Here is a 57520-nt window from a genome sequence, read left to right on the forward strand (position 1 = left end):
TTGATGGATTTACAATGGCTTTTTCTTAACAACCTACACCTAGCAGGATTTTGGCAAAAAAAGGAATTTTGGGGGGGGGGGGGGGGGGGGGGTTAATGTTTCATTTTGTTTTTTGGCGGGGGAAATCTGGAAGAAAAAAAATATTTTAAATAACCAAAAATAATCACTGTGTTTCTACACAAAGCTAAATACATGTACCTTATGGATGGTATGTACATTTGTGTTCTATATTTCCCTTTAATAAAGGGAAAATGGTGAAAACAACCAATTTTTCCTTTTTTCCACACGTTTTTGTGAATGAGACATAGGCCAAAAGAAGTGGGGAAATAGAGACAAAATGCCTAATGAGACTCGAAATATACTTTAGTATATCTCAAAAAATGGAACAAAACAAAGCCCCCTTAAGAATCAAAGATTTGAATTATTAAAAAAGAATTTTTTATTTAACCAAAACAGTTTTAGTTTAACATGTATTTTTTTTTTGAATTGTGAATTGAGTCCAATATTTGTGATATGGGTAAAATTATATGGACTGTGAATGAGGCTGAATTTTGGCCCCATTTTTGGTCGACAACAACAACTAGAAATATGCCCTTATTGAAATCATAGCATTCTACAATTTTTCAATGTAAGTTTATTTTCCATATTTTCCATATTTTACACCATGATGAGTCATTTACGATGCTCTCGATCCCTTTCATAGCTGAAATCTTGAACATATTAATGCTTTCCTGATATCGTTTCTTTTAGATAAGATATTCCTGGCAGAGTATTTAAACTCATCAGGTTCCCATTTGGATTAAGTTCATAGATATGATAGGATCATTATTGCCATCTAATGATATAGGTAAAGTGGGTTTGAGGTTTTCAATATCGGATACCAGTTTTTTTCCTTAATACAAATATAAAAAAATATGTTTCCTATAGTGAAGATTACAAAGACATTCCTCACGATCACCTCCTTTTTTGTGAATATTTCCAATCATAAAATTTTCAAAGACTTTTTTTTATATTTTTGGAATAATTTTACTAGGAAACTTGAGTACTGTTTAAAGTGATGAATTCAATTGTAATGATTGGAACCATGTTAGCATATTTATTTTTGTTGAGTTATTTATATATGCAAGGTTGTGAAGAAAACAGGCTGAAACTTCACTTTTGCGAGGTGGTAGAAATTAAGGCTCATGTCCGCAAGCTTGGTTCTGGTAAAATGGCTTCCTCACTTTTGCATTGTGAGGTGGTAGAAATTGAGGCTCATGCAACAAAACTTGGCACTGGTAAAATGACTTCCTCACTTTTGAATTGTGAGGTGGTAGAAATTAAACCTCATGTCTGCAAGCTTGGTTCTGGTAAAATGGCTTCCTCACTTTTGTGTTGTGAGGTGGTAGAAATTGAGGCACACAAAGCCAGCAAGCCCATTTCTGCTAAAATATTTGGATTACATTTAGATTACTTTTTCACTTTTGCATTTCTATAGTTTATTGAAAACAGCAAATATTACAATTTCTAAAGTACCTATTAAAACAATCAACTAATGTTTTATTTGTGAAAGCTATATGGTTTCTTTCTGAAGTAATCATAAGCTGAAATGCATTTTCCTGTATTTCAGCAATGATAGAGAAAACAAGGGTGTGTACCTGCTGACTACCTGGGCATGTGACTGCTGACTACCTGGGCATGTACCTGCTGACTACCTGGGCATGTACCTGCTGACTACCTGGGCATGTACCTGCTGACTACCTGGGCATGTACCTGCTGACTACCTGGGCATGTACCTGCTGACTACCTGGGCATGTACCTGCTGACTACCTGGGCATGTACCTGCTGACTACCTGGGCATGTACCTGTTGACTACCCGAGCATGTGCCTGCTGACTACCTGGGTATGTGCCTGCTGACTACCTGGGCATGTGACTGCTGACTACCTGGGCATGTGACTGCTGACTACCTGGGCATGTACCTGCTGACTACCTGGGCATGTAACTGCTGACTACCTGGGCATGTGACTGCTGACTACCTGGGCATGTACCTGCTGACTACCTGGGCATGTACCTGCTGACTACCTGGGCATGTGACTGCTGACTACCTGGGCATGTACCTGCTGACTACCTGGGCATGTAACTGCTGACTACCTGGGCATGTACCTGTTGACTACCTGGGCATGTGACTGCTGACTACCTGGGCATGTATCTGCTGGCTACCCGGGCATGTACCTGTTGACTACCTGGGCATGTACCTGCTGACTACTTGGTCATTCCGTTCCATATTTTCGTCACAAAGACCACAGTCGCAGAGTTTCCAGAGGTAGGGGAAGAGGGCATAGCTTTCTACTTTTTTTTGGAGAAAATTCATTTCGAATCTTAACAGGGGAGTAAAACTTCAAGTGGAAACTAAAATCAAAATTTGGGGAAAATGACTTTTTAAGGAGCGGGAATAATTAAAATCGGTGAGGCCCCTGATATATAGTCATGCAGAAATAATGTTTATGCTATGTTGCATAAAAGAATTCCTGAAATTTGTGTCATAATTCTTTAATCTCGGCATGGATTATGCGAACAATTTGAATGTATTTCTTATTGTTATTATACATAAAAATTGTATGAGATTTTTGTGAAAGATTGTTCAAAATATTGTTGATTTTAACTTGAAAGAGAATTATTATATGAAAACATTTTAAAATATCCTTTTGGCTTTCAATGAAAGATTGACAGGTTTAGCAATTTGTTGGGAAACTAAATAAATTACATTTACTGATAATTATGTTTTAAACATTTAGAGCCTAATTTTGTGATCACTTAAATGATAAGATTGATTATATTCAAACCATTTTCGCTTGAAAAAATACAATTATTTTTAAATTACTCTCTTTTGATATGAGTGTTTAAATTATATTCTAATCAACATATAAAAGCCTTGAGCATAATTTTACATGGATAATTACATCCAGGTGATTTTGATTTTCATTTCAAACCAACAATTATGGAAGTTAAAAATACATCTGTTGACACAGAGACAGAATAAAAGTGCCTTCAAGTTATTATGTCGATCATTTTCGCTTCATTGGTGCTGACAACGTGATAACTTTAAGTGATTAATTGAACTCAATACACTTTCGACAAATTTGCCCTGCAAGTATTCAGTATGTAACTGTTAAACTGCGTCACATTATTAGTGGTGTTTCGATTGTTGTTGTACGAATGTTTTGATTCAAATATTTGTTACTGTACAACGTTTTATTAGTCAGTAAGATGTGGGTTGATTGAAAAGTAGGTTGTATTTTTGGGATGATTTTGAGTAGTGTCATTTACCTTACAGTTCGGATAACAACGATTCTGGTTTAGAAATTACGAGTCCAGAACTGGCACATCAAATTGCTATTGAAGTACATGTAAGTACAAATTGTACTGTGATGTAATTATTTGCTTATTTCTCAGACACTCACTTTTTCATTGTTTTATAGGATCAGATTATTTTTGTATGAAATTTATGTAAACAAATTGCTTGTTACAAGAATAAAAAAAAAACATGAAAGTTTAAATAAGAGCTGTATTAATAACAATTAGACCTAAAAATATATCTGAGTTTAAGGCAATGGTCTCACAAATGCTAGAGAGGGTAGCGACAATTTAAAAAAAAACCAAGCCAAAACTGCAAAGCTCTAGACACGAATGCTAACCATGACATTTCAGTACCGGTATATTGGGTCTCAAATGATAATTAATTATAATGGGTTTCAAGTTCAATAACAAATTAAAATTGGAAAATAAAATTTAGATTTTTTTATCAAGGGTTAAAAAAGACCTCTAGGGCAGAAGGGCTTTGCCAATTTGCCCTTAAACACAGGTAATTTTTATACCACTGCTTTACAAACAGAAGTGGGGGCTATAGAGGAATCAAGCGCAACTTCACATCCATCCATCTCATTTTTTTCCAGTCCATATCTTTCTCATTCATGGTTGGATTTTTAAATTAATTGGCAGAAGTGAACACCATAGCATGAGCATGTGTCACGCACACGACCCACACCCCTACATTCAAGGTCAAGGTCACAGCAACCTTTTGATCGTTTTAATGTTTTGCAAAATAAGCCTTATATACTTATAATAGTTTGTGTCCGGACCATGTCTTTCTCATTTAAGGTAGGATTGTAAAATTATTTAGCACATGTGACCACCACAGCATGAGGATGTGTCACACACAAGACCCATGTCCCTTTTATTAAAGTCAAGGTTACAACGACCTTCTGAACTTAAAGTATGTTTTTAAAAATAAGCCTTATGTTTGTCATGGAAGATTGGATTTTAAAATTATTTGGCTGAAGTGACAAGCATAGTATGAGTATGTGACAAACACAAAACCTGTGTCTCGACCTTCAAGGTCAAGGTCACAGAAACCCTCTTAACTTATACACAGTTTAATTTTAAAATAAATTGCCAGAAGTTATAACCATAGGATCAGGATGGGTCGCGCACAATACCTTTGTCGCTACCTTAAAGGTCAAGGTCACAACAACCACCTGAACTAAGTCAGTTTTGCTGCGTATAAGCCATACTGATGATTGTTTGTGACTGGTCCACATCTTTTTCATTCATGGTTAGAATTCAAAATGATATGGCTGAAATTCACATTTGATATCATTTTAGATCACTGGCATTTTATTCTATAAATTATCTGCTATATAATAGTAATACATTACAAAACCAGTATTTTCTAATCTTCTTGAACACGTTAGATTTAGTAAAAATTTTGAAATTTGAATGACGTTAAGCTGAGAAATTTATACAAAATTCTGCTTAATTGAGTACCTATCAGCTGCTGTTATGTGTTTGTTTCATAAAAGTAACTAATTTAAAGATCTAAAGTATTGCATTAGATGAACTGAACAATAGGTGAGGCGATTAGGGTGGCGGGGGAGGGGGGGGGTACTGGTACTTCAATTTGATAGAACTCGTACCAAAGTCCCCACACTTCATAGAGGCCCGTTATCATTGTAAGTAAGCTTTCAACAAAACAACAATTACCCCCCCCCCCATTCCCCCCCCACACACACACCTACCAATAGACAAACCTGCATATCTATTCTGAAGTCCAATTTATTAGCCCTGAAAAAAGGATGGTTGTCAATTAAGTACTTTTCTATATGATAGAGTGTGATTATAAATATGATGCACTCTTGACAAATTATTCACTCCTTTGATAGACATTCCAGCTAATTTCCTGTTGTTGTTTTTATGTACTTCTATGACATCATCTATGAGCCAGTTTAGTATTTTATATTTGCGTGCGGATATATCTCCCAGAGATCTTTTTTTTTTCAATACCTTATGAAAAACCGTTTGTTCAATATAGTTTTCACTGTTCGATTCACAAAAACCATGTTTATAATTGAGGCATACTAAATATGTCCCCCATGAAATTTATTAGCTGATAAATTTATATTAAAATCAAACTAATGGTTATTTTTGTCCATTGACTTTCAAATTCAAGAAATCTCAACAAAACAAATTAATTTAGGCCGCAAATATAAATCACAGTTTCCCTTTATCACGGTAACAAATAAAATGAATATGTTCTATTTCATGTGTGTGCAGGTGTGGTATATGAATTATTAATGGTGTGATGTTGTTTTTCAGCGTATTTTACAATTAATTAAACAACCTCGATTTTTAAATTGTACTTTTATCGGTTTAATTAATATATCAAACTTGTGATTGCTTAAATTTGAAAAATAAAAACATGCTGGGACAATTAACACTTAACATAAGCTTTTCAGAAGTTATTTTTATTTATTGCTGCCAAAAATTGAGGAAAAGATTGTTGCAGGTATAAAGCCAGATTTGTCCTACAGATTTTTTTCCAGTTATATTATGCACCATGGCCAGTCAATTGTTACAGTTATAGTAAGTGGGTGGATTTTTTTAATGGAATAATGTTTAAATTAAGGTACATTTTTACAGATTTTTTACCATTTTATTGCATAAGGCTGAATATTTGTGAAATATAAAATGCTGACGCGGAGTGTCTTGGACATGGACTGCACTGGATGAGAATCAAAATATTTGTTTCGCTCGCATATTCGCACGATTTATTTTGCTTATGAAATTAGCTTTTGAAGCCTTTAAGATTATGCAGCCTTGTCAGTTTTGACAAAATAATCACAGTGTTAAATTGAAATGATAACAGGACTAAATTACTTTAATGTTAAAATTAGGATTATGGGTAATTATTGTCATAAAAGAAATTCAGTTTGAAGTGGTTGAATGTTTTTATTACGTACTTTCGTATGTTTCGTTTAAGCTTCCTCTTCTGCGGTTAAAAATCCACTCAATAAACTTCTTATCGAAACCATTAATCTTTTGCATTGTCTGTGTTAGTTTTGGAAGTTTTTTATCTGAATAGAACAATTGTGATAACGTTTGTTGTCCGAAGCTTTGCAAGTGCAAACAATATTGGCGCTACATGTGTTCCAAATAAGCAAAAGCCCACGCAAGCCCTGCAATGGAAAAATGTTTGTCAGGCTTGCTCAAAATCTCAACTTTGCATTATGAGCAGGACTATCAATTTCTGAGTAAGATTTTATGCTTGTTCGTCTTAAAGGGACTAGACACCAGATGATACAATTGCAAGAAAAAAAGAAAACTTACATAAAATTGATATCATTGTGTATGTACGCATTGAATCTTACTTGCTGATGACTATCACAATGCTTTCGACCCATGCATCTTCCAATTTTTCCAATTTGATTTTTTTTGGGGGGGGTTGTCTTACACGTAAATTCCAGTAAGTTTAAAAATAGGGATGATAAATTTATCTGTGATCACCATATGATTTTCACATGCTAAATATACACACTGAAAGTCTTCCCGGAAGAACACTTATGGCAATTTTTTAAACTGGAAAACCATTATGTGCTATTTTTTACTGGGGGAACACAGCTGAGACGGTGACATGATTGTTGCATTTATTCTTTTAATCATGTGAAATTATGTATTATCAGCCTCATCATGTAACTAGCTTTTGACAATTCTAGGCTTGTTTTGAGGAAATACTATGTTAACCAATTTTTGCACATCATGTTAAAAATTATACTGACAAAATGCACTATGCACAAGTAAGTGTGAATATAGCCAGCTTCCTGTCCCTTGTGTACCGAATGCTATTTCATTATCATAATCTTAAATCCTGCATGTCAAAAAATATTAAACTATTTTTAGAATCTCTGTTTCTGAATAATGCCTTTTTTTATGTACCGTGTACCACCCCCTTGACTCCCTAGTACTCAGCGAAAAGCCCGTGAATGCCATATACAAAACGGGAGGGGTGTGGTCAGCACATGACTGGTAGTATTAGTTCCATTATGTAGCTTTACTGGCTTAAACGTTTATTTTACATTTATGCCCTGTGGTAAAAATGCCCCAAATATTAAAAGTATAAAATGGAGTCTTCTTGCAATTTCTCAGTGTTTTTATATATGTCTTAATTTTAAAGTAAAATTTACAAGCCCATGAATAATTCAGAGTGGAAGAGTCTTGTGCCTGGGGCAACAATTACTTAACTAGCAAGGTTTGTTTTAATCAAACATCTCCAGTTTGATTGATGAGTTGCATTGGTTTTGTGGACTTTTGGTTTTTACTTCAATTTGATGGATTTTCAAAACTTAAATAAATGCCATGCAATTAATTTTTAATCGAGAATGCATTGTCGGTAGCTCTATTGTTTTAGGATAATAAATGCTTTTGAATCCATTTTCTGGTTGTTCTTTTACTTAAAGCTCTTAATTATCGAAAAAGTAATGATATTGTTCAACGGAAGTTTTCTTAGAAATATGCATGTTTCCGGCCAAATTGCTGTAATTATTGTTTTCAAATGATGTTCAGAAGAAATTGCTTGCCAAATCTTTGCAATTTCCTGTCATAGCTTAAGTGTCTATTAAGCCTTTTTAGATCATTTTCACTATTTAGAGAGAGAGGCTGAGGGAGAGAGGAGAGAAGAGGGGGGGGGGATATTCTAAGAGAGCTTTCTGGTCAGGATCATTTGAAAGTCTTAATTCAAGACTTCAAACAAGCCAATAGCATCCAAGCATTTGATGCACTGCATGTATTTCTTTAATAAGGGTTTGTGGCTGAATTGACTTTTTTTTTGTCTGTGACCTCAGTCTTAATTGTCTACTTAATTATATGAGTTTGAACATAAACTATAACCAACACCAATCCATTATCACTTGTTGAGGTGGTGTAAATTACAAAAAAACAAAACAACATAAGATGCTTTAAGTGGAGTTTTCATTACTGTGAGTAATTAGTGTTGTAATCAAAACTGCTTCTCTTGAAGTAGTGGTTGATCACATTTTGCATTTAATATTAGCTGAGCAATGTGCATTCAGGAAAAAATTATCTTTTGAACCCGCACATAATTAATCTTTCATTTTGAAAACAGCTTACCCGCAACATTTTATTTCGATTGTTCATTCACCAATCAGGTAAGAGCAGAATTATCAATATTAACAAAACTGCCCCCACCCCCACACTTTGTTACGCAGAACCCGGTCAGGGGTTTTGTTAGATGATTGTACATGGTACTCAGAAATTCATTTTTTTTTGCATTAAATGCTACCCTTAATGGCATACTTTCAAAGTAGAAATTTTGAGATAATTGTAATGCATGATTGGGAGCATTTAATATGTACACAGGGTTGAGGGAGGGGGAGGGGGTGAGAATACACACTCATCAACATCATAACAAACTAAATTCAGTATGTCAAAAGGTCTTCAGAAACTCTTCCATACCCTGGGTGGTGGAGATGGGGGTTACGCCCTTAAACTCAGACTGAAAAATATCCTATAAAAGTTGACCACAATCATTACCGAGTTCAAATTCCATTAAAATTTTCCATGCACTGAAAGTCTCATAAAACCGCAATATCTCGATGGCTCTCATTACCATGTCTGACTGAATGTGACATTCACAACATTTAAATGCCCGCACAGTATGCAGTTTTCCTACTCTGTAATTGTACACAATAAAGTGCATATCACCAATCTGTTATTATTGCAGCAAATGGGAAATTTTTACCAGTTTAATGATATTTTAGATGTCTTTAAATGTCATTTTGCAGTTTTTACTGTGATTATGTGATTGTGAGAGAGATGGCCTTTATGGTGTTCAGGAGAGAACCTATTGCGCAGTAGAAAATGAAAATTGATCCTCGGGAAGACTGGTGCTGTGACCTTGTGTTTGTGTAGGAAGGCAAACAGTAACTGTTTTAATGGATTAATGTTATTTTAATATGCAAAATTCTGATTGAAAAGTGCTGAACGAGATTCAAAAAAAGTGGGTAAGTTTTTGGTAATGTTATTCATTGAAGTGTAGTCCATTGAAAGGTATCATTAGTTTTAACGAATGAATGATCACAATATAAAATTGAAACATTTTCATTTATATTTCGGTAGAGATATTGTAAGATATATCATGCTTTTAGTTCAAGAAAGGCACTATAATGATACAGTGTTTTATATTTCCTTTTGTTTCCAGAAATGATTGAGATTTATTTTCCAGTATAGTAACTTGTTTTTATTGTATATTTATGTCCCTGAAGAACTTCAGCTGATATGTACTTCCACTTGACAAGAAATTGAGGTGTCATTACAATTACTGTGAACAAATACGATACATCATATTAGCATTATATATAAGATACAGTCTTACAAGTATGCGACTAAAATATTATATTTACAACACCACAAAAACTAAAGGGAATATATTAGCCCTGTGTAGTTAGAAACTCGAAAATAAACCCTGTTTATGGGCACATTAATAGGCAAAGGCCCAAACGACACTGAACTTAAGATACACAAGCGTACAAACACCATATACACAGATACAAACACCACTAACAGACCTAAAGTAAATCCAAATAGCCTAACTGATTGTGAAAACAGTACAATAGTCATTCAAAGGGCCTGGAGCCCTGAGCATTGCTTAAATTGTCTAGTGAAACTTCGTTGCCTTTAAAATTGTAATAATTTTGTGCATACAAACTGTAAATACCTGGATTTCAGAAAGATATTGGAGAGAAAATGTTGTTTTTTTTGTATACGTAATTATATAAATAATAATAAATATTATATCCATACATATTATTTTAACATCTCTTACTAATACTGCAAGCTATGGTGAATACACCAAGTACCACAGTTAAGTGGGTTTGGAATGTGCAGACACCATAAAACAAGTTTGCAGTTCTAGACAGTCTCGCCTAAATGTTTGAAATACTGGGCCACACAGTACTTACAGAAAAGAATTCTGGCAGAATTTGCAAATACCAGTCTTCAGCTAAAGTTCTTCAATATATGTACATTATGCTCGACTTGCATGATACTACCAGGGGCGATTGGGGAATTTGTAGACTGCTGCTAGAAAAATACAAATGAAACTCTATACGTGAAAAGGATATATCTATTTTTGAAGGTTTATATATTTTGCCCATGATGTGTAAATATAAGGTTAATACATTCAACAATAAAAAAGTAACAGCAAAATATTAACAACACAGTAAGACATACTCAGAGCACAGTAGGGTACAAGTAATATTATGAGATTCAGTCATACTATTTCAATGTAATCAGCCTGGATTTGAATGCATCTTCTAAGTCTGAGATCTATAACCATTTAGCATAGGTATCGCTCAACCAGTCACTGTTGTTTGACCAAACAAATTTAGCGTATACATCTGAAGCTAACTGGCATCCTCAAAAGGCAAGCCACATATTATAAGCGTTGCCTTGATCTCCAGAAATACTCTCAAATCCATTGGGGCAAGATATGGATGGTAGGACGGATTGATGAAGAATTTCAACACCAAGCAAATTGCGACTTCAAGGAGGGTTAATTGTGTTAGCCCTGTGTCCTGCAGCATAATCTTGGTGGAATATTATATGCTCGGGGTCGAGATTGGGGCGTTTCTTCAACATTGAACAATGCCTACATCAAGTCAATGCTGAGAACCTGAAGTGATAAACTGGAGCTGAACTAGTAATCTAACAATGACCTTGGATGCTTTGAAGGTCACATTCAGTTTCCACTGAATGGAGCATGTCCAGTGATCTTCCTTTTTCGTTTCACACTCATGGTTTCAGATCAAAAGCATGTCAAATGATCAACCTTGAAATCATTCATAGTCACAATCATTTACAGATCAGAAGTAGCTCCTGATGAATGATCAGCTACAAATTGAAAGCATGTCCAATGTCATTCAACCTTGAAATCTTTGAAGGTCACAATCAGATACAGATCAAGAGCATGTCCAATGATGATTGACCTTGAAATCTTTGAAGGTCATAATCGGCTACGATCAAGAGCATCTCCAATGGTGATCGCCCTTGAAATCTTTGAAGGTCACAACCTGCTACAGATCAGGAGCATGTTCAATGGCGATGAAAAACCTTTAAATCTTTGAAGGTCACAATCACCTACAGATCAAGAGCATGTCCAATGGTGATTGACCTTAAAATCTTTGAAGGTCACAACTGGTTACAGGGGCAAGATTGTATTACCTTGAAACTGAATGTGTAAACAATGCTTGAACATTTGTTTGATGTCAGTGCAGCTCATATCTGATAAGCCAAGCTTAAAGATATGTTAAGTCTGCATGACCCTGGCACAGGATATAATAAACAATCCATCTTAATTGGCCTCCTGCACATGTAAATACCTCTGTTCTAAGGCTGATGTAGTGCATGTGGTGGTTATGGATGCCAACTTGGGAAACTCCTGTGAAATGAAGTAAATGCATGAACAATATAGGTAATGATTAAATTATAGAGCTTCTCCTTAAGATAATTACTGGTTATTGCTTTATTATGTAATGTCAATTTGCAAGACAATGATTATGATTGTTTAATGAATTACAATGTGAGGTTACAATGATTAGGGCACTCAAGTGACCCTTGCTTTTGTTTCATACTCACAGTCTAAGATGTTGCATGATTTAAGCATAAAATAGGGAAATCTGGACAGAATTTCCATATTATGTACCAGTCAATTGTAGCCACGCCCCCCACCCCCCTTCCTCCATATCCGAGGGTATACTGGGGATAGCGGGGGAAATGGGCCGTGTTTTTACCTTCCAGGTGGCATGGCAGAGAAGGGTGAATGCGGTGTTTTTGTTCTCACGCAGAAACTAGCGGTGAATGGGCCTTACCTAGAATGTCCCCGCGGGATGTGGGGGTATTTGGCAGGGATTTTAATTACCTGCGGTTTGTCCCCATAGGACGGGGATTTCACCCGGGATTGGCTGGATGGAAAGTCAAAGTCCCCGCTATTCCCTGAACCGGGGGGGGGGGGGGGGGGGGGGGGCATGGTTACATTTGACTGGTGCTTTACACACAGTGTTTTCTGATACTGTATTACAGTCAATAGCCTAGTGCACAAGGGTATGTCTACATCTGCAATATTGCGCAAATTAAATATGTTACCTTTTGGTTAAATTTAATGCTTAAAGAAATCTATTGATATTTATTAAAAACCAAAAAAAAATATTACTACGCTATTTGGTTAATCTGTTCGATGGTATAACTTTTGGTTGCTTGTTTACGCATTGCACTCGACCTGCACTCTCAATAAGTGATATGGACTTTATGCCAGCAACTCGAATTGGTACATTCCAACACATCAACAAACTAACATAATATTCCCCAACGTATTCAATAAACATAGACATTGTATCAATAGTATACAACCATTTCTTGAATTGCTAAATTTATATTGGCTGTGATGCATATGATGCCGAATTACCCTGATGTATATATTCATTACTGTTAAACCAATGGAGATATTTACTTTATAGTCACATGATAATTATGGACAAACAGATGCGCTTGGACTCATGGATGTGGATTCAATTTATACTAATTTAAACAAAGTATATACTATGTATGAAGTGGAGTAGTTGGTCTAGTGGTATAATGCTGGACTAGCATGGAAGAGGACACCAGTTTAAATTCAAGTTTTGGCCCTCACAAATTTCTATAATGTCGCCTCCTCACTTTAATAGTAAAACCTGCCTCTTAACTTGTAAACTGCCTGCACAGCAGAACATATATTTGAAATAATCCAAGTTTTTTGTGTAAAATAACCAAATTCATTTTGCTTATTTAATTTATAAATCTATAGAAGCTTTGCTGATCAAGGTTACTAAAATGCTTTAAGCTTATAAAACTGGCTTGTTTTTGGTATATTTTCTTTCAAAATTGTTTTCCCACACTGATGTTTATGGATAAAATGCAGAAATTATTGTTCATGCTATTATGAGTAGTTCACCAGATGGTTAAGTATAATTTAGTTGAAATTTGATTTTAGCGGAGTTCTGACGCTTATTATGATTCAATTTGATAAAGTAATTTGGTTAGAACACAATCTTATTCCTGATGATGAAAGGGGCACTATAAAGGTTGGGGCAATTTAAAAAAATTTTTTTAATGCATTATTATGTTTTAAACTCATTTGACATGATATATGTGAAATGGGTTTTCCACTTCATCAAACCAACTTTATCCTCTTTTCTGTCCAAACCTTTTGAAATAAGAGATGTTTGTCAAACATCATATGCCCCCTGAGCGCCATGTTGTCAGGAATATTTTTGGAAAATTTAATAAACATGGAACAAAATGCCAGCTAATTTAATTGACATTAACTGGTAAATGACCAACCTCCCTGCAAGTTTGAGGAACATTGGTGCTGGCATAAACAAGATATCACTCGGACAAAATCACTCGTTGTCTTTCACTTAATCAGATTTGTCACAAAACCAGACAAAGAAGAAAAAGCTGACTTAATGATTTTGCAATGAAAATTGCTGAGGTTCCATAAAATCACATAATTGTACTCTTAGGAGTCATTATGTTTCTTTGTCTGACAGAAAGAGGGATCGGAAATTGATTTGTATCCGATATGATGGTGGTATTATGATCTGTACAGCACATTTTACTGAACAAGATCTACGTGGGGTTCTTGGCAATGAAATCTATAATAACTTTCTCCGATACATTCCCATTGAAATCTGATGTGCGAATGTGGAGTCTGCACGGTCCCAAAATTGGATATGATTTGTTCATTATGTATGAAGCATTTTCCCTGATTGCAAGTTTTATTTGCATATACAGTTGAACCCTGTTGGATCGAACTCCCAGGAACCTGCAAAAATACCTTGAGCCTTGGAAAAAACAAGCCAAGCGGGAATGTTTAGTTTATCAGTATAAACAAGGATTTCGAGCCAACTAGGTTTCGACTGTATTGCAAGTTAGGCCAAAAAAAAATTGTTTGTTTAGGGTAACCTTCCTAAAATTTCTAGGTAGGGTAGGTAGGGATTTTTTTATATATATATATTTTTTTTTCAAAATCTGTCATAAGTTTATAGTGTTTTCTTGCACATGGCAGTCTTTCCTACATTACTGTCATTGCCTGACTTTGTTTTATCATATTAACAATAATTCTGATTAAAAACTGCATTTATCCACCATTCGTAACTCTCTATTCGCTAACGAATATTTTTTTTGCTCAGAAACGGAAAAAAATAGTTAGGGTCGGTGCATTTTTATAGGTAGGGTCGGGTTTAAAGCTGCACTCTCACAGATTGAACGTTTTGACAACTTTTTTTTGTCTTGAAACACCCCAATTTTTGCAAAAAATCCATAGAAACAAGTTATAATTAGTTATATTTAAAGACTGCCGACAAAAAATCAGATAGCAGATTTTTATATTTAAGTTCCAAAATTGATGTTTTATGCTCTTTTCTTAAACGGTAAGTAGACTGTTTAAGCCATAAAACATTAATTTTCGAACAAAAATATGGAAATCTATGATCTGATTTTTGTGTCAGCAAATTATCTTATATCATTGGTTTGCAGAATAGACAAAAAATAAAAAAAGTTGTTAAGATGGTCAACTTGTGAGAGGGCAGCTTTAAGGCCAAAATATGCCACTAAAAATGATAGTTTAACCCAGTGTTGAAAGTGAAAATGGACTTCCAATAAATTCATCAATCTTCAAAACCCAAAACAATAAAATTTACCTTAGATAAAAAAGTAAAAGGGAGATAATCAGAAACTTAAATATCAGAAACTGTCATAAAACTTCAATCACAATTCTATCAAAACAAGGGCATGTTTTAAAAGCTAAAATCCCTTCTACGTAAAATGTTAACAAATTTACCATCACACAAAGTATCAAGGGTAGATTCATTTCAGAATTTCAGTTTAGTTTATTTTACTTAAAAATAAAACCGCCAGAAAGTTTTGCCTCAAATTCTCCATTAATTTAGTATGCAGAAATTTAAACAAATTTAAAAACCAACCCTTCTTCCTAAAAAAAGGCTGTTTTATCTTTTCACAAATTCAAAGTCGAAAGTACTGATGATGATGATGCTGCAATCAGAAAAATCAGATTTTTTTTTATGATAATATACTTTTTGCATCAAATACAAAAAAAGAGATTAAATCACTAAAATTTAAATGCCAAATTATGGTGTCAAATATAAGGAATTATGCTGTAAGGTAGAGTCATAATATTATCTAAGAGTATTGTTGTTAATTTCAAATTATGATGGACAGTGGAGGAAATTTATAATTAATTGATGAAAACTGTATAAGGTATTATTTCTCTCAGATGAATCAAGCTTTAATATATGTTTAATCAGAATGACAAGTATTATACAGTTGTTACTAAATGCTGTATATATCGACATTCAGTTTGCTATTTTTACAAATAGTTCAGTTACCATATCCAAGTGCATTCATACAAACTTCATTTGAATATTTTGATATATATACAAGATATAATATATATCAATTAACTCCTTCAACTTGAACTGTGTCACTGGGTGTATTTATGAATGGTTGGATGGCCTTTTTCATCAAGCTTTCAACCTGTATAAATATCTAATAGGTGATCAGATGTTGAAATTTTAGCATGATTATTGATTAGTGCATAATTCTTTGTTTTGTCTATTTAATATAATAATAAGCTAGAATGTAATTCAAATAGCCAGTACATCTCCTGAGCGAGTTAAATAAGGACACTGTTAGATTTAGTTACAATTATCTGATAACTCGGTTGATTAAAATAATGTTTTAGTTTAATATAGAACTGGGATGATCATTCAGTTAATTTAGGTCCAAATAGTTTTTGTTTGTTTCTACTTACTCGATCGACCCTTTTTTTCTCCTGACCCTACACATTTTTTATGCATGTGAGTTTGGTTTGTGGTCACTAAGTCGGCAAAGCGGGTTTCCTCTGGGTAATCCGGTTTCCCCCACAACATAAGACCACACTCTCATGTAACATTGTGCCAACGAGAGTGATAAATATAATGTTGCTATAACTTGTTTTTCACAATCGTTGTAAAATAAATAAGTTTAAATTAAACACATTTTTTTTCGTTGTGTGGATACTGTTATATAAATATAAGATGATGGAAGGTATTGCCATATACAAAGAGAATTTAGTTCATTTATTCAACCGAGGCGTTATATCCCTCGGGACAGCCATTATTTACACAGGTTACGTCTGCGAAACACTTACCGTCTGCTAGCGCGGCTCTAAGTGCGTATTGCGTCCATACATTTGAAAAAGCCAAAAAAAAATAATTTGAAAATACACATGAGGGTCGTATTAAAAATTATCACATGAGACATTACGGAAAAACTTATGAAGTATATAAGTACCTGTAATTTTGTAAAGGCTAAGTCACTTGTGGAGAGTGCAGCTAGAAATCCGTTTCAGTTTGACTATCGATAATCGGTTCCACACAAGTAACCAATTATCGATTAACCAATCAGTAGTTGACAATTCCATACATGTAGTTTTATTCTTGTACAATGACTGTATAATGCTTAAAATGTTATGTGTATGTTACATGTTATTTAGTGTTGTTGTTTTTAGCCGTATTATTAACGATTATAAGGTCAGAACACTTCCAAATGTATAAATGAACTCGAAGGAAAAAATTGGTGGAAATTAACCGAACGCAAATAAAGAGGGAAAAGAAGAAAAACAACTGGCCCGTTGAATCATCATAATCGATTTTAACCAAGTACAATCCATTGTCACCAATTTCAGGCAACTTTATCAATTTTCGATTATAATTGATCATTTGAACATCAATACTTACATGGTATAACAAAACAGTAAAAATAGTATCAGTTAAAATATTGATCAAATGTAATACTGTGTGGGGTCCTCACAGGTTCTTAAAGCTCTAAATACGAGCCAATTTTGCGAAAATCCATGGAAACCAGTTAAATAAGACTGCTGACAAAAAATTAGATAGCAATTTTTATATTTCTATTTGAAAATAAATGTTTTATGGCTTAAAGCGTTACTAACGGTTTAAGAAAAATGCATAGAACATCCATTTTTGAACTTAAATTAAAAAGTCTGCGATCAAAGTTTTTGTCAGCAGTCTTATATGACTCAGGTTTCCATGCATTTTCGCATAAATTTGCACATTCCAAGACAAAAATTAAAAAGGTTGTCATAACCAGCCAATCTGTAAGAGTGCAGCTTTAAGCTGTTATGATTTTTCTACTCAAAGAAATGGGAAAAGAATATGGACAGATCATGATTTAATTCTTATGTGTTTACTTGACCTCTTGACATTTGTATGAATAATGCTGTGGAGAATGAATGAATAAGTGGCTACATAAAGGCTTAGTATACTATTTAGTTTCTGCATACTTATGTTCTCAAATGACTCTTGACCATGGGATTAAATTACTTAAACACTCAGTGGTCAAGATGACTTATTGCTGATTTATATCAATCTTTTCAAACAATTGCCATTTTGGTGATTTCATTATAGCTTAATATGTACATGTACTCTATACATTCTTTTATGAGAAATCACTAAAGAAATAGACTATTTTAATGTCTATCAATAACAGATTTTTATTACTAATTTAAAATTAATGTACTTATTAAGTGTTTCAACAAAATCATTTGAAGAGGAGTGTCATTGAAGGAGTTCTCTGAGCTATATCTTTGGTTTAGTGTTTTGAAATGATTTTGACTGTATTGGAAAGTGGACTACTTTATACCTGTTTGTAAGTGTTTTTTGTATTGTAAATCGAAACATAAATCACCACAGTTTCTACTACATTTAAAATCGTATAAATTACATCTTTCATTCATAGTTTGATGCCTTGATCAAAGTGGCTGATAAAAACTACATTAACCAATTTCGTCACTTACAAACTTATGAATGAACTATAATACCAATAGTGAATAATATCTATGGTCATAAATTATGATTGATGTAAGTGATATAGAAGAAATAGTCAATATTACATGCTTCGTTGAAAACCCCAATCCTATAAATTTGGTAAATGGGATGCATTTGATTTTTATTTTCTGCATGTTTATTTTATTATTGCAATAAAATTGGGCTGTGAAGCAATTAGGTTTGGGTCTTTGGACCAATTGTTGCATTTTATATAAGTTGATTTGAATCAGTTTGATCAATAAAAAAAACACATTTATCTCTCGATCATATTTCACAGGTGTCTATTTGTACGATCATTTTTTCAAAGTGATATAACTGAGCAATTATTATATATTTTAGGTACATGAATTTAAAAAGTAATATTTTTACTTTGTTGTGACTTACAGGAGATGGTTTTTGATTTAGCAAGTAAAACTTTTAATTGAATGTGTGACACTCATCGATATTTAAATCATATTTGAGAGTCACAGTTTCCTTTATTTTTATCTATACATCATATACAGAGTGAGTACAACACGTGATACATTATGTTATGTATGCTACGTTTTTGTATGCTAGTTAAATAACAGTATTGCCCTCATATATTGGCGAAACAAACTGGTAAATAGAAATACATGTAAATGTACATATCATTTTCCCACTGCATCGTTAGTTTTAGCCCTATTATTTATTTTGGGTCAATTGGCTACTTAGAAGTTAAAATATTTTAACAGTTTATGGAATATATTTGACAGGTATGTACATATCTACATAAACTATCCCAGTATGTCAAGTTAAGTATTTACCGAGTTATGTCAATCTGTTGAGAATTCGTTGTGCGCAATCTTGAATTGAACAAACATATTGCATTAATTGAAATATTACATGTCAAGTTGTGCGGTTTAATTGCACTTCTTGTGAGGATGTGTGCGTTCAGCTAGCAGTCCTTAATATGGTTAGTGGTTTAAAAAAAAAAGAGACAGATTATGAAATGCAGTTTTTGGGATTGCCTAGAGGACATTTTTAAAGACTAATTAAACAAGCATATGCACACCATCCTCAGAACCCACGCTTTATTCTTCCGATAAATTTTATCCAATGGTGTTAAACCTGACAGCCATGCAGTGCATAGGCACCAAGTCATTTATAGTCAACACGATGATTCTCACAAATTCATGTACGATATTGACCATGAAAAATTGAGGTACAGGTAATTAATTATATATATATTGTATATAATATATATAATAAAAACCATCAATGTTTTGTAAATCGGGCTCAATTAATCAATTCAAGGAAATCATTTGATGCTAACATTTTACCATTCTTAAAAATATAGAATGATTTTAAATATATAAGTAAAAAGTTGGTGCATTCTGACCATTTCGGATCTTGAATATATAAACACATTGTCTAATATTTGGATGCAATTCTTATTCGACTCACTTTTTTTCTTCTTTTTTCGACTTCCAGTTAAGTTAAAAGGAATGTGCTTCCATTGATACAGAAATATTTTGATTGCTTGCAACTTAAATAATTAATGGAATGCAAATAAATGACATTGGCAAATTTGTTATCATTACAAAACATCATTAATTGATGAATAGGGATTTGATTAAATGTTTCTAACCTTTTTCACAGATTTTTCTCAGTTGTGTTTACATTACACTCAGTTGCATAACGTTTTGTCAATGACAGCTTAAGAACCCCAGTCACTTTTGAAGTGGGAAATAAAGAAGTCATTAATACAATCGTTAAATGTTTGTATATATGTTCTGAAGGCCTGCTGTAGACAGAAATGTTTATACTGATGTCGGAAGTCATTAAGACAATAATTATCTGTGTTTCTGTTTCAGTGTTGCCGAAACTGTCAGTGGAAAAGGTCTCTGGTTTATATCAAATAAAGAAAGGATTTAATAACTTATAAGGTGAGTTGGATTTTGATATGACTGTCTTATTAATGTAATAATTTACTGAACCCTGTGGACAATCACATGGCTTGATGACAGCAGCTTAAGCTTATAATAAATCAGTTCAACTATTCAAAATTTTATTTTACACATACATTATATTTGACAAAATTCAGAAGTACCCTAAACTGTAATATATTAATATTACAGAATAGGGTATTTTGAATTTTGTCAAATCTTTTTTCAAAGGCAGTGCATTATATTGAAGTTGTATATGTTCAAGTATGTGTATAAAATATCATTTTGGCTAGTTAAACTGATTTATTACGACTACCGTAATATGAGCTCTAGTCTAAATAATTGTATGTGAACAGATTTTTTCATGATTTATTGAATGGCAAATCCTTCAGGGATAAAAAAAATTAATAATATCATAATCCTGTATCAAACGTCTATTATTTCAGACAAATATGAGCTCCTGCCATCAAGCCACTGTGGCGACTGCTGAGCCTTTGAGTTGCTGCTCAGGCCCCAATTTTTCGAAACTTCTTAAGGACTTTAAGACTGTCCCTTATAACAGGATTAAGCTAAACTCACTATTTTTGTTGTTCTATTATATGCGTTATATTTACTTCTTTAAGAGTTTTTATAAATTATATAAAAAAAATCTGTATGCTAATTAGAAGAAACCATTTTTCATTTATCAAAATCCATTATTAGTATGTATTTTGGCTAATTGAAATAAGCGACTTAAGCCTGTTAAACTTAAGAAGTTTCGAGAAATTGAGGCGAGGGCATTTTGTGCAAGTGTAAAGTGCAAGTGTATTATTTCAATCAAGAGGGCAGTGGTCGAAGTATCTGTATCATACCATGTCGTCAAGTGTAACGTCCAATAACTAGCATGCAAATAACTAAGTGAATAGCATTGTTATTTGTCTGCATGATAGTTATTGCATGGTTAAGCTCTGCTTTCTTAAAATCATATGGATAATGAGAGTTAAATAATTGCAATGTATAGACAAAGAAAAACAAAGACGAAGAAAACCCTCAAACATGGTTCCAAAATTTATTCTGGTACAAATTTTTTCAGATTGCTAAAAGATATTTTTCTATTTCCCGAGCGTTGTATAACTTTTAAAAAACATGATGTCAGTTATTATGACATTGTTTACAAATATGTAGTAATCCTTGCTGATAATCTTTATTTTAAAGATAATGTTTAGGAATTATATATAATCTGCTCCAATATTCAAACCTTCCTTACAGAGGCCCCATATCTAGAAAACATCTTAAGGTAACAATTCAAAGCTTAAGTATAATCATCAAATTTCATTCAGTCAAATTACTTAAACTTGATTTAACAAAATAAAAAATAGAATTTCAAGGGTTTATAATAATCTACCTACCTCTTTAAACCATCCTCAGATGATCTTATTGATGATAAATTACATATACATCTTTTTTTTATATTAAGCAAGTTTGAAAATATTGGTTGATTAAAGGAAAAAGGTTCTATTGAGTGAAATTAAAAAATAAAGCATTCACATTTATCCCCCTGATTGCACTTGCTGAAGACTGTGGAAGATGTTCCTTTAATAAAATAAGGAATTGTTGGATTGATTGTTTAGAACTCTGTAAAGTTTACAATGTGAAATTCGACATTATTCAATTGGTTATAATTATTTTAAAAGCGAACTATTTGATGATCTGCACACAATTTCATTTGAATATCAAAAAGTACAGACTGCATGAAACAGTTAATTGTCTTAAATTTTGTAAGAAATGTAGCAGATGTATCAAAAGTGTATCCATTAAACTTCCAGACCAGTATGGATTTGAAAGTTAAAAATGATGACGTTAATTGCATTGTTATCTTTAACAAAGGACAGAACAATCGACTCAATGTCTCATTTCAAATTTTCTGAAGTTGCACAAATTATAAAATAAAGTTTTTTCATTACAATTTATCCGATTCAGATTACGATTCAGATTACGTAGACAGAATAGGAGTGAATACCACAACTCACCGATTTTGTCACGCCTAGATGACCTCACATAAATCTACTGATTTATAATATCAACGAAGGTGCGACTGTATGCATTTGAATATTGGATTGTATGTAATATTATATGCGTAAATACAACTACAATTAATTTGAATTTACTGGCTCGTTCATATTTAAACTTTCCCTCTTTCCTGAGGGTAGTCTCTGTGTTTAAAACTTCGAAGTTCATTTATTTATGTGCGAAATATCTTTGCCACTTTAACGACGAGGATTATTGAAGGCAATCATAAAGTAAGCATTTGTTTGTTTTTTATTGAATAAAATGTTGCATAATGAACTTATAACGATTTGGTCAATGTACTTTGGGTTTGTTTGTTTTCTTAATAAAATGTTGTATTATAACGAGTTGAATTTGAAAGAAATGAGTATAAAACAAGTTATTTCTACCTTATGAGACAATAGTAGAGTGCAGTAAATCTTTAAGCATTCACCAATCATTTAATATTTTTTTGTGCTTTCTGTTTGTAACAAACAGAAAGTACACGGTTACAATCTTGTTATCAGTAATTAATATTTTCCATAAATGCATTATTAAGTAAGTAGTAAAAAGTTTATCAGTCAAAATTGGTGTTTGTTATACATGTATTTGCATTGATTTTGAATGAGAATGTCACTTTAAGTATATCTACAATGAATTTTTAAACATATTTTACCTATATATAAGTAATCTGCACGCAAAGTAACCCATTAAAATAATATCAAATACATAATTGAGTGGGGTCATTATTAGAAGGCATCAACATTTAACATAACTGACTATGCCCTGATAAAACTACATATGTTTATTTGTTGATTTGATGCCTTAATGATTTTGATAATATGGGTATAAAGCCTTTAAGTCTTGATATAATTATGGTATTCAGCTATACATTCTGTTTTTCCTAAAAAAAGTCAGTGTTATTGTCGACAGAATGCAAAACATTCAACCTCAGCCCTACCTAAAACCCATTCAAATGTTAAAGGAAATTTTATACACTTAAAGTTGCCAGCAACATTATGCACATCTTGTGTAGCATTTAGACCCAGTGGCTTAAAAAAGAAATGAATTATGTCTAGTTATGTCCCTTCTTGACTTGGCAGACAACAAACAGACTTGAGTGTTGGCAACTGTTTGTGGTCAAACAAGTTGTTTTTTACTTGAAAGCTCTGATTATTTTTCATTTTATTTTAATTGACAGGGACAGGACCGAGTAGCGCTGTAGGTATGGTTGAATATCGCTTTTTATACAGACTAGGGGCAGCTGTTTTACTGAAAATTGCAGGTCAGCTGTTTCTGAGGAAGTTGTAGCTGTTGATGTAATAACTCACAGATGTCTAATAATGATTGATAACCAGAAACAATTACATCTTTTTAAATATTAGGGCCTTATTGTAGTTTATTTAGGGTATTTAGTGCCTTTGTAGGATGAAATTTGAAGACTTGATGCCTTTAATGGTCAAATTCAGTGTAATTGATGCTTTATTGATCAACTGTAACAAAATAGCTTTCAGTAAATTTGTAAATTTTAGTAAGCCTCAGATAAATCAAATATGCAGGAATTATAGAGGAGACAGAAATGTATTTGTTAATGCTCTGGGGCAGGAGGTCTGCCTGCCCGGGTCTGGATTCTCCAGGGTCGAGGCTGGATTTGCCAGGGTCGGTATACATATATCAGGAGTTTAACAGAAACACTTTCCTATCCTATGAACACATTTGTTTCCACAATTCTCATTAGGAAGCTGCAATTGACCTACATTTTGTCAGTTACAACCTGGCTGGAGTCTTTTGGGTGTTATAAAGGCTTGATTGACCAGGATAACTGGGGGCCAAACTTGGTCAATAACGGATAATTGGGCCGATACAATCATGTACAATTATGGTCAGTTTATTTACAGCACAGGCACAGAGCAAAGGTTCACAATTTAGTGATATTTATTTGACAATAGTCGAGACTCAAGAAGAAAAATTAGACTTGTGAAAGGTTGGACTTGTTGTGAAAGGTTGTTTTCTTTGCAAATACACAATCTTTTATCCAAGGAAAGATGGCATCCTGGCACAAATATTCACTGTGGGCATAGCATTTACTTGTGTTAAGTGGCAATCACTTGAAGCAGAAGAGGCAATTTCATGAGAAATGCAGATGTCGGGATTAATATTTGTTATTTGAGCAAATAGTGAGTGTCGGCTAAGTGCTTACTCCTTTATATTCAATGCTACATATTCCTGAGCCCATTTTTGAGAAAATTATAGTTATCAGATGAAGAATAAATGTGCCAATTAAGTGCAGGTTTTTGGATTGATAATAATGATTAAGTGCAACTGTGCAAGTGTTTTTTGAATTTGATGCAGTTACTCAGAATCTTTTATTTGCAGGAATCTTCTTAAGTATGATGGTAATTTTAGGCAAAACAAATAGTTAATAATTGTCAGAGAAAAGGTTTAGGTGAAATTATTGATGCTTTGAAATGATTTTGAAATGTTTTATTTATTTATTGGTAGTGTAGTCCTGAACTGGCTTATTCAACTTTTTTATGGTATAGAATCCAGGGCACACTCTGCCCATTCTTAATCATTAAAATGTTACTTCATGTCATCTTCTGTATGAGATTAGATTTGGTGTTTGTTACACAAAGCCATCTATGTATCTGGTTTCTGAGATGCTGGCTTCACAATGTGATGGACACTGATTGCCTGGACAAATTATCGATCAATAGGGTAGAGACTTTTCAGGATAGAGTTCATTAATATAGTAGGGCAGTGGATTTAGAGATATTGTCATTATAAGACCTGATTATGTGAAGATTTCATTATTTCTTGGCTTTGTTGATATTGGTTGCAAATCAGGGATGATTTTACTATGCATGATACTGAGGTAAGAGTTAACTTTAGTGAGAATTTCATTAGAATTAAATTATTGACTGAATTTCACTAAATTTGAAAGATAAAAATTCAAGGGCTAGCTGCTGCTGTAATTTATATCTGTGATTAATTCAAGCTTTGAAATGATTGAGCATTGTCATTTTATAAATGTTGATTAAATGTTGTGACAGTACAGTCTCTTCACTTCAATTCGTTTTAGAAAGAATGGCTGAAAAAAGTCACTTTGAGTGATTGAGCTAGATGTGTCACATTTAAACTGACTGTTCACTGTGGGAATAATATGTGCGGGTTGCATTCACGGTGTTCAAGCAATCATTTTCTCTCATGGCAGAGAATAACAGTATGAAATTATTTGTGTGTTTCATCAATTTGTTGATTTTATGGTCACATTAATTAGATTTGGGGCATCTGTAGCCTTAGTACAAATAATTGTACTTTGACGGATTTTTTTTTAGATTTTTGATATGGCAAATCCGCTAGGGATTGGAAGAATCCCGTATAACACGTCTATTATTTTAGACTACTGTAGCCTACATGTATGCATTATCATTATGACCATTAAATCTACTGAAAAACAAAATTGAAGCAGAACCCACTTTTCTATTAACATACAGATTACCTTAAGGATATTCCTCTTTTCTAATGGCATACAGACTACCTTAAGGATATTCTGCATTTCTAATGGCATACAGACTACCTTAAGGATATTCCTCTTTTCTAATGGCATACAGACTACCTTAAGGATATTCCTCTTTTCTAATGGCATACAGACTACCTTAAGGATATTCTGCGTTTCTTATGGCATACAGACTACCTTAAGGATATTCCTCTTTTCTAATGACATACAGACTACCTTAAGGATATTCCTCTTCTAATGGCATACAGACTACCTTAAGGATATTCTGCGTTTCTAATGGCATACAGACTACCTTAAGGGTATTCCTCTTTTCTAATGGCACACAGACTACCTTAAGGGTATTCCTCTTTTCTAATGGCATACAGACTATCTTAAGGGTATCGCTTATTTCTAATGGCATACAGACTACCTTAAGGATATTCTTCTTTTCTATTAACATACAGACTACATTAAGGATATTCCTCTTTTCTAATGGCAAACACTGACTACCTTAAGGATATTCCTCTTTTCTAATGACATACAGACTACCTTAAGGATATTTTGCATTTCTAATGGCTGATGATACAGACCACCTTAAGGGTATTCCTCTTTTCTAATGGCATACAGACTACCTTAAGGATATTCCTCTTTTCTAATGACATACAGACCTGCTTTTCTAATGGCTGCTCAGATAAAGTCACTTGTAACTCACACACATCAACTAGATTTTGTGAATTTTACTGAGTCACAGAGAAATTGAGCAGTTCCAGGTAAAATATTATTAATCAGAAAATATTAATCGTAACGGTAATTGTTTTACAAAAAAAATGACGTTGTGTTAGGATATTTCTGGCCTGTGAGTATTTTTTTGCCGATACATTAACTGCTTTGATGATCATGAGGTAATGCTCCAGAGAATATTCTTTTGAGAATGCACCATATGGCTTTACTGCTGATTCAGCTGAAACACATGAAGGGGGTTTTGTTTAATTTTGGTTTTCAGCTAACCATTTTTGGGGCACCCAACCGTCATTTTTTCTTTATTGCCAACCTCAAACATTTGAAAAAAATCTCACCATTATTTGTTTTCTTCTTTTGGGCTGAACTTTCGGTAGTTTCTTGAAAAGAAAAGATGCTTTATAGTACCCAGACAAAATAGTGGCAGTTTTCAGTGTGTAAACGATATACACAACTTTACTTAAAAGAAATATTTCACAATCTACCTGCCCTATGCTTCTGTGGGGTAGCATGAACTGACATAAGGAACAAAGCATTATTATATTTAGGCCTTACTGTACTTGTATATTGTAATCTGAAATTCACATTTGCAATAGATTGTTCCCTGCAGAGCCATTAAAATGTTTTTGATCTTTGAATTATTTAAAAGATTTACTCTTCCTCAATGCAGGCTGTCTCCATCCTGAAATAAGACCACACTAATAGAATTTAAATGAGAAGTTTGACGGATATTGGCTGAAAAACAAATTGGTGTCAGCAAGCAAAAAAAATAAAAAAATATACTTCTTCATTTTTTCGAATAGAGGATGTGGTGAAGGTTAAACCATTTTTTGGTGTAATGATAAATTTTGAATAATAATCTTGATTGAACGTTATTATTTGATTCACCGTTCTTATAATTGTGTGATTTTAAGCAAAATAACAACAAATATTGTAACTGTTTAAGTCTTTGCTGAGTTTTCAGAGATGTATTAAGTGTTTGCCTTATTTGACGCAGCCTGTTTTTTCAACGAAGTTTTTTTGTCATGGTCATTAGTGAAAATATAATTGCGGTCACATGTTTTTATATGTCTTTCCTTTTACTTTTCTGGAGCAGGTGCAGTAAATCTTGCTAACGAAACCAATTTGGTCTGGATGCATTTTTTCCTCTGTCAAGCATAAAAAAAAAGTTTTTTGTTTTCTCACTTACCTTTCCAGTCCCGACCCTGCACTTTTTTGCGTTTTGATCGATATTTCCTCCAGCTGTATTGTTTTTCGTGACTGATAAAGAGGGGTTTTGTACAGTATGCCGGTTCTTAAAAAGAAAACGGTCTATGCCTACCTAACTAGCCCTATGTTATCAAAAACAAACGATTATTTTTTTGGCCTCATGTGGCTGACAGAACTTCCCGGGAACAAAAGAAGAAGCACTCTACCAATATCAGTTTCCTACCATGTTGATGATATTACCTAAATAAACACATCATCCCCAGAACCTTCAGACAAATGTTTATATAACAATAAGCTTTTATTGCGATACTAAACAGAACATTATTGCAACAACCAAAAGTTTCAGAGTATGATCACACAATTTGCCAAATTTAGAGCCCTCAAGAATACGAAATTACTGGGGCTGTTCCAGGATTTGGCATGTCAGGGGGATGCTTCTTCGGCAGTTACAACGGTGAACAAATTTCACAGGGCTCTCTTGCCAAATCATAGCGTATGCATGAAATTACTGGGGAGATTCCAGGATTAAATGGCATGAGGGGAGTGCTTCTTCGGCAGTTACAACTTCAGACAATTCACAGGGCCCCGTCCCTAAATCATAGTGTATGCATGTTTATTACTGTGGCGATTCCAGGATTTGGCATAAGGGGGGTGCTTCTTCGGTAGTTGCAACTTTGGACAATTCACAGGGCCTCCTCCCCAAATTGTACTGAATGCATGAATACTGGCGCAATTGCAGGATTTGCCATGAAAGAGGAGTGCTACTTTGGCTGTTACAACTTCGGACAATTAACAGGGCCCCCGACCCCAATTTATAGTGTATGCATTAAATTATTGGGGCGATTCCAGGATTTGGCATTAGGGGGATTCTACTTTGGCAGTTGCAACTTCAGACAATTTACAGGGCCCTGTCCCCAAATCATAGTGTATGCATGAAATTACTGGGGCGATTCCAGGATTTGGCATAAAGGGGTTGCTACTCCGGCAGTGACAACTTTGGACAATTTACAGGGCCCCCTCGCCAAATCATAGTATGCATCTTGATAAGGAGTTATTTTTTTGGCTATTTCTAGTCTGGAGTGGTGCGTACCTGATTAAGTAAAACAGAAATAAACATTATATATTATTATAATTCTATTAGTGAAAGCTCTGGGAAAGGGTGGCAATGTTGGAAAACATTTCTCAGAAGATACAAAATATGACCATTCCAGCAGTCAAGTTGCCATAGTTTTATAGATATTTTATACATCAAAGCAGAGGTAGCTCTGTTAAGATCAATATAGCAAGCCTTAAAATAGCTTCAAGCTGATCTCTGCTTTCTTATGTTTGTAAACAAATACTTCCTATAGACAGGCTTGTTGGTCAATATTGTCACACTTTGTTCTCACATTTGGTAGCGAAAATCCATTGGCGCACTCTGACAGTGAGGATAATTTGTACAGGCTACCAGCTAGCCCATTGATAGGAAACCAAGATAACAGGGATTTGTAGATGATTGAATCAGCTGATACATTTATTGTTCAAAGCATAATGTGGTGAACAGGGTATTGTTTAAGCTGACTGTACAATTTGCTCAAATTTCATCGTCTAGACTATTCAGGCAATGGATGTTTAACTACTTCAGTCTTTGCTCTATTAAGTGTTCATATGAAATGAAGTAGAACAGCTGAACAGTGTGAGCTTTGGAAAGGATTAAAGATATAAAAAAATCAGAAAATTTCAGCGCTGTAATTTGCTTTATGTGAACTTTTATTGAACACAGAAAATCATCTCTGTTTTGAAATTACTTCCATGGTAAGTACAATTCAATTATTCAGTGCATGAGTTTGTTAATTAATGAATGTGTTAGTGGGGTCAATGTATTCACACAGTACTGATGTTTCAATCGGGTTTGATTTGTTCTGTTCATACTTAAACCATATGGTTAAAATCAAGTAGCTCATTCAGACAGAAAGCTTGTTATCAAATTGTTCAACTTGATTTATAACTTCCAGTGTTAAGGTTTACAAGTGATGAGTCAGTCGAAGGAAAATTCGAATTTGAAAATATTTCTTTGTTCATTTGATCATATTCTGCTGCTTTTGCAAATATTGGGCTTACATAAAGGTCCCTGGGGGGCAGATCCCGGACTTGACATTAGAGGGGCCACATTCACTTTAGGGGCAGTGACCTTGAGGACATTCTTTTACAAATAATGTCAGGTGTAGAGAAGTATTATTTTTAATAATGGTACATTAATAATAGGATTATTTAAGATTCTGTCAGAAACTATTAAAAGTGATGATGTCAAATCTTCGTAAATTTGTGGATTTGATAAATGTTGATTTCTTCACTGCCCAAGTGGACAGTGTTACCTTCATGCAGGAATGAATGTAGGATTTCACATCATAGGGGGTGCACCAGTCAGGGTGTCAGTCAGTCAGTGCCCCTCCCCCAAAACCCCCAAGGTAAGCTGTGAACATGTCAAGGTGGTTGTATTTCCCAGAGAAAAATTTGGCTTAACTTAAAGTCTAAAGAAGTGCATTTTGGTGTAATTTATGCAGTAAAATGTTTGCAGTTCTTAATACATAACATATAAATATATAGAAAGGTCTTAAAACGTTACATCCATTCAGTGATAATGCATGTAAGTGTATGTATTAGCACATATACGGTAACAAATTTTATACATAAAACATAAAGTGGCGACAGGGTGCTTCCATAAAAACAAATTGCCATTCATCAGTGTTCATTGTCAAATGTTACATCTTTGATAAGACTTGCATATATAGAGAAGGTCAGCAGTCTGTATGTGTCCATTAAGATAGCATCATGTTATTGTTGGATCAAAGTGGCTGGGAACTGTGTTAGGCCACCGAGATAATTGATGTGACTTTTTATCTAATATTTTTATCAGTACTTTAGTGTGATGTTTTATCTTATGGAGATATAAGTTTAAGATAGTATGCATACTATTCTTGGCTTTATCATGATTATATAGATATGAAAAAGGTACTGAGGATGGTACTGAACTAGACATCTATTTTGGTGGTTGACAGAGTGTTCATGTTACAAAAAGTCCTATGTAGAGGACTGATTTAAAACATGATAATCATGCATAACATAGTAGATATGAAATATAAGTGGTATTTGAAGGCATCATGAGACATAGTTATTTATGCACCAGTCAATGTAACCTTGGCCCCCCCAGATCCTGGGGTATACTGGAGAAATTATGTGTTATAACGTTCCAGGTGGCCAGGCAGTTCTGGGTGAATATGGTGATTAACTTTGCGCCAAAAATAGCAGGAAAAATGCCTTACCTAGGCTCCCTGGGTTGGGGGGGGGGTCATTTTTACCTGCAGGTGGTCCCCAGGGGATTTTACACTGGCTTGGCTGGACCAAAAGTCAAAGGCCCCCACTTTACCCGTGAACCTGGGGGGGGGGGGGGGGGGGTTACAATTGACTCTGACTGGTGCATTACAGTAACCAATGTTTAGAAGTGTTTGTTTTTTCATCTATATATTAATACTCCCAATTATTTTGGACTGGTAACAATCAAGAAAGCGGGTATTCCCTGCAGACCATCCTATTACTATTTTGAGAATAAATTGCAATACTATTCACTTATGAATATTATGCCTGCTAGTTATTGAACGTTGTTCTTGACAACATGGTACAAATGAACATAGAAAGAAGTTTCCAATCTATGGTGTATATATTTTGTCCATGGTACTATATATAACATCTAAGGCAAAACAAAAAATGATTTGGTTAGGGTTACATCCTTATCAAAAATAGGTAGGGTACATTGTAGGTAGGATTTTTTTTTATTAGACTTGATAAATGATATGAAGTAAGAATGTTATTGTCACCATTGGAGTGGTGTTTAAGTAAGCTTCTGTATAAAGCTTAAAAGGTTTTAAACTACATATAAAAACACACACACTATTTCGTAGGTTGCTAAGGGCCAGATTACCAAATTTATTTAATATTTAGGCCTCAGATAGAAAAGAAATGTTATCTTTGATGCTCACAGGAGGGAGACGCTTTGGAAAACCATAATTATCTTTGATGAAACATCAGTTCTTATCATATGGTTCAGTTTTATCGATCTCTCTTGAAAACATCCTGGTATATAAATATACTTTGTTTTATGTTAACTTCTTTTACTATCAAAGGCGAAGGAAGGTCCAATTAGATGCAGTGAAGGCTAATACCCCCATCCCCACCCCATGATTCAAACCTGCTTCTGAAAAATCTGTTCAAGGCTAAATGCAAAACAGACTTAACTCAGTAAATGTTATTATTGAGTTACAGCTATCTTGAACTGAGTCAAAGCCTATATATGCATAGCCTATAATTAATTGCTTACATGGAGCTTTATCACAGCCATTCTTTATTAATCTCTTATTTAAGCCTATAACGAAGAACCGCAACCCAGCACTACTTGGTAAAGCCCCACAACCCAAGAGTTTTTCGAGAGCGTCAATAAAAAGTTTGATTTTCTGATTTTTAAGTCCTTCCCTGTTGTTGACCATTTGTGTTCATTACAATTAAAAGCATAAAGAACTAATTATTAAAGTGATATCCACAACTTATTCAAAATCAGTACATGTAAAGCAAACATAAATTTTGAGTAATAAACCTCTAACTACTTGCATTTAAGGAAAATATTTATTACTGATAACACAACTGTTAACGTGTATTTAATAGTTATAAACAACGCAAAAAATATTAAATGATTGGTCAGAGTGCTTAAAGATCATATTTCCGTAAACTTGGTATCCTTCATAAGAACCACTGTTTTCGATATTTATTCATCCTTTTGTTTTAATTGTTGTAAATTTTAATTGGGAGTAAGACTGCATCATTAATACACAAATTCAATATATACAGAAATGTCAAAGAAAGCATTTGAGACCTAATTTGCTGTTTCTATAATGACGTGAATGTGTGGGTTCAAATTCTGACGCAACTCACAATGAATGTTTTAAAGTTTAATAACGTCCAGAAATAATCACATGTATACAGTTCTATGGAACACCAGTAGAAGTAATTTATAGTGTCATCAATGATTCTTGTAACACAAGTGTTAAGTATTTTAAATTTGTAACACAAATTATTAAACACACTTATTAAACTGTTCGTAGATATATATATATATTTGTAACACAATGTCCTTTATTATAACTTTGTTAACGCACACAAAGTCAAAAATAATATTTGTAACACAATGTCCTGACTTTGGTAACACACAAAGTATAAAGTAATGTAATGGAACACCATACAATTCGAAGTCCTTAATAAAAGTGATCTTTAGGCTTTTATATGAAACATGTTGTTGTTTTAAAAGGTTAAGAATAACAAGAATGTCAGAAATGTCTCACTCAGGCTTAGCTATCAAAACTTGTCTAGCTATATAAAGCCTGTTGCATAAAGATTAGCTAGAACATAAAATAATGAAGAGGCTAAAATAAAAGGAAACATGTAGACACAAGAAATAAGTTTGTTGAAGAATTAAAAACCATTATGAAACCCTTCAGATGTGAAAGGAAATAAATAAAATGTATGAAATATTGCATATAATTTAAAGGTTAAAGGTATTATAAAGAATATAAATGAATTCCTCATAAGATAACAATAATGTTCATACCGAATATCATATATTTCATATGAATAAAAGATTTACATCTGAACAGCAAAAAAGACAATATGTACATCTGACTTATGGGACAAAAACATTAAGATCTATTAGATAAAAGATAACAATATATACAATTTGACACAAAATTGCTTCATAATATTTCCATTGCAACTAAAATCAACGAAAAAAATCTATGTCCCAACACTGTAACCAAGCATTTTTGAGACCATCGAGATATCTTTTAGGCTTATTTATGTATTTTATTTAATCTTTAATATCTCTCTTGAAACTGTCTTAAGGTTGACATCTTGGCATTCTTCATGTATTCATCATCAAAGAACTATTAAACCTGGGTAAACTGGAAATTATTTAATGGTTTCAAAAATTATTTAATGGTTTCTCAGATAGTGTTTTCATTTCGATCCAGAGGAAAGCTGATAAGCCATTGATAACATCTGTGGTGTTATGGAAATTTCGATTTTTGCCATCTTTCAATCTTGTTGAACATTATTAATCTTTATTTTTGTGTGTTTCAGACTTCAACTGTGCCAGTCAGCAAGAAACATGGAAGGAATAATTAGAAAATTGTGTAATTGAAAAAAACAAATTGAGGGGACAAGATTAAAAACAAAAATGGAAAGTTCAGACTTACCCAATCTGGATTTGAAGGGGTCTTCTCAAGAATCTGATGTGACATCAGCAACGTATAACGTGCTGGTTGGCAACGTGACAGTGATGACAGAATCCCCGACGTTAAATGGCAGCGTTAGACAGTGTGACGTTATTAATACTGACTACGATATTACGGCTGCAATTATATGTGCTCTATGCTTCTTGTTCGGAATTCTTTACACATTCTTTGGTAAGTTGCAGGTATCCTTTATATTAGCGGAAATATTTTGTAACAATTTATATAAAGATTAATATTTATTTGGAGGTCTAGGTGAAAATAACTGCATAGCCAGACAAATGATTAATTTTCATAAAAACATCCATATAATTGACAAAGTCCCGCCTTATTGATATAAGTCGGTTTTTTACCTTTCACTTCAATCACTGAACATACTAGCGGATCGAGGGCGTGTGCATCTTGTTCTCGTCCCCCTTTAATTGTCCAAGTTTACTATTAATGTCAATATCAGAGAAAAAAAGTAATAAGTACACTCAAAATGCACCATTTTGGACTAAAACATTTCGTTTGGGAGTATCCCAAATCCGCCTGCCCAACATTCTAAACAATTTTAATTTGGGTTTTTAGGGAGGGGCAAATGTCAAAACGTTGTGCCCCTATTAAAGTTACACCCCCTGTCAGATCAATTCTTGGACCCACTACTGTGAACATATGTGTTTGTGTAAGATACAGTAAATGAAGTAACAGCAATGTTTGTTTGTGTTTTGTCGAATAGCCATTAGTCATGGTCTGTTGTAACACACAAATATATATATTTATATGTAAATATTATAGATATCCTCTTAAGAAATACTGGTGCCTTGAAGTACAGAAATGTTATATTTGCAATGCAAATTTCATTTAAAGCGACTTGTTGAATGATAGGCATTTAACTCGCATTGAATATTAAGACGTAAACTAAAGTTACCCTTCAATATGAACAACCAGCATCATGAAGACAATTCAACCTATAAGTATAGCAAATAAAATGTCTTATCAATATGAAAATTAAAATACCAATACCGGTAAGTTTGAAAAAACTCATCCCGTAATGGTGAAAAAATGATTTTTCAACCTTTTATAGGGCTGCAAATGATATAACCATCTGTTGCAGACGACTAAACATTTTATTTCACAATTTTCAGGCCAAGATAATTGTAGTGATTATAATGTTATAACCAAATCAGAATAAAACATATGGTGAAAAACATGCTTCCCACACGACCTGTAATAAACTGTACAATCTAGATGTGATTATGACATGAAACCACTGTGATATATTACAGGTAATTGTGGCTATATAACAAGGAAAAGCAATTATCTGTTACCAATCATACATGTTTTTATACTTACTGTATATCAGGCCAAATAAAAATTTCTGTTGTGGTTCCTGCTACATGCGGATAAAATACAGGTTAAGTAGGCGGGGAAAACATCCTTGTATTGTTTATATACATACACATTCAGACATTAATGTTGCCATAAAAGTTGTACTATACAAGATAATACAAGATAAACTTGTAAAATAGCGGATCTGAGGGGTGGGGCATACCTGGTTCCCCCCCCCCCCTTAAATCGTCCAGGTTTACTATAATATCCGAGAAAATACGCCAAATATATTCGGGTTCTGAGGAAAGGTTGAAAGTCAAAAGGTTACGCCCCAAGGTTATGCCCCCTCTAATGTAAAAACCTGGATCCGATACTGATAAATGTATCACCTTGTACCAATAATAGTGCCTGCTGCATAGCTATATTGTAAATGATAATATATAACAATATTTAATTTAAAAACAAACAAACAGTAATTAAGACGAGAACATGAATATAGGTCAGTTGGGTAAATCATAACCACAATATTATTATTTGGCCTTATCTTGTAACCTTGATGGATTAAATATGGTGAAAATATGTTGGGTGCGAATCCCTGTATTTTATTATTTCGTTACTTTTTCTTTAACATTAGCATCTCTGTGAAGCTGTTACTCTTTTTTTAACATTAGCACCTCTGTGAAGCTGTTACTCTTTCTATAACATTAGCACCGTCTGTGAAGCGCATAATATCTTGATTTTAGACTTTATTGTGAAGTTATCTTTACTTGTACATAAAACAGATACAATTGCAGCCATGTATATTTAAATCATACAATCAAATTTTCACTACCTTAAACATAAGTATAAAAATATATGATTTTATCTTAACCCTTAGGCTGCTGATGGCGATTTTAAAGGCTTTGCAAACAGCTTGGAACCAGACCAGACGCCGAGTAACTCGGCGCCTGGTCAGGTTCCAAGCTGCTTGCCACTCAGTCAATATATCCCCAAAGTTTTAAGTAAATTGAAAGAAATTTAGAATAAACCAGACGACATTTTAGAGCAGACAACAATTTACCCAGCATGCAAAGGGTTAATATTGTTTCAATTTATTGAACCCACTCTGTGACACAATTGAAGGTACTAGATCTCATTTATATACGGTCAAACATCGAAAAAGTAGTATCCAGTAAATTGTGAACAAAATGCTTGTTACAAGGATTAAAGGCCTTCAAAGTTTAAAATAGAGATGAGTCATAATATCTGCCAGCTGCTTTTGCAGTTTGTTCATACAATTAGTAAGTAAAATAACTGGTTGCCAATTTAAAATCTGTGAACTAATCCCTTTAAACATGAACAAATATTAAATCTTTCTGGAACAGCTAAAAAACAACAACTAATTTTGGAAATACAGTCGAAACTCGCTATGTTGATCGCTTTTATCTCAATATTCTGGTTATGTCGAACCTTTTTTCGAATGTTTTCAGTTTTTCGGTCATACGCTTTTTATATTTTGGTTGTATCTAATGTTCCCCATCTTAAAGTCGCAGGCCCCAACTACTTTGTCTTAGCGAGTTTTGACTGTAATGTTTTTCATTTATATAATGAAAGGAATTTTCCAAGAAAAAAATCAAAGAAAATATAATTATAATGCATACGACAAATAGACTTCGTCTTATTGCTGTCCCTGAAAGTGTTAAAACTGTAAAGACACTGGTGCTTCTCTATGTTTTTAATTTAATAAACCTCATAAATATACTTTCTGTACTAGGCTGGTATTTATAAAGAATCTTAAGTCATTTCTTAACTTAAGTCAGTTTACTAATTTAAGTATTTCATTGGTCATAAGATTTTTGAACCTTATAAAATACACTATCTCTACTGTACATTTGATAACATAACCGGTGCTTAAGTTGAGAGATAGTTGCACAAACGTTAAAAATCACATTCTTCTATCTATTCTATCTATTTGTTAAGCTTTTTTGTTCATTTCTAGGCAAAATTGGAACTCCCAATTTATAGTCAAGGTGACATTTTTTTCCAATTAGAAACACCCCATTCCCAAAATTGTGAAAATATCAATTTATTCAATAATTCTTGTGTTTCAGGATATCGCTGTTTCCGGGTTGTGATGTTCCTCACTGGGTTTCTGTTCGGGTCCATTCTAGTCTACGAGATATGCCAGGAGGAGTCAACCTTCAGCCCTCTTGTTAGTGCTGGAATCTCACTCGGCGCTGGGGCTCTGTGTGGGCTGTTGTGTATGCTAGTGCAATATGTGGGCCTATTTCTCACGGGCTTCAACTTTGGAAACTGCATTGCCATCAGTGGTTTCATAGTTCTAGAACAGTTTGTTCATCTGCGTACGTTATGGATTCCTATCGGAGTAACAGTTGGTATAGGAATCGTGTGCGCATTTTCTACTCTAAAATTCCAGAAGTCAGGAACTATATTGGGAACAAGTGTATTCGGAGGAATTTTAATGATCTCATGTATTGACTATTTCATCGAGCATTTTATCTTGATGGAGTATATTAAGGACCGGTTTAAGGCGCGGGATTCGCTTCCTCTGTGCTGGTACTCGTGGGTGATTCTCGGATGTTGGCCATTCTGTTTCCTTGTCGGTGCAATCGCTCAGTGGAAAATTACGGGACAGGGATATGACCATAGAGAAGGTATGACTAAATTTGCGTTGTTCTGATGATCTATTATAATCAAAAATCGATCAAAAAGGTCAAAATCATGGACTATCAATATTGATTTTGTCATGATCGATTTTTGAAAGAAAAATCTGAAAGGCTGTTTTTCCAGAATGGTACACCAATTCATCCCAATAATCTTTATTATTTATTATTTAAAAAGCTGCTTGTTTTAAAAAAAAAATGCAGTTTGGAATAGTTACCAAAAATATGTTAGATTTATTGATTTACAATTTATCCAAGATGAAAAGTTGTATGAATGAAATTGATTATTAATCATTGATCAATTTGCATCAGGATTATCAATTTATATGTTTGTGGGATTCTCAACACCAGACTTACTGAAATACATGTAAATTTTTTAATTTTATGGAATTATTAGGAGAAAATGGATAGAGTAGGCATTGAACATAGAACTCAAAGAAAGTTTCATGTATGGAGAATAATAATACTGGGTAGACAACTGTTTACTAAGTTTATCATTTTTAATAAGGAGTTTTTCCCCTTGGTTAGCAATTTCAACCAGAAAGAAGGGAAGCAGTAATATTTGAGCTTGATTACTTTGTGTAGACCTCAATGTGTGTATGCATACCTTCATTGCCAATATATTCTAGTCTTAGCGAACTTATCACCCATAAAGTATAAATTGAAATGAAAATATTTTATTGACTTATATTTTAAAAAGTATTAATTAGTGAAGACCAAACATATACCGAGTATGTATGCCTATTCCAGCTACCCCAACTCGCAGATGCCGTGAGTACTGTGTAAAGCGTACACCGCGGCCCCGGGAAAAGCCGAAGGAAGCCCCACATCAGTCACGTTATAGACATCTATACCAAGCTCGTAGAGTGAAAGGAGACGTCATCTCACAGGTGAGGGGAAGATACTTAGAATATATATCACTAAAATGGTTTCATGATTTCCTTGACCTTGACCTTATACGTGTTGCCTGGTCAACATGGCATACACATGGCGATTACTTTGTCTAGCGACAAGGGCAGCACTTTAAAAGATGAAGAGTTTAGATATTGTTATAGCCGAGGTATGGTTGTTGTCGAAGGTATTTGCAGCAGTGTCAAACTCGAAAAACTGTTACAATATATTTAAATGAAACATTATACTCATGAGACAAGATACCTACAGCATGGCCGATACCTCAGCCCTAGTTGTCATGTAATGCCAGACAAGTGTTGGAGTTCTCTCTGCAGTACATGTACTCTTGTTTAATAAATTATAAAATATACATAAATTTTCATTTCAGAACTATATCCAGACAATGCAAACAAAGCTGTCACCGTCGTTGCATCGCATGACACCAGTACCCACTGAGCCTGGGCTTGGAGAACCAGAGAGCACAAACACCACCCTCACACAGATTCCAGAAGTCTGAACACTAATATGCCAACTGTGAACACATATTTCAAAGACATACTATGTCTTAAAAACTTAACTCAGAAACCTTAAGTCTGAACACAGATATTTGAGTTAAACACCATATCTGAACACAGTTTCCAGAAGTCTAAACAGTATATGGAATTTACCATAGACGTTTGGTTCTCTAAAAGAGTTCTTAGTGCAGGTACCTGAAATCTGAACAGTCATTTGCGTATATAAACACAGATATGCAGAGTCACCCACATCCTTACATTGGACAACAGTTACTGTGAAAAATTATACCATGTCTGAAAATGAGATTATCACAGACATTTTAATTCTGAACACAGGTGTTAAAATTGTCTGTAAATAAATGCCGAAAATGTGAGCAGTAATTTCCGGATGTTATGCTTAATCTGAACGAAGATAACTTACATAAGATAATCCATGTCTTAACATCCAATCTCTGACCACACCAAGTCTGAACTCAGAAATCTGAATAATAAACACAGATTCTTAGTTTGAACACAGATACTGGAAGTCTTAAGACAGATAAACCATGTTGAAATACAGATCTATACCAAATATCAACCCAAATACCTAATGCTTAAATGTAGGTAGCTCATGACTTTTCATTTGTGTTCTTAACATGCAAAGTCCTAAAACAGATGAAGAGCTTATGAAGTTCTGATCATCCAAAGTCTGAACAAATACGTACATGTTTCTGAGTATTGAATTGATAATATAAGTTTAAACAAAGAAATCAGAGTGCTGAAGACAGATAAGTTTGAACAAATATGAGATCCTGCGTCCGTAATCTGGGCAATTAAATAGAGTAATAAAAGTGTAATAATTGTATTTATCTAAAGCGGTCTTCTTAAGACTTGAGCTGTGGTTTGGAGGAAGGGAACCATGGATGCTTAGACCTTGTTCCATTACTTTTTTGTGTTCATGTATATAATTATTTATTGTTATACTATGAAAACTTCTCTGTAATGTTCTGTTGAAAGAACATGATCTTTGTTGGAATTTCTAATGTATCTGTTAATAATTTTTAACGTATCTGTTAATAATTGTCTCAAATTCATTTTTACAGCATATAGTTGACTTCTTTATTATGTGCTTTTGTTTGCTTGATAATGTAAGAATAAACAAATTGTTATTTTTTAATTGATTTTAGTGTTTTTAAAGGGATGAAGAAGTTTTTAAATAGAAGGGTTTGTCTTTGAAGCAGACAGGGGTGGGGTCAAAGGTTTCACTTGAACCCTGTTCTCTCGAACTCACTTTAGCTCAAACTGGATCTAAAGGAACGATTTCTTTAAACTGTATTAAAGAAATCCCAAGCCCACGGGGTTCGACTGTATATGAATTGCTTGTTAAAACACAAAGGTCAGTTTCGTCTGGTTGTAAGCCTAAATGGGGTTATGTTGTTTGCATAAAAATTAATATGAAATTCTCTGTTGTAAATTAAACATCGATCCATGAGTGTATGATACTAAGCATAATTATGTAGTGAATTGCTTTTATCTATCATTTTCTAAATATTTGAGACCAATACATTGAAGTGATCAATTCACACAGTTTCATTTACGTTCTTGTTAAACTTCCATAAAACTTAGCTTTGGCATTGTGAAATTTTACTTGTAACAAATATTTTGTTATTTTCAGATTTGGAAATTAATTAAATTCTAGCAGGGAGGTTAGAGGGTGAAAATTTAGCTGGCTTTGTAAAAATTAAATAGGCGATTCCAAACTTACGCTTTATTGCATATAATTTTTTGTCATGTCAAGTTTTTATTCCGAACAAAAGACTTTGGGCAAAATCTTCTTTAATCTATTAAATGATTTTTTGAAAATTATTTTTTGTACCGATTGTAAATACATCTTCAGTTATTCCTATTGCTACTGAGGGATAATTGTTATGTATTAAAGTGAAAGTGTTCTTAGCAACTTAAAAAGCACCTAGGACATTTTCGCCTTAAGCCCTTGACTGTTTTATGTTATATATAATTATACAAACATCGAAATAACAGATTTGAATAACAACATTAAGTTGCCAGATTTCAACTGCAGCTGAATATGTTGTAGTGATGATATTAACTAAGATGCTATGAAAGTACACAAAAGAGGCCATGAAAAATAAATTGTTAGTTCTCATGTACTTTTGAACGGGAGGAATCGCATAAAAAAAATATTTATTTAAAAAACAAATTAGATTTGATAAAAAGCTGAAGCCATATTTGCTTTACAAATACGGAAAAATGGCATATATAATATATGAAGCTGATTAACAACATCATATTAATTTCTGCCTAATTTAATTCAGTAATTATTTGAATAATCTTAAAAATATTTCTTGAAAACATTTCTTCCCAAAATTATCCTATTTGGGCTATTTCAACATGACTAAGATAATTTAATTTTTTTTAGATATGGCCAAGGAAAATGAATGTGGAGGAATGAGTTTGAAATGATAAACTAAACATTATTTGTTGAGCCTCAATAGTCCATGTACAGTAATGCACATTGTATGTTAACGAATTGTTGTAGTTAATGCCTCTACCCTTGCACCAAGTTGTTAGATGTTAGTTGTTATGTGACATTGTCATACTTTTGTAACTGTTTCTGGACTTTTTTCGTGAAATGGTCTCGTTCAACAGTATACAAATAAAATTTTGCAAACTTGCGTTCTTGTTGTTCTCATTATTGTCAGGTCTGTTTATATGTCCACTTAGAAAGGGGACAGTATAGGTTTGCAAATCTCTGTCCATCAATTCATTAGAAGAGCAATTTTTGTCTGCATGATTAAAAGTTTAATTAAGTACCATGAAACCAGTGGTTGGTTGCCATTGACAAGCAGATGACCTTTTCTGTTTTTATGCCATTAGGGCAAAGGTCAAGGTCACAGTCAACTGTTGTGAAAACTATACAGCCTCAAAACTTCAGTGACCATTGGATGACTCCGATTAAATTGGGGTCAGTATATCAAGATCAAGTTCAACAGTCACTCAATAATTCTAGAACCGTTCTCCCTAGTACCTGATAACCAGTGGTAGGTTGCCTTTGACCAGCTGCTGACTCCTATCGTTTTTGATGTCAGTTCCACTCAACAGTCTCATGAAAACTGTTGTCTACACCTGAGAACCATTCTACCTAGGACTAAAACACCAGCTGATTACACATGTTGTTATTAGATCAGTTGGTCAATGTCCAGGACAACAGTCTTATGAAAATTGTGTTGGCACAACAACTAGAGAACAGTTTGATCTATTATCCTCAGTTGTAGGTTGACCTTGACCAACACATTACCAGATCGAATTTGAGGTCAGTATGTCAAAGATCAAGGTCATGGTTTACAATCTAATGAATGTTTTGTCCGAAAAGTGACTTAAGATCTGTTTTACCTAGTACCATGAAACTTCATTTGAGCAGATGATGATGATGATGATAATGTGGAGATGGTGTTGATGTTGGTGTTGTTGATGATGATGATAATGTGGAGATGGTGTTGATATTGGTGTTGTTGATGATGATGATGATGATGATGATGATGATGATGATGATGATGATGATGATGACGACGACGACGACGACGGCGACGATGATAATGATGATGATGATGGTGATGGTGGTGGTGGTGGTGATGGAGTGGAGACGGAAGGTATGGAACTGAAACCACATTTGCTTTGCTTTATAATAATATTAATAACTGTTATGCATATGATAATTTGAAACAATCACGGACCTACAAGTCCTTGGCTCAATAATTGAGATTTTAATCGTTTGCTCGTTTTTACGTCACGATTAAACAATGGCTGTAATCAGAAATCTAGTTATAATAGTTTCCTGTCTATTGACCCAAACCGTGACCTATCCGAATACGAGTATCCGATATGGGTATATTATTTCCAAGCGAACGGCTACATAGCATTTGTGTCTGACAAGCATTCTTTGCTACACAGAAGCCTATCTATATGGAATACAGTAATAAATAGTTCTTTATTTTATGCAATTTAAAATCAAACATAAATTGGAAAAAAGCTGCAAATATTGGATGAAATATTCGAAGAAGATTTCTCAATAACACCGACAACTCACTTCCGCAAACAATGGCTATACAAATTGCTGATCAAGCCCGTTCTTGATTTAATGTTGATTCACTAAATCGTCTCGAAAATAACATGGCAATTGTCAAGGGTAAGAAAAAGGCCACCGATATACCAGAATGTCCATACGGAGCGCGCTGCTACCGAAAGAATCCTCAACATTTCATAGATTTCTTCCACCCTAAAAAAGCCAAAACTTCAGACACAGAGTCAAACTCGGACAGTGGAACGGACGCTACTGACGGTCCTTCGACGTCAAGCGTCTCAAAACTGCCGACAACAGACGATAGTAGCCTTCCACCGTGCAAGTATGGGGCAAAGTGTTACCGGAAGAATCTGATGCATTTTGCCGAATTCTCACATCCGACCACTGTTGTGGCTTCCGTGCAGAAGTCGGACAGCGGTAGTGACACAGATGAGATCTCAGATGAAGATGTAAGCTGTTTTATTTTTCAATTCATACATATTCCTATGAACCCAATATCTTGACGTTTTATTGTGGTAGAATGTATGTTATTTTTGTGGCAACGATTAAACAAGTGTCTTCACTGATGATGTAGCTACAATAATGAGCGATCAGGGATACTTGTTATTATTTGGACATTTCTCATGTATCCCTGTAACGCTACAACACTCTACCATTTAACACTGGGCGAAAGAATCTGTAGTAATATTATGCACCGATGTTGAATAACAATGACAAAAAATTGTTCAATATACACCCGACAGTGATCTAAACTGGATTGAATTTGTCATGTAGGTGTTATTTTCACATAAATATATTCTGGGTCATGAATACCCTATTATACTTCCTGTCAGATTTGTCCTAGATTTACAGATGTCGGGATACTTGATAAACTTGTAAGTGTTTAATGATATGTGAACATGTTTTTTTTTGCATAATGACATAAATAAATATGTGTTTAATAGTAGTCAATAATATTTTTGTAGAAATTTGCATTTGAAGATAATTTCAAAATTGTTGCTGCAAGGATTCTCTGTGCAAGGACCGTTCGCTACCTTTTGCTGGGTTGGTGGACGTCTCGAGTCTGCCATAGTAAAAAAAAATTGTCAAAAGACATGTTGACAGCCATTTAGGTGGACTAGTCACTGATGATGCTGCTGTTCAAAAAGCCAAATTTAAACTACGTTCAACTATCCTGGAAGCAATATTTTTTAGTGCTGTAGTTGGGTTATCTTTAGTTTATTTTGCGAATAATGAGTGTAATTATCAACCTTAAATATTTTAGAAATTGGTTTTATTGGTTGAAATTTGGTGTCAGATCAAAATTAATTTCAATTAGTGATCACAAAAAGCAATTTGATAATTACATTTGTAAATTGCAGCCTTTTTGACAATTTTTAATTCTTGGCCCTGTACAGGACAAATGTAAAAATCATAGAATTAATTTTTTAAGTATGTATAACCTTACAGCCTTAAACTATTGTAGCTTAAAGCAAGACAAAATATATTATGTAGACCTGAGTGAAAAGTTTCTGTGACCATGTAGTGAGAATATTTTTACTCCTAAATGCAACTACCTGTACATGTTGTTATTGTTTTTGGCTAAAATTAATTTTAATTAATGATTTGCCAGTAGATACCCACAGAGGTAATGATAAGAATGTAAAAACAATCTTGACACATGAATATTATTCAAAGGAAAAAGACAGCAAGAAAAAGACTCTTAGACATCTTTAATTGGGATGTCACTGATGAAATCTTACAGTCATCCTTTTTTATAAAATCAACATACATATATATTTATTTAATACACATTAACATTATTCCTAGGACAAAGACAGCGTGAAGAAGGATGTAAAGACATCAGATATCCTTAAACGTGGAATGTCATTGGTGAAATCTTACAGTCAGATGACAGAGGCTGAGAGAAAAGAGCTCATTAAGAAAGCGTTTGAGGCTAAACAGAAACTGCAGGAAGAGTTGGCGGAGACCAAGGCTGAAGTGAAGAAGAAAGATGAGGAACTTTCAAATCTCCAAAAACAGGTGTGTGTATGCACAGAAATACCAACATATGGTATATGAGGCCCTTCCTGTTTTAAAAAAATGAGTGTTTTTTTTATCAATTTTCATATAGAAAATGATGCAAAATTACCCTAACCCTGATGTCAATATAGCCCATAAACCCGAAATGCTGGTACAGACATTATAATTGTGGATGCACTCTTGCACACAGTGGTCAGAAATTGGCTCAGTGTGAGCATTATTTGATAAGTTCATAGAGAGCTGAATTTTCTACCTTCTGTACCCTGTGCGTAGGAGTGGATGGTATAGGGATTTAGGGAATATTCATTTGATTTGATTTTATGCAACTAAAATGTTACTTTAAAATAAATGTTCATTGAATAATTTGTTTATGCAGTATTTTTTCAATCAAGGCATAAAATGGGGAATTTCAATAAAGAATTGTTTGCCAGTAAAACTACCTTCGAATAAAACCATTACACAGTGTATGACATTGATGTCACAACATTAACTAATGACTATTATTATTCTACCGATGAAGGTGTAACACCAAAATGTTAAGATACAGAAGTTTTATAATACATAACAAGTTTGTATGATTTTTACATATTAGTTAATCTACCTCAAAGTCTTAATTAGTCCAATCAGTCTCCTACTGTAATACCACGTTGAGTTTGATATGGTCAATTAAAATGTGGAATTCACAGACGTCCAAAGGCAGCTGTCATGGGTTGGCAGGCTAAAGAAGTGCTCATAATGAGTATGCCAGTTAGCTCCTGCTCATACTTTTTGTTCGCTATCCAGGTAACAACAGGCTTCTTACTGATGGAAGGGGAAAAGGAAGCACTGGAAGGGTCTGATGTCAAATACTTTGAGCTTTTCCCGGAGCGATCGTATAAAGAGGGCTCAGCAGCACAGATGCATTTCCGTCTTGCTGAATCACAGTTTTATAGGCTCCTCTCTGGTTCCTCGTATGTATTTTCCCCTAAGGCTATGCTTTTCCAGAGACCTTTGTAGACTCTCTCGTGCATTTTATGTATTTTCTCTTCACTTTTCTATTCTGAAGTCTTGTAGACTTAAATTGTTGGCATAAAAATTTAGAATACCTTTAAATTGTATGCAAAATGTATTTTCATTGTAATTCTGTTATATCTTTATAAAAAAAATGATTTATAAAATACACAAAGATAGAAGAAAACTATAACTTTAAGTTAAAAAACCCTCAAAAAAATTGTTTATGTTTTGCATTGTCAACATTAGGTGTGGATCATAGTGTTGGTTTGATTCTAAAATAAACAGCATGTTTCGTAAGGGGATATGAAGTTTGACAAATATCTCTTGTAATACATGTACCAAAATAAATTCATATGATATTATTTTTATTTGATAAAGAAACAAAAAGCTCTAAAGGTAGAGTCCAATTAGTTATACATGCATGAATGAATAAGACAATAATGGAAAATTAAAACATTTTCTTTCTCTTTAATTTCCAGAATAAAGTTGACGAAGGTGGAATATGTTGTGAACCCAGACCTTGTCGAACATTTCAAGTAAGCATACCTCGTTATTTTGAGTCAATTTGTGTATTACCTGACACTCATGTAAGGTTAAATTGATTTCATAACACATAAGCTGCACTCTCATAGATTTACCATTTTGACAACTTTTTTTTTGTCTTGGAATGAGCCAATTTTTGGTGTAAATATCTGCAAACCAGTGACTTCTGACAAATGATCAGATTGCAGATTTTTATATTTCCGTTTGAAAATGAATGTTGTATGGCTAAAAGCATTACTAATGGTTTGTCAGCAGTCTAATATCACTGGTTTCCATCCATTTTCGCATAAAATGCCTCATTCAAAGACAAACAATAAAAAGGTTGTCAAAATGTTCAATCTGTGAGAGTGTAGCTTTAGTATGTACACAAGTTGTGGTCTGTACATGACTTCTATTGATTTTTGGGTCATTTTGTCAAAGGTTAAGTTAATGATGACTTTTACTAGAGATCTGAAGGCGCTCCTGAAAGGCAACACATCAGATTCATGAAAGTCTAGTTAGTACCTATGGGGCTTAAGAATTGTTCTGGGGCTGTTCTTTTATAATTATCTTTAGCCTGTAATTGCAGCTGAACTGATAAACAGCAAGATTAATCTCATCCCAATTGACTTTGTATCTGGCACAAACTGCAGGTTTACCCTTTTTAGTATTGTCTTTTCACGTAGAATGTGTAGATAAAAACCTTTCGTCAAATTTTCAAAGAATTGACAATTTTCATTTTTCAAATCTTTTTAGACATAATTACTTATAAAAAAGATACCTGAAGAAACTGAATTCAGTTGTACCATTTTAACAAGGTTTTCTCCAAAATTGTTTAAACCAGTTATTTGCATGTGTTTTTGTGTCATTATTTAACTTTTGTGTTCAATGTACTTTGAGTTTACACTCAACCTGTAAAACATTTTCTACTGATAACAATACAGTCAAACCCTAGTGGCTCGAACTCATTACCTCGAATTCCTTGTTGGGTGGATGTATTGAGGACGGATTTTGTTTTACCGAATGGAAGCATTCCTGCATGGCTCAATGCTGAGGTTCGAAGTATTGTTACGGGTCCAAGGGAGTTCGAGTCACGAGGGTTTGACTGTATAAAAAATGCACATGTTGGTTTATATCTATATATATCTTAATCAATATTGATCCAATGTCTAATAATGAATGGTATAACTTCTTCTATAACATCTTACTTGTCAGCAAATCTAGAATTGGCAAGCTGTTACAATCATTTTTCAGGCTGTGTCGTGAAAATCTGAAGAAAACACGGGGGGAAGACTGTTCGTATCCAGTGTTGGCATTTCACGGGACAACAGAACAAAACATACCGCTCATTTGTAAAGACGGATTTAAGATACCAGGTAAAAACAACAGTACATTACTGCCGAAAATATTATTGGGATTTTAAAAAAATGACAGTACCGGTAATAGTTTTTTTTAATTCATATTCAAAGGGACTCCATAAAAAAATAAACCTGTTTTTTGGGAAAGTGATGTAGGAAAAAACAACAGAATAGTCATAGATATATAAAAGCTATTTTGTAACTAGTACAAATTATTGAAATTGAATTCAAATGTTCCAATAATGAATTTTGGGACCAGTTTGTCTTGCACGATAATATGTATTTTAGTTTTTAAGTACAATGTACATGTACCACTATATATAAAGATATATATATATATATATATGTATATTACAGGTGACAGTGGTCACAAGCATCGCACCGATACTGGATGGTATGGAAAGGGCGTATACTTCAGTGAATATCCTAGCTACTCCATGGGCTATATAGCGGGGTCCCAGAAAATGCTACTATGCCAAGTCCTCCCCGGAAAGGTATTTTTGTGTCGACTGCAAAGCATGGCAGGCACATCGTTATTGCTTTGTCCATCTGAGTCGTTGTCTTGATCTACGTCAAACTGTCATTTCTTATCAATAACTTTTAAATTACTTGGTGTAGAGTCATAAATCTTGATATGAACATTGGTAATGACCAGTAGATGACCACTATAGATTTTGGGCTCAATACGTCAAAGGTCATGGGACATTTGATATAAAACTTTTAATATTGCTTTCATTAAAGATTAATTATTTTTGACTAATTTTGCGAAGAATCTTCAAACTTGGCATGCACATTGGTCATAAGCAGTAGATGACCTCTATTAATTATAGGGTCAGTAAGGTCATGGTGACCTGTTCTGCAAAAACTACAAGCACTTTTGTTTCCAATCAAGGCCACAAATGTTTGGCACAAGCTTACTTTGTCATTTCTTTATTGCATAGAAACCCTTTACTTAAATAGAATTCTCACAATTCCTTCATGCAAAAAGAGGCTTATTATTTAAACAATAGAATGGAGAAATCCTTATTGCAAATAAATATTTAAAAATGACAAGAATAATCAATTTGGTATAGTCATTGCAAGATACCCCTGGTACACATTTACTCTTGCGAACAATAATGTCATGTTGTAAGACAGGCGTCATCAAGCTTATACTTAAACATCTTAATCCTCATTTTAAATAGATAACTGTTGAAAGAAGAATCTTAAATTATTATGAATTCTTGAATTATTTCCCACAGGCATACCAGTGCACAAAGCTAATCCATGGAGCCTCACTAATGAAGGGACACGACTCCCATGTGTCTCCATGCAAGAAGGAGCTCGTCATCTTCAACAAGTTCCACATCCTTCCCCAGTATATCGTACATTATAAACAAAATGTGGGCGAGTTCCAGTATGATGTGAGTATGCATGACTTTATGTGTGTACACAAATAATGGGCTGATTGTTCAAAACCATGTTAATGTTAACAATGCGATTGACAGTATTCTTTGTTAACTTAAAATGTGAAATATTTGATAATGTGCTCAAATGTTTTAATATAAACAAGTACGGCTAAAATGGCTGCCTCAGACCTTGTTAGAAATACTGCAGATCAAAAGTGTATCCATTAAACTTCCAGAGCAGTAAATTTTGGAAATGAACAAGAATGTCATTAACAACGTTGTTATCTTGAACAAATTTCTGAACAATCGGTCAATTGTTTAAAGTTTTGTACAACATTGAAATAAGGAATACATGTAATATGTTTCCATTTTACATTATTCATTTCTTAATTTCTTGTACACTTTGTCATGTTATTGTTTTGGGCCAATTTTAGCATTAGTTTTAAAATTCTCAGCATCATTATTTTATCATTCACAAATATTAGTGTATGACTATTTCTAACCCTTAAAAAAAAATTCAAACAATTTCAAGTAATTTTATACCATGATTTATGTAGGCAGTTCCTGATAAGAAGGCCGGGCTGGCAAAGAAGATAGCAAGTGCGGCTGCCGTGGGGGTTGGGAAGGTGAAGGCTGCATTAACAGGGAAAGGAACAAAGAAAAAGGGGGGAAAACTCTCTATTGACGATCTTACAGACTCGGCACTCATGGCCAACAAACACGCAAAAGCTATGAACATGCCTGCCTCAAAGTATGAGTTTCTTGTCATTGCTGGTTGTTACTTTTTTTCTGTGTTTTCTGTATTATTTGTTTGACTTGTGTTCCTCTCATAGACATTTGCTCTCTGGATCAATGGCCTAAGGTTTACTGGGTAAAGCTGCACTCTCACAGATTTACCGTTTTTACAACTTTTTTTTATTTGTCTTGGAATGAGCAAATGCTTGCGAAAATATCTGCCAACCAGTGATAAACTGCTGACAAAACATCAAATCGTAGATTTTTATATTTCCCTTTTGAAAATTAATGTTTTATGGCTAAAAGTATTACTAAAAATTTAAGAAAAATGCATAAAATATCAATTTTTGACCTTAAATTTAAAAAATATCTGATCTAATTTTTGTCAGCAGTCTTATATGATTGGTTTTCATGGATTTTCCCAAAAAATTGTCTCGTTCAAAGAGAAAAAAATTTTTTTGTCAAAATGTTTAATCTGTGAGAGTGCAGCTTTAATCCCTTTATAAAGCATAGTTTAAGTAACTGCAAGCACAACCTTAGTTTTCGGAAATTAACATGAGTACCAGTGCACAATTTCAATCAGGAGGGTAGTAGTTGATGTTACTGTATTGTAACACGTTGTCAAGGACAACGTTCAATATACTAGCATGCAGTATAAGTGAAAAGCATTGTAATTTATCCGCATGCTAGTTATTGAATGGTTAAGCTCCGATTAGTTGTTACTGGTCCAATATCTCCAGATGAAATCAAAGAAAACACTCCCTAACATGGTACAGGAATTAGTTATCACCCACTGAATGATAAATGTCTGAAACATGCGTATAAAATCTCTTATAAAGCTTGTTACTTGTTTATCAGTATGACAAAGCTAATTTTAAATGAAATATTATACACAAGTTGCCAGGGACAATCAACATTTATACAGCATGGCCCATAACTCTGGTTCTAATACTTTACCTGGTAAGCCCATTGTTTTGATACAAAAATCAGAGCTCATTGGCATACCCATTGTGAGGATGATTTGTCAGCTAGAGGAACCATGCCCATGTAGATTTCCCGTACAGCCGGGAAAACTAGTTGATGTTATCACTGTATGCAGTGCTCTAATCCATCTTACTTTTTGTTATTTTATGCATGAATATATGAAGCAACTTTTGTAAATAATTGTTCTCATATTGTACCTGTTTATAATTATATGCTTTTATTTCCAGGTCACCAGCTCTTTATGTTTTGATATGTTACATATGTTTGTTATTCATGTCGGAAAATAGCTCATTGAGCTAATGTTTCTTGTTCGCATATACCCAACTTTAAAGGGGCTAGACACTAGACAATCTAAAAAATGGCTAATACAGTATTTCCTCAAATTTTGCTCAAAACAAACCTAGAATTGTCAATGTGAGCTTCAAGGAGGCCAACAATACATCACTTTAATGGATAAAATGATAAACCTATCAATCATGTTGCTGTCTCATCTGCTTTCCCAGTTTAAATCATATCTATTTATGAGTACAGATAAATATACCTAAGCTATTTTTGAATTTTTATTGGGATCTATGTGGTAGACAACCCTAGTAAATTTCAAATAGGAAAGATGCGAATGATGCATGTGTTGTAAGCGATGTGATACATCAGTAAGTAAGATTCAATGTGTTGTACACAGCAATGTCAATTTTATGTAGGATTTTGACAATTTTCTTTTTTCCTTGCAAGTGTATCATCTGGTGTCTAGCCCCTTTAAGTAAAGATTCTTGTATCTTACAACTTGTAAGGTTATTATCTATACCTTTGTTGTTGATTTCAGAGCTCTCTCTGGGTATAAGGTACAGTTTACTGGAGTGTTCATGGAACCGCAGGCTGGATGCCAAGCACTTGCTACTAAACATGGTGCCCAAATAGGTAAAGTATCACTATAAATATCACTATAAGTATAGTCAAAATTAAATGTTGCATTTTTATTTTATCTTTTGAGAATAACAAGTATATTAGATTATAAGTATCTTCCATGGCCGAGAGTGTAAGATAGGTTCATTCCGACCCGAGCAAAATTCAAAAACACCCTGCGCGAGGGTCAGGATAAAACTATCTTACATGAGCGGCTATGGTAGATGCTTTTTCTCCCACCTCAGTTAAACAAAATTAAGTAAAAATGTATTTTTTGCTGGAACTCTTTTGTGCTTAGTTAAAATAATTGCGTATGGATATGCGATAGCACGTGGTTGTCATGGATATGCGCGCAGTGATTCGGGTTATGTTAACAGTCAATTCGATCTTTAAATAGTTTGGAGGAGAGTGACGCATTATTTCTTGAAATGTGCGTTAAAACTGTTTTATAGTGACATTTGAAGCAAGAAATAATTAATTAGCGTTCTAAATATTGCCACAAGACAAGGTTTCCATGAAGCTACAGACGACAGTCTTCAACAAGGGAGGTATTTATAATGTAACGACCGTTAAAAAGGAGTTCCATACGGGCATTTTATCTTCACCCATGGGCAAGATAAGAATATCTAGCATGGTTAAATTATTGGATCTACTTATCTGAGGTGGGAGAAATAATTATTCTATTCAAATCACGCCAAAACTTGGTCAATTTTTTATATCTCTAGGTTTTCACAAAATTGACTTATGTAACTGGACACATACAAACCAAGAAAGCACAAATAGGTCTATTAGTAAATAGGATGTAGTCGCTTTTTGTGACTGCAATAAAATGGCAGCACATGTGTAGAAATTCAAAGATATTTCTAAGGTTATTTCCATTTTTTATATTGGGGAAGTTTTATGTTGTTACATGGAATGAGTCCAGTCTCATGGATTAGCTGTATTTCACCCATCACTGCTTCAAATAATTGAGGCCCTCATACTTGAATTATCCAGATATTTTTTATCAAACAATGGTCACAGCTTATTGACAATGGCTTTGAAATAAGTTAATCTTCAAATAGAACCTCAAGAAGTGTGCTGCAATATATATAGACTTGAATTAACATAACTGTGTTTTCCCATGCCGGTACAAATAAAAGGTGAATTATTTGAGCTATTGAAATTCATGTAACAGTCCAATGACTATTGTTTCCGAAGTAAGGTGTGTATATTTCTGGGAAAACCGAAATATCTATTATACTTTAGATATAGAAGTAAACCCGATCTCAGAAATCTTTCCCTTTAAGGCAATCATAAATATTTTACAAAATGCCAAAATCTGATTGGTTCATCACAGTGAAATAGTGAAGTTATCTTTGTTAGAAGTATTCATTCGAGGGAAAATATTGCCTTCCAACGTAGCATTTATGATGCAATTTATCACGTGGTATACACGCACTGATACAGCAGGCCTTGTTTACCGTAAAAACGCTCATACAACCAACCTTGTTAACAACATATTATGCTTATATGACAAGCCTTGTTACCGGTATACGAACGTGCACACACACAAGTATTGATGCCCCCTTGGACCCCTGCAGCAAGCCTTGCTTCAGGCATATGCTCATGATCTCATGTTGGATTTTTCAACTAGGACAGGATATTTATAATACCGGTAGATGTTACGGTGTTTGCAATGTTTATTAAGTCATAAGTCAGTTGATGAAAATTAACTCCAGACCTATTGACCCTCACCAAATCTGGGTTGAACCTCTGCATACATGCAGTTTTTTAAATGAAAGCTTAACTTAAACATTCTCATATAATTTTATTCCCAGGACAGTATTACAGATTTTACATGTGTATATCAATGTATGCCTTCTCACCATAATAATTTCAAGGATCAAATCTGTTAAGTTGACAAGTTACACCTAATTCCTACCATTATTACTTCAGGGACCAAGGCTGTGAAGATGACTAGATAAACACTAATTTCTTGTTGTATTACTCCAGTGACCAAGGCTGTGAAGATAACTAGATAATTACTTATTTCTTGTTGTGTTACTTCAGGGACCAAGGCTGTGTAGATGACTTAAGGTATTGTAAGTTATGAGGTAAATAGGTGACCTGATATGGTTTCCTGTGACCCATATATCCCACACCGGGTCACCTACTGACCCCATAACATATATACCTTGTTGAAAAACTATTAACACCAAGACGCCAACACAATCTGAGAAATGTATCATTTATTCATCCAAATCGGAAAATTGACACAGTTTTGGTACGATAAGGATTAGCGAACCAATTTGAAAAAATATGGGGTAACCATGTGACCAGTCCTGGACCAATGGGGTTACATCATTCATGTTGGAGACGTGATATACACTTACTTCTCACCATTATTACTTCAGGGACCAAGGCTGTATTCAACCTTCTCGTTGCTGGCAAGGGAGAGTTTGACAGCCAGACAAGTAAAGTTATTCAGGCAAATAAAAAGGGGGTAGGTTAAAAGGTTTTAGTGCATCTATTTTAGCGCATCTTTTGTCACAGAGGTGTCCTGTTTTTAGCTCTACTGGCCAAAGGCCAGAAGAGCTTATGCAATGTTAATGTGTACGTAGTATGTGCATCCGTGCGGTCGTGCGTCTGTAAACAATTGGTTGTGAACACGATACAGTCTTCAGTTTTGATTGAAACTTGTACAGTAACCCAAACACAAAACATAAACTATATGTCTGTTGCCTTTTACCCATACATACATGCTGTAGATTGATATGACCACAAAAGCCATGCCAGTAGAGCATAGGCCCTTTTGGGCCTCTTGTTTAATTCCTTGACTGGGTACATGTGTGTTTGGTTTGTGGTCAAAACCCGAGTAATTGGATTTCCTCTGAGGACTCAGATTTCCCCTCTAGCTGCGGGAAGATATATTTATGTTGTTGCAATGACACTCAATCAGATTACGGTTATTGAATGACTGGCCTCAATACATACTTGTTAAAAGACGCACTCTCACAGATTTACCATTTTTACAACTTTTTTTATTTTTTGTCTTGGACAGAGCAAATTTTTGCGTAAATATCTGCAAACCAACAATATTAGATCACTGACAAAAAATCAGATCATAGATTTTCATATTTCTGTTCGAAAATTAATGTTTTAAGGCTTAAACCGTTACTAACAGTTTAAGAAAATTGCATAAAACATTGATTTTTAAACTTATATATAAAAATCTGTGATCTGTTTTTTTTGTCAGAAGTCGTATGTTACCGGTTTCCATGGATTTTTGCAAAAATTTGTTCGTTCCAAGATAAAAAAAATAAAAAAATTGTCAAAACGTTCAATCTGTGAGAGTGCAGCTTTAACATTGCATTGTGTTGTGTGGCATTGTGTTAAGCATTAAATGTCTATTGGGCTTTCATTCTTGTGCATTTTAACAAGCTCAGTACAATAATATCTTTGACTTTTGGGCAGCAACCAAAAGCTCAACGCAAGATGGATGTAGCACCTTCTGTTTTTAAATGGAGTTAGGTCTGCCTTACACCAAGTTCTTGCATTGTTTTATATTGCAGGTGCCTATTGTTGGAGAAATGTTCATGTACGACTGCATCATCAACAAGAAGAAACTGGATGAATCAAACTACAGTCTCGAGGATTGAAACTACAACGCGGCAGCCTTGTATTACCAAACTTCATGACAGATTATATATTTCACTAGGAATTTTGTGAAAAAATTAGATTAATTCTGATTTTATTTTTTGAAAAAATGAATTTAAAAAACAGCCTGATTGTGACAAAGTTATGAATAACTAAATACAATCTATTTCTCAGGCTGTTATTTTGATCATACTCTGTGGAGTTTAGCTGCATATTATCTACGGTAAAATTTGATAACAATTGTAGATGGTGATGCGAATGGTCTTTTTATGTAGCAATATGTTTGCAAAACTATTAGCAAACATTTGACATGTAGCTGGTGTGACAATACTTGACATGTAAAACCACAAGGTTTCAAATCTTAACAAAAGCTTGCAGTCTTGTATATTGGAATGCTGTACTTTTAATTTGGAATAGTCACATGCTCAGTGGTTAGATCTAATGCGACCACTCCATTGATTGAACTCAAGACTTAGGCTTGAAAATCAGGTGCTCTACCAACTGAAGGCAAACTGTGTGTGGAGATTTAAAAAGAAGACATCTATTACTTGCAGGCATTTCCTGAACTAACCTACAGATATATGAATTATTATAGAATTGTTCAGAATGTGTCGAAATATAAGCAATTTGAGCTCCTCTGACAATTTTTGCAAAATTATCACTAGCTGATTCAAGCTTGTGACTGTTTTTGATAGTTTAGTTTTGTATTAATGTATGATGTCTATATATCCCCCCCACCCCCAGATTGTTTTGTTTTGTATTAAGATATCATGTGGGTGTAGCCTGCCTCCCCTCTCCCTTGTGAACCCGAATACTGCTTCAGATAGGAGCAAACTATCACTTGAATGTGGCCCTCACCAATCTACCAGAATTATGACTTCCTTTTCCTTTCTGAATTTCTATTTAAGGGTCACACTAGTTTTTATCTTTACTTTTATATATATATGTATGTTTTGGGTGATAGTGTCATTTTTATCAATTTTGTTTTTTATAAACCATATATTTTACATTTTATTTATTTACACCCAACTGTTTTGCCATATTGTATTTTTTATGTTAACTGTTTGATCTATTAAAAGTGCAAACTAATAAATTCAGTAAAAGAAATGTGAAATTAATTTGACTGTTATAGTGTTTTTACTTTATAATATTACATAAAAAAGCTCATGCATTTGATTTTAGCCATGCAATGAAAACTTCAGAGAAACCAAAGAAGTCAAGAAATAAAAAAAAACCTGTTCAGAAGCAAAATATTGATGGATCCAGATTATTGCTCAAACCTTTTAAGTTTATTTAAGGCAAAGTATCCATTACTTTTCATGGATAAATTACCAATTTATTGCTTTGTTTGAACCTCAACATCTTGGTTGAATTTTGAACAATATAAAGTGCCTCATGCTATGCCTAAATAGAAGGGGTTAACACCGTGCTGCCCTTTTCTGGCACCATGCTGCCTTTTTTTCTATTCCCTTTTGTTTGACAGGGCCGCCTTTGATGATAATGAACTTAATTTGATATTTAATGACATATTGTCATGTCAATATTCAGAAATAAGC

At 33.9% G+C, this 57520-nt stretch overlaps 2 protein-coding genes across 6 annotated transcripts; both read left to right on the forward strand.

The window, feature by feature from the left end:
- The first annotated feature begins 2178 nt into the window (after positions 1-2178).
- LOC128238712 (transmembrane protein 198-like) lies at positions 2179-42017 on the forward strand. 5 transcript variants are annotated; one of them, XM_052954907.1, is made up of 7 exons: positions 2179-2303; positions 3315-3387; positions 20109-20180; positions 33814-34139; positions 37367-37930; positions 38690-38829; positions 39219-42017. In XM_052954907.1, the coding sequence occupies exons 4-7, from the start codon at positions 33911-33913 to the stop codon at positions 39345-39347; spliced, it is 1062 nt and encodes a 353-aa protein (XP_052810867.1). In that variant the 5' UTR covers positions 2179-2303; positions 3315-3387; positions 20109-20180; positions 33814-33910; the 3' UTR covers positions 39348-42017. The 5 variants fall into 5 exon arrangements, with proteins under 5 accessions (XP_052810867.1, XP_052810858.1, XP_052810875.1 ...); XM_052954898.1 differs by lacking the exon at positions 2179-2303 and adding an exon at positions 3082-3138; XM_052954915.1 differs by lacking the exons at positions 2179-2303; positions 3315-3387 and adding an exon at positions 9190-9333.
- Positions 42018-43423: 1406 nt separating this feature from the next.
- Positions 43424-57165, forward strand: LOC128231656 (uncharacterized). Its single transcript, XM_052944748.1, has 11 exons — positions 43424-43872; positions 45233-45445; positions 46229-46395; positions 46918-46974; positions 48215-48336; positions 48676-48812; positions 49560-49721; positions 50264-50457; positions 52246-52340; positions 54722-54810; positions 55880-57165. Exons 1-11 carry the CDS (start codon positions 43513-43515, stop codon positions 55964-55966), a joined length of 1683 nt encoding a protein of 560 aa, XP_052800708.1. The 5' UTR covers positions 43424-43512; the 3' UTR covers positions 55967-57165.
- Positions 57166-57520: the final 355 nt, after the last annotated feature.

This window comes from Mya arenaria, chromosome 1 (genome assembly GCF_026914265.1).
Source record: "Mya arenaria isolate MELC-2E11 chromosome 1, ASM2691426v1".
Taxonomy (NCBI): domain Eukaryota; kingdom Metazoa; phylum Mollusca; class Bivalvia; order Myida; family Myidae; genus Mya; species Mya arenaria.

Excerpts from the sequence above, each read along its gene's own strand:
- LOC128238712 (XM_052954907.1), top strand. The coding sequence starts at position 33,911 with ATGGAAAGTTCAGACTTACCCAATCTGGATTTGAAGGGGTCTTCTCAA. Across the intron at positions 34,140-37,366 it reads AATTCTTTACACATTCTTTG|GATATCGCTGTTTCCGGGTT; the intron begins GTAAGTTGCAGG and ends CTTGTGTTTCAG. Across the intron at positions 38,830-39,218 it reads AAGGAGACGTCATCTCACAG|AACTATATCCAGACAATGCA; the intron begins GTGAGGGGAAGA and ends TTTTCATTTCAG.
- LOC128231656 (XM_052944748.1), top strand. The coding sequence starts at position 43,513 with ATGGCAATTGTCAAGGGTAAGAAAAAGGCCACCGATATACCAGAATGT. Across the intron at positions 45,446-46,228 it reads TTTCAAATCTCCAAAAACAG|GTAACAACAGGCTTCTTACT; the intron begins GTGTGTGTATGC and ends TTCGCTATCCAG. Across the intron at positions 49,722-50,263 it reads TGGGCGAGTTCCAGTATGAT|GCAGTTCCTGATAAGAAGGC; the intron begins GTGAGTATGCAT and ends TGATTTATGTAG.